This window comes from Patella vulgata, chromosome 8, assembly GCF_932274485.2.
Source record: "Patella vulgata chromosome 8, xgPatVulg1.2, whole genome shotgun sequence".
In the NCBI taxonomy this organism is placed as follows: Eukaryota; Metazoa; Mollusca; class Gastropoda; family Patellidae; genus Patella; species Patella vulgata.
This window is the reverse complement of record NC_065886.2, coordinates 5,739,684-5,811,772: the sequence shown is the minus strand read 5'-3', so window position 1 is coordinate 5,811,772 and position 72,089 is coordinate 5,739,684. Positions and strand designations below refer to the sequence as shown.

Sequence of the window (72,089 nt, the reverse complement as noted above, 5' to 3'; positions counted from 1 at the left end):
GACTGAGAAACATTCATCGTCCGCGCCACAACCGCCTGTGTTGTGCCGATCTGTAGCATGCCAAGGGCACGTAACCTTTCATTTTGGGTAAGGCGACGCATATTAAAATTTGTTTTCTGGTCACTAAAACAATTAAACTGATGTTTCCACCCTGGAATTCAATGCCACAATGACTGTAACATTCAAAGTCAGAGTCGTGCAAATCTTGGGTTGGACCCCCATGATGATCCCAAGCATCACCTGCATTCCATGCGGTAGCTATTGGTGCGTTTGGGCGTCACATGTAACTGGAAATGTTTCTTCTGTTAGGTTCTATAGTGACTTTTTTCGTAGTCATTTGCATATTTTAGTATTATGCCCCCAAAATCAAATATCCCCTACTTTTTTTGAATAGTATATCTGAAACAGAGATTTCATGGTTATCATGACAGTTACCATGTTGACAGTGTTCCGTAACATTTGACTCTAATTCATGTTTAAGTCCATATCTTCTTGCTTAAATGAAACTGAATTAAATAATTTCTTATATTTATCTACAAAAACTTGACTTATATCTTTTGGGCCAGTTTTGCCATCGACATTATTCGGTACACCCTTACTTGAACCTTTTATTTTCTGAATTTCTTTCCAGAAGTTTCTACTCTTGTTTGTCACAAGATTTTCAGCTAATTTGCTTGCGATAATATTCTCTTCATTGCGCTTAGTGGCCCGGAGAGCATAGTGGTACCGAGCCCTGGTGCGACATCTAATGTCAGCTAAATGCCCACAACGAGGGGAGTTGTTATCTTTCCAAATGTTATGCCAAAATATTGCAACTTTTGTGAATGGTTCAACATTATCGTTCCAGCCAGGAATTACTCGTTTATTATTACCGGGTTTGGAATACGGTATGCTCTTCAAGCTAGCGTCAATGCTTATTCTTACAAGTTTATTGTAGTAATTATCTAATTCTATGCGATGAATTGAACATGACAGATTTGTACATTTTATGGCACTATAAGGGACTTCAATATTACTAAGAAAATGTTCCAGTTTTTCTTTGTATGCCAGCAATTGTTGTTTTGAAGCCTCTTGCCATTTTACGACTGGGCTGTCAACCACATGTTTCTCAGAAGAGACAAAGGTATCGATATTTAAGTTTAGAGTTATACTGATGGCGGCATGGTCGGAAAGATTATCGCCCTCATGTATCGAGACACCGTTTAAGATTCTATTAAATAGATTCTCTGACAAAATAAAGTCATCAATTTTGCTTTTGTCACCGTTAGCCTTACTCAAATAAGTATAACCAATCTTGCAGTTTCTATGAGTCGATGCACATTTTAAAGTATTTGATAAACAAAACTCCGAAAGACGATTTGTATGATAGGAGTTTGTCCTCTTAAAGTCAGTGTTCCAGTCACCACCGATAATAATATAGTCTGCATCACACGTCAAAATGAAAAAACTAATGTCCTTAAATGTCCTTAAGCGTATCTTCGAATTCCTGATTGTTACGATTGTCACATGACATGTAAACACAGCACAATAATATTTTGGTATTATTATAGTTAATTATAATAGCACAGCACGTTTAGAGTCTGAATTAATTGGTTTAATATCACAGATAAGGGAACTCTTCCACAGTATAGCACAGCCACCAAACGGTCGACCTAGCATCAAATTATTACTGTCCATTCCTGATATACCATAAACTTTAACGTCTTTTATTTTCTCCTCAAATATATTCAGTTGTTCTTGTCAGTCATTAGCTCAATGGCGCGTGCATTGTTTACATAAGATATAACTGGTTGGCAGAATGGTGTCTTTTACTCATTTTAATACCCATTTACACTAAATAGGAAATAATTTTTACCTACAAATATGTCAAAGGTCTTTAATTATTTTTTTAATACTTAAAAAATAATGTTTTTTAGAATTTAATTTGTCGAAGGAAAAAAGTTAATATTTGTGGCCCATTAAGTCGCATCGATGTCATCCTTATTAGTGATTGTTAGAACCTAGCGAATAGTCACGGCTGATCAGTGTGATGGCGGCTACCACGTGAATAAAGTCTGTCCATATTCCATTGTTATTCCGGTTCCGGCGACTCATCCATGAGCGGAATGCTACACAGAACACCTACAAATATAATTTCCAATTTGTCCCGTTAGGTCTGCAGCCAAAATGCTTAGCGTGAAGTTCCTCTACATGGTCCGTGATGCTAAACACTATGGCAGTATATTAGACTCAAAATTCTAACATGCTATCGTCTAATTTCTAACTTGTGTTCATGTAATTTCTAACTTCTATTCATGTAATTTCTAATTAAGACAATGTATAATCCAATAATAGAAATAAGATGAAACAGAATTAAAATTTACACTGAACAAAAAAAGAAGTTGGATTATACATTGTCTTAATTTAGAAAATACATGAACAGAAGTTAGAAATTACATGAATAGAAGTTAGAAATTAGACGATAGCATGTTAGAATTTTGAGTCTAATATACTGCCATAAAACACACCCTATATTGACGGAAAGCTTATAACCTGGGAATCAAAATACCCAGAGTTCCCAGCAAAATGTTTGCAATAAACCGTTTTAGAGCCTGATGACAATCGTGATAATTATCAAGTAAATTCCATATTTATAATAACAATTGTGAAGTTGACATAAAATTAAATATTGGCGAAATCACTCGACGCCTTTATCCACGGCAAGGCATAGGATATTGGTTAAATTCTTATTTAAACCAAAATGCAGAAAACATAATAGACACGGGAACATTTACAGTACAAGACACAGGGAGTTATCTCCCTTTATGAAAAATATCAATAATTATTGATAACAGTATTTAGTTTATGTATGCGTTAAACTGAATAGGATTTAATAACAGGAAAGGGCCTATATAAGTTCTCCCCAAAATTTTTCTACTATAATAATTGTAAACCTTTTTTTCAGATAGGATTTCAGGCGAAGGTTCAAACAAATATTTAAACTGAAACAAAGCATCTATAAATATTTAGTTTTCTCACTAAAAAGATATGGGCAAAACTAAAATAAAACCAAGTACGACTAACTGTAAAAGGCGAGACAAAATTGTAATGAAGAGAATAGAAATCAAATAGCATTTAATGTCTTACTGTTCTGCTTGATGCAGGACGAAAAACCGAGGTCCTGTGTATACATTGGAATGCACGTAAAAGATCCCTTGGCAGTTGGAATTTGATATAAGAGTGTGCGATAGTGCCGCTGCCCGGGCAAAATTTCCCTCATAGCACACTGTATGGCGTATGCCCGCCTTCATTAGCCCAGCATAGGAGCAGAACAGTAGGGCGTTAAACCCAATTTCATTTCATTTCTTACTGTTCTGCACAACACGTATAATGAAGATGAGCATGCGACATGCGTTATAGATAGTATTCCTGCTTTCAATTCAAGTGTTATCAGTTCTAGGGAGCTGTGGTGATTCAGTAAGGGGCTGACTCACTTCGCGGGAGGTCTAGGATTTGATCCTGGTTCGACATGGTTTCCCCTTGCCGGTGGTGCGGGGTGCTGGCTCACTAAACAGGAGGGCCGTTGTTTGACCTTCATGCTGGCTTAGAAAGTTCCCCGAAATGGGCAGCGTCTAGTTATTCGGGTGGTCCCATGTACACAGCTCGAATTCAAAATAAAGTGTAGACCGTAACGTAGCTGTTTGGGCGTAATTCCCCCTATAGCATAATGAATGGCGTATGTCGGTTGATACTGTACAGTAAGACATTAACCCATTATTTGATTTTTTTCTCTTCATTACAATTGCCACCCCTTTACACTATTATTTAGGTTTTGCCATATATCTATTTTAGTGAGAAAATTACATATATACAGATGTTTTGTTTTAATTATACGCCCAAATTTTCATGTGGACGTATTATGCCGTCGCTCCTGTCCGTCCGGACGTCCATAATTTGTTTGTGGACACTCTACAGGTCACAATTCTTATCCGATTGGCATGTATCGGATCGAAACTTCATGGATTATGGCCCCTGTTTGTACGAAAAATCACGTTTTTAGCTTGTGGACACTATAGAGGTCACAATTTTTATCCGATTTTGTTGAAACTTGAAATCTAAGTTGATAATCCAAAGATCTCGATTCTTTTCGATATCCGCGCATATCGGACCGTAACTTCCTGAATTATGGCCCCTGATTGTGCCAAAAATCGTGTTTTTAGCTTGTCTACTCTATAGAGGTCATAATTTTTATCCGATTTAAAAACCCGTTCAATTATATCACCGTTACACCCTAAGGATGGCTGAGTAACTTCCTGAATTATGGCCCCTGATACCAAAAATCGTGTTTTTAGCGTGTGGACCCTATAGAGTTTATAATTTTTATCCGATTTAAAAAACCGTTCAATTATTTCACCGTTACACCCTAAGGCTGGCTGAATTCGATTTTCGTGAAAATCGGCCCGAAATTGACAGACAAAATGGCCGCCGTTCGTTCTCAAATAGCGTAAAAATATGGTATATCAATGTTGTGGACACTATAGAGGTCAAAATTTTTATCCGATTTTGTTGAAACTTGAAATGTAAGTTTATAACTCAAAGATTTCGGTTCCTTTCGATATTCGCGCATATCGGACCTTAACTTCCTGAATTATGGCCCCTGATTGTACGAAAAATCGTGTTTTTAGCTTGTGGACTCTATAGAGGTCATAATTTTTATCCGATATACAAAACCGTTCAATTATATCACCGTTACACCCTAAGGATGGCTGAGTTCGAATTTCGTGAAAATCGGCCCGAAATTGACAGACAAAATGGCCGCCGTTCGTTCTCAAATAGCGTAAAAATATGGTATATCAATGTTGTGGACACTAGAGGTCACAATTTTTATCAGATTTTGTTGAAACTTGAAATGTAAGTTTCTATCCCAAAGATCTCGGTTCCTGTCGATATTCACGCATATCGAATTGTAATTTCCGGAATTATGGCCCTTGATTGTAGGAAAAATCACTTTCTTGTTAGCTTGTTCTCTATCCATCTCTCGAAAATGTGGGCGTATCCTGCCTGGCAGCCACTGGTTCAAACAGTTGTTAGGTATTTAGCCTCAAATTTTATCTGAAATACTGTTATGAATTGCAGGCATTTGATAGAAAGGGAGATAACGTATATTGTCGTCGTCCCTGTCCTTCCACAATTTGTTTGTGGACACTCCACAGGTCACAAGTCTGACGAGATTTGAAATATAGATTTATCCCTGAACGAGAGAGAGAGAGAAATGGGGTTTAACGTCCACTCGACACAAACTAGGTCATTTCGGGACTAACGTATGGTTTAATTTTATTTCAATAATTCGCTTGCGCATAGGGGTCTTTAGCAGTGGGAGGAAACCGGAGGACCCGGAGAAAACCCACGAGGTTGGAATCCCTGAACAAAACTGGCGGACAAAATGGCCGCTGTATGTATGCCAATAACGTTAAAGTATGTAATATCAAGGTTCTGGGCTCGCTAGAGGTCATAATTTTGATGAAATTTAAAACATGTGTTTATGTCCAAAAGGTTCCGTTCCTTTCGATATTCGCGCATATTGGACCGTAAGTTCCTGGATTATGGCCCCTGATTGTACGAAATATTGCCATTTTTTAGTTTGTTTTCTACTCATCTCTTGCAAGACAACCGCTTGATTTTACCGTAAATAGATTTCCAAAATTTCCTGTTCATCCTCGGTTATTTGGTATTTTTGTTTAAATCAATATTTTTTCAATACACTATTCTTTGCCAAGGTGGGGGTTGGATGGAATGCCAGAAGTGTTGGCTGCAGACCTACATTGGCCGAGAAAGTTCATCGGGATTTTCCGACGTGGTTTCCCCTTGTCAGTGGTGCAGACATGGACAGCTATCTAGTCCTTCGGATGATACAAAAACCTAGGTCCCGTGTATATATGGAATGCACGTAAAAGATAGGCGATAGTGCCGCTGCCCGGGCAAAATTTCCCTCATAGCACACTGTATGGCGTATGCCCGTCTTCATTAGCCCAGTATAGGAGCAGAACAGTAGGACATTAAACCCCATTTAATTTCATTTCCGTCGGCCGAATAAGGGCAGTTGATTGGCGTGTTCTTCAGAGAATTGTAACCATTATGAATTAAACTTTACCCACCTATCCTGTTCAGGATATACCATACATCACCTTTCTATTCTCCACAATCTGGTTTGTCTTTTTAACGTGCACACGGAGGCGGCCTGCTTTCCTTTGGACCCCATCGGGGAAATAAAAAACGGGGGCATGACGCGAAAACGAAACCTACCGGATTCACACTTCCCACACATTTCTCTTTGGATTTAGGTCATTATGTTTTTCAGTGGATTTATGTAAATCTGTTTCAAATAGGGGACAATGAACACCTGACCCCTCTGACTACTTCCGAAGGTACGACGCCCAGTCCGTCCCACTTACAGATTAGACTGGTAGTTGACCTCCATTTTATGCTACGATTTATTAACTCCACCTTGTATTTCTGATCTTGAAACACAGAGGTCTACAGCGCCGAATCCGCTCTTCAGTCGATATCATTCTCGCTGAGTCAGCAAGGCCGTCCCTCCAAAATGACGAATGGCAAGCGTGCAGTCGTAAATGTTAAACTGTCTCCTCCCCCTTTCTAGTCTCTTTTAACAAAACGCCTCAGATAAACTTTTACTTTGCTAACAACACCACATTAAAGTAGCTAAGTCTCTAACTCAATATCATCCAAAGTCTTACACGTTGAAAATACGAATTATTTGTCAATTCAAATCAACATTGATGTTGTGATCTTACCAGGAAAAGGCAGACTTCTGATATCCAATATTTAAGACAAAATAAACATTTTACCATTGGTACACGAATCATGTACCATAGTGTGTTTTAGTGTTATTTGCAACAAGTGACCAGAAAGAACGAGGCTAGACATATTCAACTGGAAAGCCTGCTTAATAGACTGGAATAACCAGACGCTAGAAATTGCTATAGGGTTGAGACACGTATGCCGTATTTCGTTGGACATAACTGATTTGAAATTAAAGCCAAAACGGAAAAAATTGAATGTAAATCAGTTTATATACAGTTTATATGCGTTTCGACCCATTTGGGTCAATTTCTAGGTCCCAAATATTAGCGATTTAGCTCCTTTAAATGATCCGCTCACGTGCGCGTATAGTTTTTTTTTAGGTCCTATTAAAGATCTATCGTGTAAGGTTAGACAAATAGCTGGCAGTTCTTGCCATAAGAAAAGCGAATATGTTGAAAAATTCAGCCAAATTATTTCATTTCAAGTGGAGTGTTTGCCGTTGTAATAACAGTGTAGTCTTTATGTGATTGTTAGAACTCTAGCGAACTGATTATGGGCTTGGCATGTAAATAAATGTCTAAGTAATGATTTAAAACATTTTAGGCCAAACAAAAGATATGCTTTAGATAGGGCGCTGACAGTTCTCGCTATAATTATCATTAGATAATGAAAGGGGGAAAATTTTGAAAATTGACATTGCTATCGTTGTTTTTGATAATAAACAAAGTCTCAGTTATCCATTTTTTAAATTAAGTCAGCTGTCATTCAGTCGTATTAAAATCGGTTGAAAATCGAAAACATCAGAAATTCTAGAGTTGATTATGGGTTCGGCATTTAAATAAATGTATAATTAATCATTTATATAACATTTGGGGATTAAGGCCGATTTAGCTCTTGAATAATGCGTCTTTAAATGTTTTTAAGGGACAATGTTAGTTTTTGTTATGTCTTGTTATATTAAATGGTTTTTTTTACTAACAATTGATGTAAGGTGTAAATTATTATTATGTGAATTCATACTGATATAATTATGAAGCAACGCTGCTTCTGTATCTTCTCATTTAGGTTAATTAAATCAAGGTAATTCTTTAATGCCAATATATGAGAAAAACAACGATTATTGTTTGATAAGAATTAATACATCCAGTCTACTACATTCCACAATAAAGAACTCATATATCAAACCAAGCGTTCATTACATTCATCGATTTATGATGTTAATTACATAATAAACACGCAAACATCAACCCTATATGTTACTTTACGATTCATTAATTAATAACAATGTTCTTTACTAAAGACGCCCTGTGTAATAGGGTTTCTTGAGTTAACAAAACCTCAAAAGAATGTTTTAAACAAACAACGCCACCATGATACACTAAATAACACTTACAGGTCCATTGATAATTAATGGAAATTTGTGTAATATCGATCTGGTTTCTTGAGTTAACAAAAAACACAGTGATCACAAGTCAGAATTCAAATATTTCTGAACTGATGAGATTAATACGCATTAATTAATGTCATAACGACACGGTGATCACTAGGTTAAACTACTCTCTTAACCGATATTAAAAAAACAAACTTATTATACAGAATAGCATCTCTCCAACAGACACAACGAGTTGACGATCAAGATGACACGGTGTTTCATGTTAGGTATTAGCTTTCTTCTAAATGTACACACGATTGTCCACTCACACCGGTACCTGTCCTGTACCGACACACGCCTACTACATGTTACAATAGGTCAGATGTTACCCAATCATAAAATACAAAGTTTCACGGCTCCAGGATTAATGATCTGTGCTAGAGAATGTGTTTATCAGACCAACTGTTTATCTTTTAATTTTGATACCGAGTCTGGACAATGTGAACTAACCCGAGCTATAGCTGGACTATCCCTGCCCCTAGTTTCAAAACGTGGCTATCTCTATGCCGCAAAGTCAGACTGGGTGAATGCTATTGCCGAAACATGCCGGCATGTCAATTGTCCACCCAATCATCGATGTGGTCCTCAACCAAACGGAACACGCTGTTTCTACATGATTGCGGGATACCTCCAGCAACCGAATTTGGTTCGAGTGCGGAATATAGAGGTACGGTAACTGGTTATACAGCTGATTATAACTGCTCGGGGATTGGCGTGAAAGCTGAAGTCGTCACCTGGATCTGTACGGATAAAGGGATATGGGAAGGTCAGCACTGTAGACGAGTTTCCTCTTGTGAAGACATCCAAGACTGATTCAAGCAACGTGGATGGCGAATACTGGTTATATCCTAATGCATTTGGTAATGATGAAAAGGTGAAGGTGTACTGTCATGGATTGGCCACAGATAACCCGGTGGATTACATTACATTGCGTAAAGAGAATATGGTTCTGTGGCCACACAAGAAAGCGGATGGATATAATTGTGACTTGGTACCAACAGATCGTACAGATAGCGGCGAGTCAGTGTTTGATAAAATTCGAATCACAATAAGTACCATGGCTATAAACCAACATGACTACCAATTTGCCCGTCTGTTGTCGGGGATTAATCACGAGTATGGAAATGCCCAAGACTGCAGCAATGCAAATGGTATGTGTGCCGATACCGTCATTGGATATTTTAAAATAGACACACGCGAAGCAGGATTGATAATTAATAGAACTGCTGTGTGGCGGAACCTTGGCTACGCGATTGGAATGAAATATTTTAACAGAAGTAGTGATCACGTTATTGAAGCGGTTTGTGGGGGCTGGTGCGGTGGGTGTTATGCTGAAACACCACTTACGCTTGAACTAGATAACAGTACAGTCCTTCCTGATGGATCTGCTACAGATGTAACTTGTAGATTCAACAATTGAAGTATATACTAGTAGAAACATCCCTGGCGAGTCTGCATGATGATTTGTCCCGTGAACTGAATACCAGTACAAACATATGTGGTGTTACGTCTATCTTGAACTGAATGACAATATAGTCCTTCCTGACGAATAATACCCAGAAACACTGTTCTGTAATACACCACATAACCGTGAATAACGTTCTAGAATACCCTTCATACCCAGAAATAATATTCTAGAATATTCTTCATATCCAAAAATAACGTTCTAGAATAGACTTCATCACCGTTCTAGTATACTCTCCATAGCCATAAATAACGTTCGATAAATCCATTTCATCACCAGATTCAAAGTTGTGTAATACATCTACTTTTCATCATTAAACATAATGTTCTGTAAAACTCGTCATCAACAGTAATAATATTCGAGAATAGTCTTCAACACCAGCAATAATGTTCTAGAATACAATTCGTCACCAGAGATAACATTTTATAATAACCTTCATCATCAGATATATAACGTTTTATGATAGTACCGGTGTAGATTTATCACATGAACTGGATACAAGTACAACCACCCATAACACATAGTCCATCAGTAAACATGATACTGTAAACTTATTATCGTTGACTTTTGAACAGATCACTTTTACAAATGAAAATGTATGACGCAAACGCAAGTCGTCAACTTATATACACACCATGTTTACTAGTTAGTTATATTTGGCAGTAATCACAGTGACGTCACCATGGTGGCCATTATGAGTGACTAGTGTGGGTATATATACGACTGTAACGTGGAAACTATTTCAAAAATAACATTAGGCCTAAGCTATATGACATTAGGCCTAAGTGTAATGTCTAAAGTATGTTACGACCATGTGGTCTGAATCCGATTTCTAATTCAAGGGCAAATAACTCGCCTGAAACCGATTCTCCTTCAGTCGATATAATAATAAAAAGTTGGGAAACGGTTGGAATTAAATAATTGGGGTCAAAGTTCTCTACTCTAAATTCCGTCAACCTGTGGCAATACTCACTAAATTTCGCTAGTTAGACAATCGAGTCTACGATGACGTTTTAAAATTATTCACGTGACCCTCTTGCTTTAAAGGCGTGGACCTATGGTTGGTCTAGCCATTAGCGTGCACGCACCTGTGTAATGATGTGTATGTTTTTGGTTATGTTCATGTTTAATTATCTTGTTCCTGGTGGAAATACACTGAATATTTATAATACTAGTATTGTAACAGACATGTAGATTATTCTAGGTTCCCACTATCACGATTCGTGCTAAGATTGAAATCGTGGAGGAATAATTATGGGGATCCTATCAGATCTTATCATATATTGAGGTCAGTCGTAGCAGTCTTGTTGGTCGTATCGAAACATATCAGACCGTATCTGCCATGTGTCTGGGGTTTTTTTATTTAGAGGAATTGCTGTTTATATTTTATGAAGTAATTGTTTTATCCCAGATACATAGCATGTTCAATACGTGATTCTATGTAATTGTGGTTTTAGCAAATTAATGGCCGATGGAATTGATAAAAATGTAACTTGAAGCCCTAAATGCGTCATTTTGCACTATAGTCCATCGATCTAGGCTAGTTAAGTCCATTCGGGAAACCTCGGCAGTCCACCGTCATCGTTATTTGCCCTGAGCCAAATTGAGATTATTTATGGTCGAAATTTTGATTTGTTTTCTTAATTGTTAACATGTAAAATTAAGCCGTGGGAAATTTGATATTTTAGCAAAAATTAAAATGACACATCGGCACATTAATGGGAATAGCAAACTGCATGTAATGTCTTGCCGATTGGATTGATACGTAACATTGTTTATTTCTACGCCCACATTTTTATGTGGACGTATATTTTGTCCACATTTTTATATGTGGACGCTTTAGGTCACAATTTCTATCCAATTTTGACGAGAATTGTAAAATGGGGACGAGAAATGGGGACTAACACATGGTTCAATTTTATTTCAATAATTTGCATGCGCGTCGGGGTCTTTAGCAGTTGGAGGAAACCGGAGGACCCGGAAAACCCCACGATGTTGGACAGGCGACCCTACTCCTGGTCACGTACAACCGGGAAATTTAAACCACGCCAGTTGACTCAACGACAGATCTTGTGATAGAGCGCACATGCGCTAATTATTCGGCCACCCACCCCTTGTCGGCATTGGCAGGTATGTAACTTCATTTATTTTGGCATCTGAATATACCAAAAAATCACAGGTCACAATTTGTAACCCATTTAGATGAAACTTAAAATGTATGTTTGTAGCCCACCGATCTCGGTTCCTTTCAATATTGTCACATATTGGACACTTACTTCCTGGATTATGGCCCCTTATTGTGAACCCTCTATCACTGTTACACCGTAATGATGATTGACCGAGAAACTGCATGACCAAATGGCCGCTCCCTGTACGCAAATAGTATAAAAGTATGTAATACCAAGGTTCTGGACCCGATAAAGGTCACAATATTAACCCGATTTTGATGAAACTTTAAAGATGTTTATATCCTACAGATCTCTGTTCCTGTCGATTGTTCTCTATCCATCTCTAGCAAAATGTGGGCGTATCTTGCGTGGCAACCACTTGTTTTATTTCAGCATTTACTCTGCAATAATTACAGTCTTGCTCTTTTTTTTTAATCAAATTCAATGACTGTCTACTGGTTTATTGTTATATAATAAATATTTAATAACTTCGATCGTTTTTCCAACAATCACGTTTTTTAGCAAGCAAACAAACGGTAGACAGCTATCGACCAATTTTTAATCAAAATAAAATCTTCAATTGTTTCAATTTTTTTTGTTTATATAATAAAAAAAATAAGAAAAAAAATAGGTTGTTCTGGTTGCGTTATTTTTTATTGTTTATTTAATAAATAAATAAGAAAATAAAATAAAAAAAATGGGTTGTTCTGGTTGCGTTATTTTTGTCTCCCCTTTATTTATTGAAAACCCTTGTGAACGCGATAGAGACTACAGTTTTTAATTGAAGGTTGGAATCATAGTTGTCATAAGAGGACAACCCCTATCATATCCAACGTCTTCGTAGATAGTCCGTTCCAGAGCCCACTCACGCTTTGTCGAAAACCTTGTGAACGCGAAAAGCTGTTGCTTTTAACGGATTCTTTTCATATTATAGTCAAGTGTTGTCATATAAAATTAACCCTATCCATATTCAACTTCTTTGTCGATAATCTATTCCAGACCCCCCCCCCCCAGTTCACTTGGGCATTGTCGAAAAACTTGTGAACGCGAAAGGCCGTAGTATATAGTGTTTAACGGATTCTGTTCACATTACAGTGAAGTGTTGTCATATGAAATGAACCCTATTGATATTTAGCGTTTCGCGACCTTACATGCGATAGATTTTGCCCCTTTGGCGAAAACATTAGGAACTCAAGTGTGGCTATATTATTAAACGGATTCTTTTCAAAATTGGTGATAAGCATTGGAGTCATACGCGAAACCCTATCGATACCCCCCACACGTTTTGCTAAAAAAAAGAAGAACGCAACAGAATATAGATTTGGACGGATTCTTTTCAAGTAAGAGGTGAAGTATTGTGGCCAGGATGAAACCTGTCGATGTTCAGCATTCTTTTCAAATTTGGTAGTAAGCACTGAGGTTTTGGATATTCAGAATTCTTCTGGATGTTCTGTCCGGATTAGAGGGGTTCACTAGTCCGCGGGTGCACTAGTCCGCCGCTATAAGAAATACTATAAATATGGGTATCAAATAAACCTAACCCTAATAATAGATATCGGTGGACTAGTGAACCCACGGACTAGTGAGCATTCCCCGTCTCAGAGTTGCAAAAACCCTATGTCATCAAAAACCTCATTTAGTGCCCAAGAGTTGCCACACCCTATGTCGTATTGTAACCGCCATTTGTAGTGCAAAATGTATGGCAAAGTGCTATGCATAAATTAAATGTTCAGTGGCACATTCATCCAAGAAAATGTTCCTGTTTTAAACTTTTCCAATAATATTTACGAGCCAATTTAAAAATATTCGCGATATTTCTGCCAAGCTATGTGGTTTTAAACAGAGAGGAAAGTACGATGAGAAATCGATATATCATTTTACAAGCGACCCGTATTGTATTTTTTTACAGCCCTAGTTTAGAGGTTACCTGCTTTGATGCGTATAAATTAATAGCACTCCGTAAACTATTTTCCCTTAGGCGCCCAAAAATAACCCAAAATATTAAACCTGGCCGCCTCGCCGACTTCAGCTCTTTTTTTTTATATTTTGGAGCTCGCTACCATTATTGTAATATATCAAAAATATTAAACCTGGCCGCCCTGCATCAGCTTTTTATGTTTTGGAGCACGCTACCATTATTATAATCTAACACCTGCAGCATGACATCACGAATTTTGGAGAAGCCTATCAGATGTCGTTATTTTAACACAGTGTGTTTATGTTCATTTACCGTTTTATGATTTTAAAATATAATATAAAATAGTGTATGAAACAAAGTGTCAAACTTTATTAAAGATGTACTATGTAAGAATTAGATGGAGATCTGGTCATACTTGCAGTAGTAGTTCAAATCATAAATAATGAAAGATGTAGCGTAGACGGTTATGATCGTAGCAACGGTACGGGTCAATCGAGACTAAGTTTTGCTTGATTTCTCACTTTGTGGTTAAATTATTACATCTCGCGGGATTTCCAATCCCTTAAAATCTCTACAATCCGATTGACTAAAGAGTTGATCATAGGCTTGTCACGTGTCTTTGAAGTCAAAATAGAGGGACGATATGCACCTCTTACATAGTGTATCGTTAAGACTATTTAGGTCGATTTTCTTTATATTGACGAATTTAAACTTGAGGTTTAAATGGCAGGTTCCTCCTAACTTACATATTGTTTGATATCGAAGTCGTATGCGGGTTATAATTTCAACTTACAACCAGATTAAATACGCTCTAAGCGATTAGTTGTGTCATACAAATTTCATCTATTTTCTTCCCATTTTTATCTCAGACCAAAAATGTTAAAAATGTATAATGGCTGCTGTAAATCTATATCGTGCATCTGCCATTCCTCCACCGCTAACTTCCAACGTTCTTACTCTCGCATTGATTTGCTGGTAGACTAATCTGTTTAAAAATTGTATTAATTTTACATGCTAATAAAAATAGTTATATATTAAGCTTCAAAATATAATTTCCTTTGTGAAAATATGATTTAGCCCTTCATTTACGGTAGATTTCCTTTGTGAAAATATGATTTAGCCCTTCATTTACGGTAGATTTAGGTATGCAGCATTGTGTGACTTTCGATTCTATTGTTATCCCCCCTTTGTCGAAAACCTTGTGAACGAGATTGAGACAATTTTTCGAAATTTTAGCCCCCTTGTCCTCAAGGGGAGGGGACAGGGTTTGGAAAAAGGTTACATAGAGATAGAATAGAGGGTTGAAAATAGATTATTCTGACTCCAAACGTATTCTTGTGAATTCGGGCTAACATACCCTGTCCTACGGAAAAGGGCAAAGAATTGTGCTAAAGACCCACTAGGGGGATTAGGTCGAGTAGGGTTCGGATCAGACACTTAGCTATCCTCCATTCAAGTTTTGCCGGCGAACTTTATTAAAATAAGAATAGGTTCGTACCTATTGTTGGTGGGCATCTGCTCACGGACCACCTAGGGCCTGAGTTCTGGGCTTTTTTTAAGGGGTGGATTATTGCTACGCTCGGCCCCTGCCAGAGAGGTGATTGGCACTACATTTTCAGGGCAGGTACCTCAGCCAATCGCCTCTCGCTCAGCCCATAGGGACTGAGTACCAACCCTTTTTCAGTGCGAAATTAGGTCAAAAATCGAAACACGTGTGCATGCTCACAGCATCCGTACTTTCGTACTAGGTACCTGCCCTAGGAAACCCCGCAGGATTCCACAACACCGTGGCCATTTTCCCGACGTTACCAAAATATTTTTTTCTCAAAATTCGTAGAATGCTCCGATTTTGATTTTGAGACCAGATTCGGACGCACAATGGTCGAAAATGGGTGGTAGCTGAAAAAGAGTTTAGACTATGTGGTCACTTGTATTAACGCCCAGTTAAGAGTCCTTCCGGATGGACAAATGGCACCAAATTTTTAGGGCAGGTCCCTCACCCCCGCAACCGCCATTCAGCCAAATGTGGAAACCTTTGGGCCCACAGGCTGAGTACGGACCCTTTATCAGTTCGAAATCGGTCAAAAATTGAAATGCGCACGTGTACCACATCCATACTGTCGTGGGTATCACCGTGAAACCATATGATCCCGGTGTGACAGTTTGAATTAACTCCCGGTGTGTGTTTGCTCCTGGGCACTTGCGCATGTCCGAAACTGGCGTTAACAACGAAACTATATATACTTTCGGTGATGTGAGATGGTTCCTGATCAGTGATCAGTTCAGGAAAAAGTTATTTAGTTAGAGTTTTGTCGTTAATAAACAGACATGTTATCGTGATTAGCTGTTGTTTTAGTGATCGGTACTTACACGATCAACGGATCTAAGTTGATTGGCTTGAAATTGATACTTCTATCGTTCGTGATTTGTTGCTGTTGTTATTTTTTAGTGATTAGTCGTTACACTTTGATGTTTTAACTATGTTTTAATAATTAACTATTTTGTAGATTGAATATTGGCCTTTATATGGTTGGGATTTCTCTGTATCATTGTTATTTTAATTTTCTACTTCTTATTGAACTTCACAATAAAACCCATCTGTTTATTACTCATATTAGGGGTTTCAGGTCACGTGCCTAGCGTGAAATCCGAGAGCCAGCGGCTGAAATATAGCCTACCTCAATCTACGATTCTGAATTACTATTTTACTTAAATGTATCACTAGCAACTGTGTTGTAATACATGTAGTTTAATATCAATCTCATAATCTGCAAAGATTCAGACTAAAAAATTATCGAAATGTAAGCGAAATTACCGTTTATGTACGTTAGACGGTCGCGAGTAAAATATCGGTCTGACGTCACGCGTCCGGGGGTTTTCCATCAACGCGAATTGCTACAGCTCACTTTATAAGTCAAATTATATTTCTACTTTTTATCGAAATTAACAAACAATAGAAACTCGACACCGTCTCCTGATATAGTAATACTAGGATGACCCGTGCACTTTACAGAAAGTTGGTCTCGACACGGCTAAATGTGCACGCTTCAGTTGCGTGTCTCGAACTGATTTCTGACTACCCCGCACTCGCTTTGAGTCGATAAATAGCCATGGCACGTGCAATTCTCTACAAATATATCAATTATTACAGCCGTAAAAAATCTATTGTTGACGATTTTGAATAGCAGTAAAATTTAGCTTCTTGGTTATTACAGCAGCTTTAGTAATTACGTTTGTTTTATTTTTTAAATTGCTTTATCATTAACTGTACCGTTAAGAGCGGCATCTTTTGGTTCAGTACAAATACTATCTCTGAATCACTTTCTTTAGCAGGAACATGATACTAGCAGTAGTTTCATTTTACTTTTACAAGTTTCTTAAAACAATTGTTGAGTTGTCTAAAGTGCTTATTTCTAAATTCAATTTCTTGTTCTAGCTTTCTGTTATGTTTCGTAAAAAAGTAGTCTTGATTATCCCGACCTGTCAATCAGACGTAGAATGGTCGATAGACTGGTTAAGCGAGACTAATTTCAAAACAAGGGCACGTAACCTATCTTTTACTCAAAAGTGTCTGGATGTTATGGACGCAACTTGGAACCAGTTTTCAGTCTATTTTTTATAGATGATTAATGGTCAGAGCTTATTAAGTACAACATGATCGTTTATTTAGTGACTATAATTGTGTGAAACTGATTTGAGGCTTGGCATATATATAAATATTGTGGCGTAATTGTCGAGATATTTGGAGATATTTATTTATGGTGGGTCACCCTAGTAATACTGTAAATATTGGTAGATACTAGTGTAGAAACCGATTTAACCATAAGAAAATCTTAGGGGAAATCCTATCACGGGAAGTCAATGCACACTGTGTCCAAACGGTAATCATCACACACCAGGGACCATGTCACACCGGCATAACTCCCCAAAAAGGAATTTAGGGGCCAACCCGGGAGTGTGGTAGGGTGGGGGGGGGAACAGCCATTTTCCAGAGGGTAATTGGCTTGAAAATAACACAAATTGGAAATAGTGGTTCGACGTTAATTTTGGGACAATTTTTGAATGCCCCGGTGTCGGAATTGGAGGGGGGGGGGGGAGGGTCCTTTATAGCACGGTAGTAAGCAATTTTGAACCTTTGCGCTTGCGCTACGCTGGAAAAAATGGTGCCATGTCTAACAAATTCCGGCTTACTTTTCAGCTAGGTACCTAGGTGCCCTGAAAATTTCAAGGCGACCGGTGGTCGTAGAACTAGGAACAGGACATTCTGATAGAATATGAAGAGAACTTAAATCCCATTTTATACGACTCCAAGAAAATGATTTTTAACCCAAAAATGGGATTCTAGGCATAAAAATGTTGGTTTTTGGGTTGTTGTTTTTTACTGCACTTTATCGTCTCTTCTGTACGTGATAGGTATTAGTATTATACGCAATATCACAAAAAGTTAAATTTTCAAAACCACTGGAATGAATGAATGAATGAAATATGGTTTTATGGCACGTCAGCTCCAACCGGCTATATTGCGCCAAGAATATGGTGAATCTAACGAGACAAATTAAATCGATATCACATAAATGAATTTATATATGTAAATAAAAACAAATATCACAGAAAATATATTAATTAAGAATAAATATAACAAATCTTTTACATATATAAATATTTAAAAAGATATACATGATTAAATATATACAATTAAAATTGATAATAAAAGTTTGTCTCTTTTAAAAATGTTAGCACTTTGTCATATAGCTCCGGTTGAGCAAATAGCTGACGTACTTGCAACGGTAGTATTTAGATCTAATGTACTTGAGATGTTTGCACTCAATGAAGATGTGTTTCACTGTCAAAGGAACATGACAGTGAACACATTCCGGTTGAGGCTCTCGCTTCAAAATGAAAATATGAGTTAAAAAGGTATGACCAATGCGAGAGCGACACAAAACAACTTCATCCCTCCTGTTGGTTCTATAGGAGTTGGACCAATCTCCTAGGAGAGGCTTAATGTGATGAAGTTTATTTGTGCCTGCAAGATCCCAAGACCGTTTCCAGCGGTCATAAATAAAATGATTTATACACGAATTAAAATCTTTATAAGGTATTAAAAAGGGTGATTGGGGAAGATCTAAAGCAGCTTTGGCAGCAAAATCTGCTTGATCATTCCCCCTTATATCAACGTGACTGGGGAGCCAGTAAAAGACGACGTCTTTGCTGTTAAACTCATAAGATAGTAGCAGACGATAAACATCTGCTACTAATGGGTGTTCAAGCTGTTTATTATTAATTGCTTGAAGCGAGGACAGAGAATCAGTAAAGATGATATGCTTTAAAGATGAAGAGGATTGTATGAACTCCAAGGCCTGAAGAATGGCCTGGAGCTCAGCTGTAAATATTGAAGCAGCAGGTGGAAGACACCCCGAAATGGTCTCAGATGGTGTCACGGTAGCCGAACCTACCCGGTCGCCATCTTTAGAACCATCTGTGTAAATAGGAGCATAATCACCATACGTAGACCTTAACTCTCTAAAGAGAGAGTGGAACACCGTCGAGCTAGTATCCCTCTTTTTATGCTGAGAAAGATCGAAATCAATCTTTGGGGGAGACATAGCCCACGGTGGAGTATTAAAGAAAGGGGTATCCGCAATACTGTCAAGGCTGATACCAGCCTCAGACAAAAGGGGTTGTATGCGAATACCGAATGATGGAATAAAATTAGTCTTCACAAGATACAAATGCTCATGAAGAGGTCTAAATATGGTGTTAAATGAAATGTGATTCGGTAGTGATGCAATTTTCGTAGCATACTGCAGGGCCATTTTATCACGTCTGTTGTGCAGTGAGGGCTCGTGCGCCTCGACGTCAAAACCACTGGAACCATGTCGGTGACAATAAGAACGGAAATGCCGAAAATCGCCAAAATCCGCCAAAATCGACAGCTGAGGCATCGTTCCGGTATTTCCAAGATCTCAAAATTTTCTTAGAGGGTGCATACTACTCACATCTATCACCTTTTAAAAGCTGCGATCTCGAGAACAATAATAATTCGATAAAATATGGGCGATTTTAATAGAAAACGGCTGTTGTTGGTTGGGGTGGTTTTCGAGCAAACAAAATCACTGTTCCCGAAAACGCACCCACTATTTTTTTAATAGGTTATAGCTAGGATCCCAATGCACATTCTATCAGCATTTCAATGTACTACGACCACAGGAATGATGCCTCTATAGTCTAAAAACACCGTTGTCGGTAAAAAAAACAAACAAACCCGGCCTTCTTTACGGGTTGCGCTATGACGGCGGTCATCTTTGAAAATCGACCTAAATCAAAATAACTACATGGTAATATACCATTATTCTGCGAACGTCTTATGGTCTCGCCACCGTTACCGTTGGTCGTAGAAGCTTGAAAATCGGGGTGAATACGTATACTAGCATCTTAAAGTACATAATGCCTGCAGTCCTTTTTGATTCCGATCATAAGAAAAGGATTTATGGGCAGAGCTGTATGTGGTTAAACCCCATTTGATTTCATTGTTGTTAATGGATCTTTTTCATATTTGGCTTGAACCCTGTCAATATTCCTAATCCACAGCCTTCTGTTGTTCCTGAGTTATCCCCTCTTTGCCGAAAACCGTATGAAAGCGATAAAGGCTATAGGTTTTAACAGATTTTTTTGTCCCCCGCCTTTCGAAGAAAGAGGACTATTAAAATGGGTTCGTCCGTCGGTCTGTCTGTCCGTTATACTTTTTGGGACACATTAACCCTCTTTATAATTAAGCTAGAATGTTCAAACTTGGTTTAGGTGTTTATTAGGTGATTGCCTTGATGTTGTTCGAAGATGAGAATTTTCTGCTTAGGGTAAGCAGAGATAGGCAATTTGATTTGTTAATTCTTTGGGACACGATAAAGTTCTAATTAAGTGAGAGTGATGAAACTTTGGGTATACTTTCATAACATCAATACCTTGACTAAGTTCGATAATGAGTATTTTCTGCTCAGGGTAAGCAGAACGATAAGCAATTTGATTGGTCGAGATTTTGGAACACAACAACTCTCATTCTAATTGAGTTGGAATATTCACACTTGACGTAGCTGTCTATTAGGTGAATGCTTTGATGGAGTTGGAAGATGAGAATTTTCTGCTTACCGTAAGCAGAGATAAGCAATTTGATTGGATGATCCTTTGGGACACGATAACTTTAAATCTAATAAAGTGAGAGTCAGGACACTTAGTGTATAGCTTTATTACATCAATACCTTGAATAAGTTCGATAATGAAAATATTCTGCTGGGGGTAAGCAGAGCGATAAACAATTTGATTGGGCGAGACTTTGGGACACAATAACTCTCCTTATGGAGGTAGAATGTTCAAAATTGTTGTAGGCGTTCATTAGGTGAATGCCTTGGAGTTCGATGATTAACATTGTCTGCTAACGGTAAGCAGAGATAAGCAATCTGATTGTTTGATGCTTTGGGACACGATAACTTTGGTTATAATGAAGTGAGAGCGATGAAACTCAGAATATAGATTCATTATATCATTACCTTGACTAAGTTCAATGGTGAGAATTTTCTGCTTGCGCTAAGGAGCGATAAGCAATTTTATTGGTCAAGACTTTGGAACATAACAGTCTGCTTTCAATTGAGGTAGATTGGTTAAACTTGATGTAGATGTTCATTAGGTGAATGTCTTGACGTGAAGCTAAGTAGAACTAATCAATTTCATAGGTCAATGCTTTGGGACAAGATAATCTTGATTCTATCTGGTAAAGAGGGATGAAACTTAGTGTGCAGTTTGATTGCTTGATACTTTTGAAAAAAATAAATGTGCGATTAATTAATATGTGTCATCTATTTATTTTTGGATTTCGGCGGGGGACATCAGAGAGGCTTGTTTATTTTTTCAATTTTCGATCCTTTTCAAATTTGTTCAACATCCAAGTTTTCCTTTCAGATCAGCTGCAGTTGAGACACAGATACTGTGTGGGCGTATTCAGTACTGAACAGAAGTGATTCCAATAGCGCTAAAATGACGTGATCAGCTGCAGTTGAGACACAGATACTGTGTGGGCGTATTCAGTACTGAACAGAAGTGATTCCAATAGCGCTAAAATGACGCATCGAGACTTTAAGTGAATAAATGAAAATTACAGTAAGAATTGTTTATTTAGGTTATTGGTCAGTTTCTAGAATGGATTTAGTTTTGTTATTTAAATGAATTTAGATTAATTTGGATATAGTTATTACATTGATGGCTATAACACGACTTATTCTTGATGTCTCAAAATGTATACATCTCTTGATGTCTTGGCTTTATACATCTGAAAATAGACAAATAAAGACAAGTAGGTAAATATATAGAAATATTTAGATACAGCAATGTGTTCTTGCAAATGCGTGTTTTAAATGACAAATAGAAACTATTCCAGTAGTTATTATCTACATACAAATATATACAAGTAGTCTATTATTTATTTACTAATCTATATCAGTGGTTACCTGTATAAACATATAATACAACAGTTCATACCTGTGTAGGTAATGCTCAGGTTAAAACCAAGGCATGTAAAGATGGAATCTGTTTCGAATCTCACGGTGGTGTTTTCACCAGTTGGTACTATGATAGGGTCTGGCGGTGCCCCACCACAATAACTATAATATAAAAAATAAACCACTTCAGTTATTTGTATCATTGACGTTGAAAAAAACTTTTTTTGTCGGCAAATAAAGTGCCCGAAATCACACTACGTTTTGGTTTGAATCAATTGTGCATTATGCGATTGTTTTCCGGCATCGAGCATTATTTTCATTTAAGATCAGATTCTGTTCGGGAAGACGGGAATTTTTCATTATTTTTCTTTTTGTCTTCTAGTCATCAAATTTAAGAGTTTGAAATCTCATGACTATTTGATCTGGAAGCAATCTGTATTATGTCACAATTTTAGGGCATCGATCATTATTTGTGTCATAAGGTTTTTGGGAATAAAATGTTTAGAAATTAACTAAACCAGCGAGAATTAGTGTAATAAACAGTGTAGTCGCTCAGCTCAAAGCGCGACATGTTTCGGGCATCATCATTTATTTCATTAGAGAATTTTTTGATGCCATTTCCAGATGGATTATATTGGACCACTTTCAGGATGTCGTACTCACTTGCTAAAATTCATAAATTCCGTGGGGGAGATGCCCCCCCCCCCCAACCAACACACATATCCCCGGGCTAATTACCAGCTTCCAGGAACTTGAGCGGAAAGGTGTCGGCCACTTTATTTCTACCCATCTCCCAACAAACACGGAATTCGGATGGTCGTCGTTGGATTTCGGTTCTAAAGCTAGACAAATAACGCTATCACTAATTTCTTGTTGCTTTACTCACTGGCTGGTATTGCAGTCAGGCGCTTTTGCTTTGCTATTTGTTTTGGGGTTTACTTATTTACCCGGTGGATGTAACTAGAAAATGTGGGGTTCTTATTGATAAGATAGATGGGATTACCTTACTCCCTGAAGCGTTAGATAATCTTTAATACATGTTGTAGATAGTTCGCGCCGGCATGTACTAATCACTATAAACCCATCAGTGAACTCAATGTTAAATTGTCCGCCAAGAGTTAAGGTGATATTCTGTTCAGGTCGGCCAATTACAAGATAGCAAATGGCGAAGTTGTTTGGATATTCAAGTGGATAATTCGGTGATGTTATAACTGAAATTATAAACAAAAAGTGATGGTTATAGTTTTAATTACATTTATAACAACATGGTCACTGTATCATACACGCCACATAGTGTCACTACTTCTAAACAAAATTTACGTGCTTCTAAAACAGCCCAATGGGTTGACATTAAATATACTTACTTTCATCATTTACAATATAAATACATCGACATTCAAATCCACCATCAACACGAAAACATGTATCCCCGATCTCGGTACAAGGACTCGGGTCACATAAATCTTCTACAAAATAATAAATACACAGCTAAGTAAAAAGTAACTAACAATGGATAAGACACAAGTTTGACAACTTAGAACGCCATCTCCAATATATATATTTACATAAACAAATAATCATAATAGAACACATTATATTTGTAATCAAATCTTTTTTACATATCTGAGTACGAAGAAAAGAAAAGAAAGAAAAATAATAATAGCAATGTAAGTGTAGAAACTACATGTATGTGAAATATTTAATTTTATAATAATTTCAAATTACACTATCAAAACTATTTCTCTTTAATTGTGTTGCGAATCAAGACAGACCCTTACATTCCACGTGAACTCATATTCTCAGATAGAAGTTCCAGATATGTGGAGATTAATTATATCATTTAATTTACAGAAGTTTTATATAGTGTTTTGTCTGATTCGTGACTCAGATAACAAAGATGTGTGATCGTCCAACGAGCCTAGTAACTATCTTTAAACAAATAACTATAGGTAAATATATATCGCAAAAAATTCACACAAATGAGCATTATTTGATCTTGAAAAATGTCATTGAGAAAAGCGACCAGTATTTTTTATATACCTCTGAACATTAAAAAAAAATATGCACGTTAGCTTCGCAGTTCAGTAAATCATTACCAAACAACAACATATATATCAACATATAATAGTACATGTATATATCATCAAATTGTATCAGCTATCATGACGTCTCTGTGAATTTTATATTTTGAACAAGATAATAAGAAATGGTTTGCGTTTTCAATATATCCACATGAACAAGCAGAATTATCAACTACATTTGCATGAAATAAATCGCCATTTAAGGCACTGCATTTATTACGCATCCTGCAGCGTAAAATGTTTAAATATAGATCACCACATGAAAAATAAGTTGGAACATTTGCGTTTTGAAAATATACCGCACATAGCTTATTTTTAAAAAGAGAAAATGTTGGTAATTGTCTCAATTGTAAATCCAAAGAGTTCCACAATTTAATAGTGAGCGGATTTTTTTTTTTTTTTTTTTGGGGATATGCAACCATCTGATAAGACTCTGAATCTGATATTGGGAGTTACGAAGATAATAATTGTTATTTTGTGATACCATATCTGGTACAAGGTCTGTAAAATATTGAGGTGTCTGCTCATTTACAATTTTATAGAATAATGACAAATTCCTAACAAGCCTCCGAGTTTCCCACCCCGACTCTTTATAAATGGATTCTAAACGAGCATAACTTGTTAAGCCCGTAACAATTCGACCTGCTTCGATTTGGAGCTTTTCTAAACGCTCGGAGTTGACTTTTCCATAATTGTCCCACACTTCAGATGAATATTCTAATATTGGCCTGATAAATGTTAAGTACATTTTTTCCAAGTATTCCCTCTTTAATTTATATTTTAGTTTTCTTAAAATGCTTAACTGTTTCGGGGCATTGCCAATCAATTTATCAATATGATTAGTTAATTTACAGTCGCTACTGAAGATAATTCCTAAATGTTTATTGACAGGTTTTAGTGTCAGATTGATTTTAACCAGCCACTTTTTTGACCACTCATTTAAATATATTAAATCTAAATTAATTATATTTTTTAAAGTGCTGTAATTAGTATCGTCTGCAAAACGTCTACCTAATCCTACTGTACCGTCGGTAATGTCATTGATAAATATAAGAACCAGCGGCTGCCAGGCAGGATACGCCCACATTTTGCAAGAGATGGATAGAGAACAAGCTAAAAACAAACGGGATTTTTTGTACAATCAGGGGCAATAATCCATAAAGTTATGGTCTGAAATGCGCAAATATCAAAAGGCACTGAGATCTTTGGGATATAAAGATATGTTTTAAGTTTCATCAGAATCGGATCAAAATTGTGACCTCTAGAGGGTCGACAACCATCGTATTGCATACTTTTACACAATTTGCATACAAATAGCGGCCATTTTGTTGGACAGTTTCATTACGATTTTCCCGAAATTCGAATCCAGCCTTCATTATGGTGGAATGGTGAAATATTTAAACGGTTTTTAAAATCGGAAAAAAAATGGTGACCTCTAGAGAATCCGCGAGCTAAAATTGACATTTTTCGAACAATCAGGGGCCATAACCCAGGAAGGTTTCCGCGATAATCAAAAGGATCCAAGATCTTAGTGTGTAATGGTGATATATTCAAACATTGTTTTTCATTAGATGAAAATTGTGACCTCTACAGGGACCACAAGCTAAAAACGTGATTTTTTGTTCAATCAAGGGCCATAATTCAGGAACTGACGGTCCGATATGCACGAATATCGAAAGGAACCGAGATCTTTGGGTTATAAACTTAATTTCCAAGTTTCATCAGAAATCAGAAGAAAATTGTGACCTCTAGAGGGTCCACAACCTTGATATACCATATTTTTTACGCTATTTGAGAACGAGGACGGCCATTTTGTCTGTCAGTTTTGGGCCATTTTTACGAAATTCGAACTCAGCCATTCTTAGTGTGTAACGGTGATATACTAAACCAGTTTTTTAAATTGGATACAAATTTTGACCTCTATACTATAGGGTCCACAAGATAAAAACGCGATTTTTCTTACAATCAGGGGGTATAATTCAGGAAGTTACGGTCCGATATGCGCGAATATCGAATGGAACCAAGATCTGTGGGTTACAAACCTATTCTTTAAGTGGCATTTAGCGATCAGGGAACAAATTAACAGAACACAGTTTTTATGGGATACAATCACTAGTTTATTCTAAAAGCACGACGTTTCGACAAGTATCCTCTTATCGTTATCAAGCACAAATGACAATTTAGTAAACTTGTGGACAATATATATGAAATTAATAAGAAACCATCTGTATGGATTAAGAATAACAGTAATAGAAATAATCAAGGTGTAAAGGATATTTAACAATAACAACAAACATAACAAGGTAATTAGCTACTAATAAGCACTGATACTGCTTGATTAGAGGGTTATTAACAGGTTGGGAGAGTCTATAATATCGAAAATTTATTGATGGGGTGGGGCGGGGATTTTAGTACAACCAAAGATGGCTTAATAGTTAAATTATGTTGTTCATCTTAATTACATCATCATATGCCCTGGGGATGTAGAGCCCTAAGTCCCTATTGAGTTCAGGTGAATGTCTTCTGATATTTATAGCTTCTAGGATCTTCCTGGTTTTCTTGTTCTGTTGGTTGGCGGTTAGTACCTGGTCCGCCATCTTGGTTCATTAGAGCCTTTGTTCAAATTCGATAGAATAAGTTGGATAACTATTTTCCTTGGTGTTCTTCAATTTGTTTACATCAAACAGACAACCACCCAATTACCTATACAGAATCTATTTATAACTGGTATAAATTGACACTGTTATTTATGTCTAAAACTCATTTTCCTCAACATTTGCACGAGCCAGATTTATCAAGCCTTCATACCCAAGGGCGCATAACTCATCTATCCGATTTGTGACAACCTTGATCGTCTAGGAATAGCTGGCGTGGATACTGTCTGTTGGGACTCAGTAGTCTTGGACTTCACGTTATTTCTGTAATTATGGCTACCGAAATCAGGCGAAACATGTAGACAATTAAATAATAGTAATTTCTTTAGGCATTTTAACCTTTATTTATTATATTATGCAAATATTTATATATAGGTTTTTATACCGAAGAAGATTATATAGTGTACAGACATAGTACCAGCTTACCTTGACAAAAGGACCCTTCAAATCCAAGAGGACAGCTGCAACTCACGCCACCTTCTGATGGATAACACGTACCATCATTTAAACAGGGGTTGTTGATATCACATGGGTTAACTAAAATTAAATTTAAAAAATGTAGACCTCACATATATTAGTAATAATGCATATTAGATACTGAGTGACCTAATTCCAATTGTTAATTATAGCATAATGTAATATGGATATGGGTCATTCCATGTCAAGGGGACCAAATTCTGAGAAAGCTGTAAAGTGACCTCCTCTGAAAATTTTTAAAAAAAACATATATGTTATAGTACACACAGTCTTATGTAAAACTATATGACTCTAGTATTAATATGGCCATTTGAATCGGATACCCTTTCGCAAGTTTTGAAACGACTGGTATATGGCTCGATTTTAGTGTTCTGATTTTATATACCCTAGATAGACAATATTCTTGAAATTAAGGGGTTTGTAAGAGAATGTTATATCGATTGTTTTTTGCACAAGTATCACATTTTGGCACTTAAGGTACCCCATACGCAGTTGATGGTACTTTTCCTGTAAACTGTGATTGTAAATTCTTAATCTACATAACATTTTCTTACAAACCCCATAATTTCAAGAACATAAACTGGCTAGAAGGAATAAAATCAGATCACAAAAATCGAGTCATATCAATATTAATACTAGAGTCATCTAACTTTACAGTTTTACATAAGACTCTATGTACTGTAACATATTTGTTTTCATAATTTTCTGAGGGGGTCACTTACAAGCACTGGTCCGGGTGAAATGGTCATATTAATACTAGAGTCATATAACTTTACAGTTTTACATAAGACTCTATGTACTATAACATATTTGTTTTCATAATTTTCTGAGGGGGTCACTTACAAGCACATGTCCAGGTGAAATGGAATGACCCATATTTCTTCGTGACCTAGAAATTATCAGTGGTGACTGTAAAAAGTAGGCTACTGGTGAGGATATGACATTACCAAGTAAGTATAGTGACATCCTACATTCTGATCCATGCCTTAAAATTATTCATATCAATTCTGTATAGCATGTTAGTGAACTTATCAAACAAACAAGAGAGAGAGAGAGAGATGGGGTTTAACGTCCACTCGACACAAACTAGGTCATTTCGGGACTAACATATGGTTTAATTTTATTTCAATCATTCGCTTGCGCGTAGGGGTCTTTAGCAGTGGGAGGAAACCGGAGGGCCCGGAGAAAACCCACGAGGTTGGACAGGCGACTCTATTCCTTGTCACGTACCACCGGGGAATCGGAACCCCGAAGGTTGACTCAATGACAGACCGTATGATACAGCACGCGCGTGCTAACCATTCGGCCATCCAACCCCCCTTAATCAAACAAAGTTATGTGATACATTGTTTGAGCAAGATAACATGGACCTATTATAACAATTATAATGTAACTAGTTAATTCAGGTGTAATGAGTTAACTCAGATGTAATGAGTTTATTCAGATATAACGAGTTAACTCAGATGTAATGAGTGGATTCTCATGTCAATCTAATCTAGTGTCAACCAAGACTGCACCCTGAGTCCTTTTCTTTTCCTAAAATGAACTTGTCTGCTTGTTAATCAAAGCATGCTAAATTATTATGACAATAATGAATGTAAGTACCTTACCATCACAGTTTTCTCCTAAATATCCTGTAGGACAATTACAGCTGTAACCGTTATCAACTGGTGAACAAGTACCACCATTTTTACATGGGTCGGGTAGACACAGATTCACTAGAATTAAAGATAGGTAGCCAGGCAAGAAAACATACGCCCACAGCAACTAAATCGTCCAGGCAGTCAACAAGGGTTGTCGCATATTTTTACTTTTTTCGGTAATGAAACATTAATAATACACTAAAATCTGATTAAGAGCAACAATTCACGACGTACAATCAGAAAACTATTAGAATTTGTTTGGTTTTATAAAGTTCTGCCCCATGCTAACGTTTTGTATGCAAAGCTTTTAATATCATGGATTTAACTGTTCAAGTCATAAAAATTCATTGAAAATCAATATACTTGTTCGTCTCAAGATCTTAAACTCTGTATATCAATCTGAAGTCAATCGGATGATAACTTTAGCCTTTAGAGCGTCACAAGATTTTGCAAAGTGATCAAGGGCCATAACTTTGGCAGTAATTATCGGAAATCGTTAAAAATCAATAGGAATCTTCGTCTCATGACCTCAAACACTGTGTATAAATTTATACTCAATCGGATATTAACTTTAGCCTCTAGAGCATCCACAAATGAACTTGTCTGCTTGTTAATCAAAGCATGCTAAATTATTATGACAATAATGAATGTAAGTACCTTACCATCACAGTTTTCTCCTAAATATCCTGTAGGACAATTACAGCTGTAACCGTTATCAACTGGTGAACAAGTACCACCATTTTTACATGGGTCGGGTAGACACAGATTCACTAGAATTAAAGATAGGTAGCCAGGCAAGAAAACATACGCCCACAGCAACTAAATCGTCCTGGCAGTCAACAAGGGTTGTCGCATATTTTTACTTTTTTCGGTAATGAAACATTTATAATACACTAAAATCTGATTTAAGAGCAACAATTCACGACGTACAATCAGAAAACTATTATAATTTGTTTGGTTTTTATAAAGTTCTGCCCCATGCTAACGTTTTGTATGCAAAGCTTTTAATATCATGGATTTAACTGTTCAAGTCATAAAAATTCATTGAAAATCAATATACTTGTTCGTCTCAAGATCTTAAACTCTGTATATCAATCTGAAGTCAATCGGATGATAACTTTAGCCTTTAGAGCGTCACAAGATTTTGCAAAGTGATCAAGGGCCATAACTTTGGCAGTAATTATCGGAAATCGTTAAAAATCAATAGGAATCTTCGTCTCATGACCTCAAACACTGTGTATAAATTTATACTCAATCGGATATTAACTTTAGCCTCTAGAGCATCCACAAATGAACTTGTCTGCTTGTTAATCAAAGCATGCTAAATTATTGTGACAATAATGAATGTAAGTACCTTACCATCACAGTTTTCTCCTAAATATCCTGTAGGACAATTACAGCTGTAACCGTTATCAACTGGTGAACAAGTACCACCATTTTTACATGGGTCGGGTAGACACAGATTCACTAGAATTAAAGATAGGTTGCCAGGCAAGGAAACATACGCCCACAGCAACTAAATCGTCCAGGCAGTCAACAAGGGTTGTCGCATATTTTTACTTTTTTCGGTAATGAAACATTTATAATACACTAAAATCTGATTAAGAGCAACAATTCACGACGTACTTATCAGAAAACTATTAGAATTTGTTTGGTTTTTATAAAGTTCTGCCCCATGCTAACGTTTTGTATGCAAAGCTTTTAATATCATGGATTTAACTGTTCAAGTCATAAAAATTCATTGAAAATCAATATACTTGTTCGTCTCAAGATCTTAAACTCTGTATATCAATCTGAAGTCAATCGGATGATAACTTTAGCCTTTAGAGCGTCACAAGATTTTGCAAAGTGATCAAGGGCCATAACTTTGGCAGTAATTATCGGAAATCGTTAAAAATCAATAGGAATCTTCGTCTCATGACCTCAAACACTGTGTATAAATTTATACTCAATCGGATATTAACTTTAGCCTCTAGAGCATCCACAAATGAACTTGTCTGCTTGTTAATCAAAGCATGCTAAATTATTATGACAATAATGAATGTAAGTACCTTACCATCACAGTTTTCTCCTAAATATCCTGTAGGACAATTACAGCTGTAACCGTTATCAACTGGTGAACAAGTACCACCATTTTTACATGGGTCGGGTAGACACAGATTCACTAGAATTAAAGATAGGTTGCCAGGCAAGGAAACATACGCCCACAGCAACTAAATCGTCCAGGCAGTCAACAAGGGTTGTCGCATATTTTTACTTTTTTCGGTAATGAAACATTTATAATACACTAAAATCTGATTAAGAGCAACAATTCACGACGTACTTATCAGAAAACTATTAGAATTTGTTTGGTTTTTATAAAGTTCTGCCCCATGCTAACGTTTTGTATGCAAAGCTTTTAATATCATGGATTTAACTGTTCAAGTCATAAAAATTCATTGAAAATCAATATACTTGTTCGTCTCAAGATCTTAAACTCTGTATATCAATCTGAAGTCAATCGGATGATAACTTTAGCCTTTAGAGCGTCACAAGATTTTGCAAAGTGATCAAGGGCCATAACTTTGGCAGTAATTATCGGAAATCGTTAAAAATCAATAGGAATCTTCGTCTCATGACCTCAAACACTGTGTATAAATTTATACTCAATCGGATATTAACTTTAGCCTCTAGAGCATCCACAAATGAACTTGTCTGCTTGTTAATCAAAGCATGCTAAATTATTGTGACAATAATGAATGTAAGTACCTTACCATCACAGTTTTCTCCTAAATATCCTGTAGGACAATTACAGCTGTAACCGTTATCAACTGGTGAACAAGTACCACCATTTTTACATGGGTCGGGTAGACACAGATTCACTAGAATTAAAGATAGGTTGCCAGGCAAGGAAACATACGCCCACAGCAACTAAATCGTCCAGGCAGTCAACAAGGGTTGTCGCATATTTTTACTTTTTTCGGTAATGAAACATTTATAATACACTAAAATCTGATTAAGAGCAACAATTCACGACGTACTTATCAGAAAACTATTAGAATTTGTTTGGTTTTTATAAAGTTCTGGGGATCACGTGGCTAATTGGGTAAGACGCTAGCTCGCTAGCCTGGAGGTCGGGTGTTCGATCCCTGCATTGGCCGAGAAAGTTCATCCAGATTTTCCGGCGTGGTTCTCCCTTGTCAGTGATGCAGGACGGAGGGGCTGACAAGAAAAGCTGTCTAGTCGTTCGGATGGGACGAAAAACCGAGGTCCCGTGTACACATTGGCGTGCACGTAAAAGATCCCTTGGCAGTTGGAATTCGATATAAGAGTAGGCCGTAGTGCCGCTGTCCGGGCAAAATTTCCCTCATAGCACACTGTATGGCGTATGCCCGTCTTCATTAGCCCAGGTTAGGAGCAGAACAGTAGGACGTTAAACTCCATTTCATTTCATTTCATTTCATTTATAAAGTTCTGCCCCATGCTAACGTTTTGTATGCAAAGCTTTTAATATCATGGATTTAACTGTTCAAGTCATAAAAATTCATTGAAAATCAATATACTTGTTCGTCTCAAGATCTTAAACTCTGTATATCAATCTGAAGTCAATCGGATGATAACTTTAGCCTTTAGAGCGTCACAAGATTTTGCAAAGTGATCAAGGGCCATAACTTTGGCAGTAATTATCGGAAATCGTTAAAAATCAATAGGAATCTTCGTCTCATGACCTCAAACACTGTGTATAAATTTATACTCAATCGGATATTAACTTTAGCCTCTAGAGCATCCACAAATTTTTTTGAAGTGATCAAGAGCCATATACAGTAATTATCGGAAATCGCTGAAAATCAATAGGATTCTTCCTCTCATGACCGTAAACACTGTGTATAAATTGAAAGTCAATCGGATGTTAACTCTGGCCTCTAGAGCGGCAAAAAGATTTTTCATAGTGATCAAGGGCCATAACTCTGGCAGCAAATATTGGAAATCGCGGAAAATCCATAGGCTTCTTCGTCTCAAGACCTTAAACACTGTGTATAAATTTAAAGTCAATCAGATATTAACTTTAGCCTCTAGAGCGTCCACAGGCAATCGTGGACGCGGGACCGACGGACGGGGGCGACGACAATATACGACCACATTTCAATGTGGGCGTATAAAAAGGCACAAGTAATATAAACATGTTGGCCGGTTTCTCTATAAAGATTAATTCTCTAAATTTCTCAAGTTAATTTTTTGAGTAATAATATTCTTATTGCTTATCAATACTTTTCAACCAAATTCTTAAACCTGGTCATCAACAAGCACATGCCCTGATCGTCAACAACTGAACCTATTTAACACTCGGCGGCCTTGGTCAAATCGGCAGGTGGTCTTAATAATTGGATTTAGATAACATGCGCAGTTCACAATCTAGTCCCGTGCGTTTACCTGTAGTGTTTATTGGGTTAGTTTCCGATTTTCTGTTCGACTTCCATTCATGGATAATCGAGACTATGTTTATTTTATCGTGCCGTCTTTAGTAATGATGATCGAGGCTAGGCCGACAATTCAATAGCTAAAGTTTCGGTTCAGAGTGGATCAATTTCACTGAAATTTTCAGTAAATTTCCTTTACATTATCTAGCTTTAAACTATTATAGTAAGAACTGCCAGCTATTTACCTAATACCCAAAATGTATCTTTAATCCAAATAGTGCATGTGTTATAATTACAATATTCCCCTTAATCACAACAGTGTCTTACAATTCTTACAATTACAATTAATTACACCATCATATTGCTTACAATTTCTAGTAATTACAACAGCATATGGCTTACAATTACAATATTTCTATTAATTACAACAGCATATGGCTTACAATTACAATATTTCTATCAATTACAACAGCATATGGCTTATAATTACAATATTTCTATTAATTACTAAAGCGTATGTCTTACAATTAAAATACTACAGCGTATGGCTTACGATTAAAAAATTAACATTAAATAAAACTTTTACATTAAACCTAATAATGTATGGATTACAATTACAATATGAACAGTAATCATAATAATGTATTAATTAAAAATACAATATTTGCCTTAATTACAACAGTGCACCAGTAACCCCAATTTCATTTCAATTCATTTCAGTACAACTCAATTCCACATCATCCTGGGCAGTTGCTACAATAGAAATGTCGACCAAGGTTTATGTTTATGTTACCACCCCCACCCCTTCACGTGGCAAAGTGGGTAAGACCCTAGCTCGCTAGCCTGGCGGTCGGGTGTTCGATCCCTGCATTGGCCGAGAAAGTTCATCCAGATTTTCCGGCGTGGTTCTCCCTTGTCAGTGATGCAGGAAAGCTGTCTAGTCGTTCGGATGGGACGAAAAACCGAGGTCCCGTGTACACATTGGCGTGCACGTAAAAGATCCCTTGGCAGTTGGAATTCGATATAAGAGTAGGCCGTAGTGCCGCTGTCCGGGCAAAATTTCCCTCATAGCACACTGTATGGCGTATGCCCGTCTTCATTAGCCCAGGTTAGGAGCAGAACAGTAGGACGTTAAACTCCATTTCATTTCATTTCATTTCCAAAAGCGCATTCTTAAATCTGTGTCTAAATGGGTCGAATTGGCCAATATCCAAAATCGCCGCCAGTTTTTGCCAGAAAATGCAAATTTTTTTATCTAATTATTATAATGTGACCAAGTTTTGTATTAAAATATATCCTTTCGAGACAGCTAAATCCATTTCCATGCACATTTTGGTGATTAGTTATACAGCGGAGTAAATATTTGGGAATGATTCCAGATGGCGGGAAATTCGAATTTTACAAAATGATCACATTTTGGTGTCAAAATATACGTTTTTGAGGTAGCCGATACCAGTTTTGATAAAGGGTCAATCCCAATAGAAATTAGGGGACTAAGGATTCTCGAGTCTGCCTCAGATCTTATACGATTGCATTCATCAAGCATCAACTAAATTTCATTTAGATTCTCTGGCCTCACTCTCACCTCACAGTGGAAGCAGCGTAGCAGGCATGACGAAAGGGGCCACTCTCAGCTCTATATGGGTATAATACTACAGGGTTTATTTTAGTATTAAAAACGGTGTTCTGTTTAATATAGAAATTCTTCACCTAAATGATGTGTGACGAAAGCTAGGGTAGTGAAGTAGCTTGCATTATTTTACTACTATCTTAGACCAACTTACCGACAGTTATGTCAGTATCCATTGCTGGAAGTAGGGTACTATAGTCCAGTCATCTCGTGCACGGATTAGTACAAATAATTATTAGCGGTATTTTCTATCAACAAATTGAGCCATACAAATAATGTTCGGACCATCACGTGACAAATTGCAGATCTACAAATTAGATTATTTATTTGGAACATGATATTGTTCATAGTTATGGTTTACTATACTGGAGTTCTATAGTGAATAATAAAAGCTTCCCAAGCGAAAAAAAACCATAACAATGTCACGTGACAATATTACATATTACGAATAAAAGCGTTCTTTGATTACATGCTGTTTGGTTTGAATATTAAATAACACGGCAATCTGTATTTATGGGGAAAAGAGAATGAATGTCCCCAATTCCAAAAATAGATGACTGGAATATTTATTGAATGGAAAGTGAATATTTTATAAACAAAATTCTTCGGATTTGTAGTTTTCTAGCTTTGGTGTATTTGTGATTTGAATCCATGTAACGAGGACAGTAAACAATTCGATGACGGTAAACTTTTATAGGGTATAGGCCCTATTTATATTAGCTTCTCGTCACATATCTGTATTATGATACTGCTTGTGAACTATACATATATCAGCCATCGCGTTTTCCATAACTTCATTTGGGATTTGCTAGGCAAAACTCGGTGTTTTATACATTTTACTATAAAATTGTAATAAATGTTTTACATCAATGAATAAAATAAAAAATAAAATCTACAAATTAAAACAGTACAATAACATTAGGATTTGACGCCCTACAAATCACTAAAAGTATAACAATTGTTTGTTGAATAAGCGTTACTAATACGTTTTTTTTTCCAATGGGGAAAACCTCCTGGACTATGTTCTTCTGTTGTATTTAAGTTATTATTTTTTAAAAATAAATTCAAAAGAACGCGTCTTTACAAATTTCAATATAACCACAAATAAGTGATTATACTGATGCACACTGTCATACACGATGCTAAGATGGGTATTAATGGTTTATATTTGAAAATCATATTATACAATAGAAAAATATTAAAATATATCTTTAAACAACGCCCTTCTCAATTACTGCTTCGGGGAATATCATTTGATAATTTAGATGATCAGCATTAAACACCTCTGTGCCGTTATGCTATCAATTGACCTTTCCGTCAGAAACCTGTAGCTCCTCCCACTTTTTATAATGACGTCACCTTAGAAAACATTGACGCGCCTTTGACATTTACAAGTATGGCGATGGCTGAACGACGTTCAATCTTGTCACGTCTTATGCCAATCTTTTGGACTTTCCCGCTAATTTCTTGGAATATTTTTGAAAGAAAAGTGTATTGTTAGTTTGAAGTAAAGAAGCAGGGCCCCAGGTACTACAATGAATGATATTTTTCTGACGCCATCCTGTTTTAGGCGATTGACGGATCTTGAAGCATCAATCATTATATGACACAAGCCACGATAAGATGTAGAACTTTAGATGAAAAGGCAGTTAAATTTAAATTATTTTTTTCCAATTCTTTGGGGGTCAAAAACTTGTATTAATAATTCATCTTTCAAATTTTGTAATGAAAAAGAGAACTTATCGTTCTGTTTTTAGGCAAATACATATTTTGCGGACCATGCGACCTTGTAATCGACGTCACATGTCCAATTAATATTTGCCCCAAATTTGCTAATAAATACCAGCCCAGTTGATTTGCAGTGTGATAATATCAAAATCTACATTTTTGAATGTAAAGATATGTCTTTGTGCCCTGTTACCCCAAGATATTGGCAAGGATCTTTCCTGGACATCTCGTCGCCTGAAAACCAAAGTGTTCTATGTCCACTTTTGGTAAAATTGCAGTTATTGCCCTTTACCGCCAAATTAGGCTCTATTCTATCTATTTATGAAATTTTTAGCCTTAAATATGAAAATAGAGGTGATTTCTCAACAATTATCACCGTACTATCTCCACTTTCTTAGCCCTTTATGAATTCTAGAGTGTTCTATGTGATTAACCAATGACGAATGTCAGATTTGTCACGTTACTTTGAGATAGTATAAATTGGTTTTGAAGTTCTGTTGGAGGGAAAGTACAAACGTCAGGTAACAATATTTGATTTTTCTTAACACCTATCTGATGTTTCTAACACTTTTCATGCCCATCAAATCCTTTTGATCCAAGGATTTGTACTGATGCTTTATATTTTAATTTACTTTAGACATCTGTGTTAAAATGATGCATTTGTTTACTTATGGAGATAGAACACTATGGATGTGAAGTATAGAAGAGATAATAATAAGAGTTGCAATACACATAGAACAATTATCAATCATTTCATCTTATATATCAATTAATCTACATTCCAAACTGAAGGTTAAACCCAATTTCATTTCGTTTATATTTCAGGAACATTAAACTCAAAATGTCAGTTTTCTTCGACTTCAATGATGTTTTATCCATGATAACAAAAGATGACGAAGAACAAGAAGCTGATTTTGAAGCAGTTGAACCAGTCATAGAACTAGGCCTACACCCTTCAAAAGGGGATACACAAAGTGATATACAGATATTCCAATCTGTTGAATCTCCAGTTTCAAGTTCACCAGCTGAGATATCTACTGATGAAATTTTAGATTCCCCGGCCGATGTTAGTACTGATGAATGGGTGCCAAATGATGATGAAGTGAATTCTGATAGCGATAAATCCCAAAGTAATGATAATAATAGTACAGATCGAAATAATGATGACGAAAATATAAGATCAAGAAAAAGAAAAAGGGATATAAACAAGTGGAAAAAATGTGAACGGAAACGTCAAAGGCAAGCTGGAGAAGCCTATACAGGTTCTAGAGGTCAAGCTATTCCCAAACGAAATGTTAAAACAAAAAAGGATTGTGTAGGGAGCTGTAAATTTAAATGTTGTACCAAGGTATCACACTCAGATAGGCAAAACATTTTTGCTGCGTTTTGGTCTTTAAATGACAACGAAAAGAACCATTTCTACTCAAAAACAATAGACAGGGCAGTTAAATCCAGAAATAGATCTAAAGATAAAAGTAGGAGAACATTTTCTTATATTTACAATTTCTATATTGAGGACTCTAAAATAAGAGTTTGCAAGGTCTTTTATTTGTCAACTCTTGATATATCCCAACGGAGAATTTCCTACTACTTTGAAAAAAAACATGATACCGCTTCTTCAACACCGATGTGTGGTGATCAAAGAGGAAGTAAAACAAAGGATAGAATAAATCAAGAAAATAAAGATTTTGTACGCGAGCATATTCGATCATTCCCAAAAATAGAATCTCACTACTGTAGACAATCAACTACAAAAGAATACCTTGAAAATGATCTCAGTATCACGAAGATGTACAGGTTGTATCTTGAAAGGTGTGAACAAGATAGAAAAGATTCTGTTAAGGAGCATATTTACAGACAAATATTCAATACAGAATTTAATCTCAGCTTTTTCTCACCCAAAAAAGATAGATGTGATAAATGTGAAGAATTTAGAATGAAAGAAAGGTGTAATCTTTTAGATGAAGAAATTATTGAATTGAATAGAAAACATGTAGAGTCAAAACTTGCTACGAAAGTTGAAAGAGACAATGATAGACAAGGAACATATATGGTTGTTTGCTTCGACTTAGAGAATGTAATATCATGTCCTAGAGCAAATATTTCAAGTTTCTTCTACCGCAGAAAATTAAGTGTGTATAATCTGACAGCTCATTGCTCTTCCAACTCCAGTGCTTACTGTGCTATATGGCATGAAAAATTGGCCGGTAGAGGCTCAAATGAGATAGCCAGTGCATTAATTGTCATACTCGAAAAAATCGTGGAAGAATACAATCCCAAAACAATCACGCTTTGGTCAGACTCTTGCGTTCCCCAAAATAGAAATTCAGCTATAGCATTTTCCCTTAAAGACTTTCTGCAAAAGCACCAGGTAGATGTCATTCATCAGAAATATTGTGAACCCGGACATTCAGCTATCCAAGAAGTAGATAGTATTCACAGCTGTATTGAACGACGACTTTCGCAACAAGAAACATTCAGTCCTCTTGGGGTGATGAATTGTCTGAAAACCTGTATGAGAAAACCAGTTACAATTATTCAAATGAGGGAGGGTCATTTCAAGAACTATCTGGAATCATCCAAGCTTCTAAACTTTAGAAGTGTACCATTTTCGAAAGTTAAGCAGATTTCATACCGTAAAGATGCGACATACCAAATAGAATATAAATTATCCTTCGAAGAAGGACACACTGCAAACAGTTGCTCCATACGTTCACAAAATATGAAGAGACGTCTTTCTTCACCAGAAAGGTGGCCAGCTGTTAAATGTATCCACAAGAAGATGCAACTTTCCCAAGAAAAAATTAAAGATTTAAGAGCTATGTTAAAGTTTATGACACCAAAAGATAAAGTCTTTATGTCTAAATTGACTGAATAAGATGTTATTAATGATCGTCAAGACACTGATGTTTATATTGAAGTCTATTTCTTTTATATTGTTCATGTATCATCTATAGACTACATCATATGGAATGTATTTTAATGTTCTTAGTTGAGACTGATGTTGAAACTGATCTACCAGGAGTTCCAAGTTCCAAGAACCAGACATGCATGCTAATAATTTTTTCAATCTCTGTGTATTAAATGTCAGATATTACAATATTAGTAAACATTTAGTTCAATTAATCTGTTATTATTATTATAAAGCTGAACTGGTCAAGGAGGTTTTCATGGCCTCTAACTATGATCGAGTGAGTGAGTGAGAGAGTGAGAGAGAGAGAGAGAGAGAGCAAACATGATACCATTTTATTCTGATAATACCCATGTGCTTAGAGGGGTATAGTGGGGGAGGGGGGGGCTTAGAAAACACACGAGGTTGGGTAAGCGAGCCAACTTTTTGTCACGTACAAGTCAAGTTTGGGTTCGAAATCATGCCACTAAATGACAGACCTTATAGTCTATAGCGAACACGTGAGCTTCCCCCTTCTTAAACACCCATAATTGGATAAAATTACCAGTTACATTTCCTGTGCATGTTCATATGCATATATAATGGACATAGAACATTTTGGATTTCAGTTTGAACGATTTCAGATTTAGGAAAATGTTCTATTTCCAAACAAAAAAATCGTTTTTTAGCTTTATTTCTCATTATTTCATCTAAAATTGATGCTCCAAATTCAGGTATAATTCATATGCATGTGATGTAAAATAATAAACAACTGATGGCCAATAATATAAACAAATGTACAGTGTCAAACATTTGATCTCATTTTTCTCAAAACAGAGGTAATTGGAAATATAACAATATGGTTTTCAGGCGACGATCTGGTTTCAAAACAGTGTGAAATTTCCCAACTGATAACTCTTCTACACTCTTTCTTGGGCATGATTTCATTGTTATTCTTAGCCGATATGTTACAATATTTGATCAATGATTATTTTTTTATTAAATTTTACTGCTCTGTACTGTTTTGTCAATATTATACAAAATATTTGTAACGGAAGTGACTCCCTACTATGTAACGGACGTGACCTTTTGTAACGGACGTTACTGTTGACCCAATTAAAAGTGCTAGGTGTATCTGAGTACAATGTAGGTGTTTAACGCTCTTTTCCATTCTTAGTTTAAGGACATTTAAAAAGAAGGCAATTTATGTAATTTAATAAAGACTCGTAATTTTCTTTAGGTTATCTTAGCTTCTTTGTGTAACGTTAGTGATGTTTGACATTATGAATTTCGTCCACCATCACATCCGTTACACGTCAAACCGAAGGTCAAACTGTTATCAATCAAATTTGCGTGATTCTTTTATTTATTTCGATTACCAGAATGTGAGGAACGGCTCTTGATTTTGAGCGCAAAACAGACGGCTTTGGCATCTCCTCAGTTTTTGTCAAATTCTTGTAATAATATAACGGACGTGATTTGGGCATAACGGACGTGATTTTGACATAACGGACATGACGACAACAAAAGTTTGAGGACGGAATTTCCGTATCGTGTCCCCCATTCTTAATTACCCGCAAAATCGTGAGGTATACGAACAGTGTGTAGAACAAGGGAGCTAATAACTGCGGAGGAGCCATGGATTTAAAACGGGACGGGAAATATCGATCATCATAAACGCAAATAACGGGCGTGATTCTTTGACGGAATAGTTTCTTCTCAAACGTCTCTAGATCAACATAAATACTTACATCATATCACTCAAGTATGCCTCTTCATTTGTAACATAAACATACATATATAGATACAGGTGGTGAGCCACTCTTTCAATGCAATAAAAAACGTCTGTTACACGTGCCATTATTTAAACAATGGTTGCATATATCACAAGGATTTACTAAAATTAAATTAAAGAAATGTAGACCTCACGGTTCATTCCCACGAAGGCACAGTTATTGACCGTAACGGATTAAAAGAGGTCATATTCGACGTGTTCGTGGGAATCCAGCTTTCATGGATTAAAATGAATTAAAAATGTAATAATGGAGTTATAGATTGTTATGATAAGAATTTACAATTTCATAATCCCCAATGTGACTAATTAACTAACATTTTAACATGTTTGGCATATGACGTTAATAAATATAAACAAATTTAATTTCCCCAAATAAGACACCCTGTCTTAATTCCTCTTCTTCGTGTCTACTTTTTAATTCCTGGAGTTGGCTTTAGATTTGGGCATATTTATATCTCTTCCTTGGTGGTTTCTGTTCCCCGACATACTGTACGATTCTAATTTAATTAATATTTTGCTCTTGTAAAATGAGATCATATCAAAAACATTTCGGATGAACTTTAACAACTAGCTTCTTGATCCTTGAATGCCATTCTTCCAGGGTGTTGTTGATTTTGTGTTCCCCTGTGTGGTAGTGGTTCCACTGATGAGGAGCATGTTCATCCTCCCCCTTTGGTTGTTTACGTAGTCGGCCAATTCAGTTATTTTTGGATCTGATTGAGAGTGGGCGAATATGTGAACAATACTTGAATGATCTGATGATTTTCATCATTAGTTGCCAATTGGTGAGTAAAATTCAGAGTGAACACTACTTGGATGATGTTATGATATTCATCATTAGTTGCCAAATGGTGAATAAAATTCAGAGTGAACATAAATTCATTAAATCTCTAACACCGTTAATTGGGTCCTAATAACAACATGCCTTTCTTCAAACGAAAGCCGGTAAGTCCATATCCGTGCCTTCGTGGGACGTCCATATCTGCGCCTTCGTGGGAAGGATTAATTTTGGTCACGCTCTGTAACGGCGCCGTAGTGGTAATACACTGACCTCACACACGTTAGTAATCATGTATGTGAGACAGTGAGTTATCATAATTCCAAATGTTAAGTATGGCATAATGTAATATGGATATTTCTTAACGGGTTAGAAATTATCAGAGATTTAAGTAAAATAATGAATGCAACAAGTACTGGTGATGATATGATACCCATTGAGATTTATAAATTCGCGGCATGATATCTAATTCAATTTCCTGAATCCTGATCTTTTTGCGTTAAAGAAGGGGCAGCTCAAGCTGAGTCCAGTAAAGTAACAGTGAATGTGAACCGGACCGCCTCGTCTTGTGTAAATATGTACTAGTAACTGTAATTATATATGAGTTTTATCGATTTCATGTGCGCCTCTGTGGGAATTAATCGATACATTGTTAGAGCATTATCACATGGCCACATGAAAACAATGTTTTATTCAGATGTAATAGATAAATTCTTATGTTAATCTGGTGTCGAACAAGGCTGCATCTTAATTTAAAGATTTAATTCAGATGTAATGGGCGAATTCTTACGTTAATCTGGCGTCAAATAAGGCTACACCCCGAGTCCTTTGGGGCTTGATTTGTTCATAATGAGCTTGTTGGCTGGTCAATTAAGGCTGACTAAATTATTATGACAATAAAGAATGTACGTAACTTACCGTCACAGTTTTTTCCTAAATATCCTATAGCACAATTACAGCTGTAACTGTTATCAACTGGTGAACACGTTCCATTATTCTTACATGGGTTAGGTAGACACACATTCACTGCAATTAAATATGCTCACTATTTCCCTATACTTAATTTTTGGAGTAATAATATTTTGATTTTGCTTGTAAATACCGAATCGGTGTAAGCAACCATAATGATAAACAAAATCACGTGGTTTAGCTACTCGTGCATATTCGAAAGCAAATTACAACGATGACAGGCGAGTTTGCAATCCAGGATCCTTTACTGAAATGGTTCCATGTATATCTGTAAATGCAATCAATTTAAACCCATTTTCTCCCCCTCTCTCGGGGAAATTATTGATACGATATACAATATATCTTTCCATCACAGTTTTCTCCTAAATACCCAGGAGTACAACTACAGCTGTAACCGTTATCAACCGTTGAGCACGTACCATTATTTTTACATGGATTTGGGGTACACCGTTACACATTAATTACTTGGTAAATGTTATAAAGGATTGGAACAAACTTTTCAACTGGCACCGTAGTAAACATATTTGTCTACCACAATGCAGTTCATTTTGAAATAGGTTAATAAATAGAAAAGTGTTCTTTAATCTTTGCACCCACTAAAGAATATCATTGCCGGAGTGCGAGAATGGTTAATCAAACATGTTACGTTTTTCTCGTCGTGTCCCAAGGGCACCAGTTTGTCCGAGGGCTCAGAGCTACCCAGTCCGCCCCTACAAACAATGGACGTCTCTTAGGATTTGTTGTCTTTAATTTGATAAAGCCTGGTAGACGTTATATTATATAGGTCGACAGTCCACCTAACAGGTACTTGAAGAGATTAACATTTCTTACATTATCTTGTCTAGCATACTACAATATCGAGGGTTTAGAACATAATTGTGATAAGTCACAATGCCTGATATATTGACTTATCACAATTATGTTCTATACCCTCGATATATACAAAGTATATCACGCGCTAGAGTGCCGCGCTTCGACCTCTAGCTGGCCGGTTACCTCTAGCTTGCGGTTGTGGTTTCGATCCCTGGTGTGAGCGTATGTGCCTTGGAAATAGGGACGCCTTCTCAACCTCGTGTGTTTACTCCTAGACTAGTCAAATTTTCGTTAAATCAGAATGTTAGAAGCATTTCTTAGTAAAAGTGGGGAACATCACTTTTCTTAATGATTTTGATGTGCTGAATACGTCTATCCATGTTCCCAAGCCGACATTTTAGTTTTTGACCTTCTAATTAACATAAATACAAAATGGCCGCCAAATGCTGTTAGATTGTCAGCTATCTCGTTAACTATCGACTTTTGGGCCTATAAATGTATTACAGACATATAGGAAGTCGACCCCAATAAATCCAAAAATGATGTCATTATGCCCCTGTGACGTCATACCCAAGATGGCAGCCATATTGATCAAAATTGTGTCTTGATGTCCTTTTCCTTTTGGTTATTTGTGGATGTCTACCAATGTAGTATTCGTTTCTATCTGACAACGGGTGTTGATAAAGGGCATTTATATAGATGACGTCACAGTCGTATGGCGTCATTGTCTCGTAGTAGTTGTCTTTCTTATCGCGTGTTCACCGGATATAGTACTTGACTGCATAAAATTTGCCAAATGTTTTTATTGTATAATTGTGACCACATCTCCAGCTTTACCTGAGCAATAAGGCTCCTTCCCAAACACAGAATTAAACCCGGGAAATGTTCTCAAAAAGACAACCTGACTTCTGAGATGGCAATGTGTTCTCCATGATTTTGATGTAACTCATGCTGCACGTGCTTTTCACCGGGACCAGCCCTATAAAATTCAGCCCCCATACCTGGTTGAAACATTCACACTACAACGTCATCAGCATGCCACAACTCACGACAGCCCAGAGAAACCAGGCGCATTGAAGAGTCGACGCTGGCCACACTGCCCAAGCCGTTGCCAATCACTTCCAGGTCAGTGTTCGAACCATCTACAGGCTTCAGCAACGCTTTCGGGCCCCCCCCCAACACCACGGATGATCGCCCCCCGACCAGGTAGACCAAGAGTTACCAAATGGCGATAAGACCGCCATGTTGTGCGACAGCACGTGCAGCATCCCTTCACACAGGCATCTGAGACAGCACGTCGGACAGTAGGAACACACGGAAGACCCATCAGTACCGATACAGTGCGCCGACGTCTCACCAGAGAGAACATCCACTGCCGTAGACCTCACCGTGGACACATCTTCACCCCTCGCCATCGACGTGAACGTCTAGAGTTTGCCCAACAACACCAGAACTGGTGAGCCACGCAATGGAGAACTGTCAGATGACAGGACCAGAATATGGTGTCGAAGTGGCCAGCGTTGCTCTGACCAATGTGTCATGGAACGTGACTCATGGGGTGGTCCAAGCATAATGGATTGGGGTGGAATCGGCCTGTACTAGAAAGTGTATCCTAGGATGTTCCAAAATCTTGGTCCAGGGAGAGGAGGCGGCATCACAGCAGTGTGCTACATCGATCAAGCTCTCAGACCCCACGTCATACCACATTTGGCACGTCATCGCGAGACAACGTTTTCCAGCATGACAACGCCTGTGCCCACACGTTTTACAGCAGAACGACGTCAACGTTATGCACTGGTCAGCCCTTAGTCCGGACTTAAACTGTTTTAGGCGATTGACGGATCTTGAAGCATCAATCATTATATGACACAAGCCACAATAAGATGTAGAACTTTAGATGAAAAGGCAGTTAAATTTAAATTATTTTTTTCCAATTCTTTGGGGGTCAAAAACTTGTATTAATAATTCATCTTTCAAATTTTGTAATGAAAAAGAGAACTTATCGTTCTGTTTTTATGCAAATACATATTTTGCGGACCATGCGACCTTGTAATCGACGTCACATGTCCAATTAATATTTGCCCCAAATTTGCTAATAAATACCGGCCCAGTTGATTTGCAGTGTGATAATATCAAAATCTACATTTTTGAATGTAAAGATATGTCTTTGTGCCCTGTTACCCCAAGATATTGGCAAAGATCTTTCCTGGACATCTGGTTTCAAAACAGTGTGAAATTTCCCAACTGATAACTCTTCTACACTCTTTCTTGGGCATGATTTCATTGTTATTCTTAGCCGATATGTTACAATATTTGATCAATGATTATTTTTTTATTAAAATTTACTGCTCTGTACTGTTTTGTCAATATTATACAAAATATTTGTAACGGAAGTGACTCCCTACTATGTAACGGACGTGACCTTTTGTAACGGACGTTACTATTGACCCAATTAAAAGTGCTAGGTGTATCTGAGTACAATGCAGCAAAACCTACTTTGAAATATATTCAAAAAGAATGCGTCCTTTACAGATTTCAATATAACCACAAATGGTTGATTGTTTTAATGCTTAGATAAGTATTAATGGTTTGTATTTGAACATCAAATTATATAAGCGAAAAATAGTAAGATACTACTTCGGCGAATATCATTTGATAATTTAGATGATCAGAATTAAACACCGTTTTGCTATGTTATTATTTTTTTATGATTTGGTGGGGGTATACTAAATTAGGGGATTGGATTGAAAGATTATAGCTACCATCTTATGGAGACATAATGTGTGGTAAGTGTTAATTTAACTAGATATCAGAAAAGTACCATGTTTTCATGAATTTTCTGACGACTAACGTACTGTTTAGATAAATTGTACAATATTTATCAGTTCACTAGTTACAATAAAATCATGCATTATAGCTATTTTTATTTATTTATCCCTGGTGCTTCAAATTCAATTCAGGGTGCCTCAACATATTTAAAAATATGTTTTAAAGCTTTAGGTCATTTTATTATATCTTTCTACCATAAATAATAGCCGGATTTAAGTATACCAAAAGTTAAAGAAGAAATATAACCAGTTTTTGAGTCATTCAGATATGACTGCCAAAATTGTCATAAGCACGCATGTTTTTAGGCTAAAGTCTAACCAGAAAACTTAGTGTCAATACATTATTAAATTTTATATTCCATTAATCAATTCCATTCCGCCATTGGTTTGTCTTAAACTCGTCATTTGTGTTCATGGGCATCAGGGTCGAGATGGCAACGTTATATGTTTTATTCCTCTAATTTACTATAAAACACCATTCGGTTCGCGTCACGGGTTAACGGCATATTAATAGCTTTATTCACTGAGATGGTTCCTTTACTTGTGGTTTATTTTTCGAATTGCTTTTTGTATTTATTTACAAAGGTTAAAAATTTAAATGGAAATATTTAAGCACCTTCTTGTTAAACCGTTGAAAGATTTAATGTTTGGATTAAGGTTAAGTGAATGTAGGTCAAACATGCCGTTTGACAGATGTGTATTAGGGTGTTAAAGATTAAAAGTTATTCCCTACAAAGTGGTTCTACGGTTCTTATCATACAATTCAGCTGTGAAATAACACAATTTCTTTCATTATGTGTACAACAATAAAACTATTTCAATTTCAAGTTGTCTAAACCAGGGTGTTGTGAGGTGTGCATCTAAGTGTTTTGACGACCTGAAAAATATACTTAATTTTATTTAAACTTATTAGAATCTTAGGATGATTTAAACAAAGGCACAAGACCGGTTCCAGATTCAATAATACATATAGCAAGTATAACAAACCTTTAAACCTTGATACGTTCACTATTTCGGGCATTAAACTAATGGCTGATATTGTTTGTAGATAATACTAAGCCTAAGTTAACATCTTCAAAACATATTATCAATTTAATTCAAGCCTACTGTCCTAAACGCAGATATAGCACAATTATTAGATAATACGAATTAATTAAGTTAAGCATTCCCCAATCATGGGTGAGAGAAAATCAAACCAACTTGAATATAACAACAATGTCTTCGACCAACACGAGCCACGTGTTAGATGATGAATGAATTTGTGACACCGAATCAATTAAAATCTAAGTGTTGTTATGAAAAATGTCTCGGCTCTAAATTTGTAAAACTTATTTGTTTAAATTATTGGGAAAAGAATGGTTTCTTGTGTAATTTTCCTATCATATGGAAAACCATTTTTTGTATTTTTAAAAACCCTAAATGTATTGACTTAGATTATAAAATTTTACATAATATATTATGGTCAACGGAAAAGCTATTTAAGATAGGTAAAGTAAGTGACGAATATTGCCCGGTTTGTAAACCAATGCACGAAGATATTCAATATTTACTAGATGTCATTATTAAACAGTTTTTTTAAACTTCTAATTAAGAATATAATGAAAATAAATATAAGTAGTAATGAATTAGGCACTGTAATTTTATTTGGTCTCCAGCGGTCAAGTAAAACTCCACTAAGAGAGTTATGTAATATTATTATGTGTACAATACGATTAGCTATATGTAATAGATAATATATCCTGCGTACACATCTACGAAAAGAATGAGAGTGCTAAAGATTTTATTTTAAAATTTATTTAGCCTCCCGGGTTAAATGATGAGATAAGCATCGATTTTTAACTTTAAATGAAAGAAACAAAAAGTCTAATTTACTATAAAACACCATTCGGTTCGCGTCACGGGTTAACGGCATATTAATAACTTTATTCACTGCGATGGTTTCTTTACTTGTGGTATATTTTTCGAATTGCTTTTTGTATTAATTTACAACGTTTATTGGGAATAAACGCGACGGTGGATTGAGCTCTCCTGATCTTAACCTCAAGAGTAAAGCCTTAAGTCTAAAATGGTTAATTAAATTTAGTGACGAACAGTATGCTCATATATGGAAAAACACAATGATGTATTTTATTAACACGTACGGTGATTTTAATCTTGGTAAAGATATCTTAAAAGTTTTATATACCAAAAGGTTATTGAAGAATTTACCAGATTTTTATAAAAACTTACTAGAATCCTGGGATGATTTAAACCAAGGCACAAGACCCTTCCCAGATACAATTGTGGATATAGCTATACAACCATTGTTTAACAATAAATATATTAAGAATAATAATAAACCCCTAAATAATGATACTTTCATTATTTCGGGCATTAGACAAATAGCTGATATTTTAGATAATACTAAACCTGGGTTTATATCTACAAAACGTATTATTAGTTTAATTCACGCTTATAACCCTAAACGTAGATATAACACAATTGTTAGAAATTACGAATTAATTAAGACAAGTATCCCCCAATCATGGTTGAGAGTAATTCACACTAACACGTATGTAACAACAATGTCGTCTTTCAACACGAGTCATATGATAGACGATGAATTGATAACACCAAATAAATTAACTTCTAAATTCTGCTATCAGAAGCTACTCAGTTATAAATTTGTTCAACCAACTTGTTTAAATTATTGGGAGAAAAAGGGTTTCGTGTGTAATTTTCCTATCATATGGAAAAACGTGTTTTGTACTTACAAAAATCCTAAATGTGTTGACTTAGATTTTAAAGTTGTACATAATATATTATGGTCAAAAGAAAAGCTATTTAAGATAGGTAAAGTAAGCGACGAATATTGTCCTGTTTGTAAATTAATGCTCGAAGATATTGAACATTTATTCATTAGATGCCAACATTTGACAGATTTTAAACTTTTGATTAAAGATATACTAGTGGATATATTGAAAATAAATATAAGTATTAATGAACTAGGCACTGTTATTTTATTTGGTCTTCAACAGTCATGTAAAACCCTTCCAATAGAGTTATGTAATATTATTTTATGTACAGTAAGAATAGCTATATACAAAAGAAGAATGTTAGCCTTAAAAGATGGACATATTATAGATGTTAAGCCATTGTTTAAAAGATTGTTAAAAGATCATATATACTGTGTAAATATCTACTACAAAAAACATAAAACTGTTAAAGATTTTATTTCCAAGTTCATTAAGCCATCCTTTCTTATTAAACAAGGAATAAATGGTGAGATAAGCATTGACTTTAAAAAAAAAAAAAGTTTTTATTTCAAATGTACATACGCACTTTTCAATCTTTTTTAACAATTTCATAATGTTGTATATTAATGTATATATGAATACATTCTAAAGCATATATGTATTGTATATGATATTGTATTTAAAATTTGTGAATAAACATTTTTCAAGAAAAAAAAACAAAAAAAAAACCAGTTAAAAGTTTAATTGAAAATATTCTAAATATTTTTCTTTATAACTGATTTGCTCAGTCATAACATGTCTTAGAGGCCTACACAACAATGCAATTTGTGGTTGTAATCATTTATTTAGCACCTTCTTGTTAAACCGTTGAAAGATTTAAAGTGTGGATTAAGGCTAATTGAGTGTAGGTCAAATATGCCCCTGGCGAAGTGTGTATTAGGGTGTTAAAGGAGCTAAGTCTCTCACTCGATATTTTCCATAATAACCGAAATTAAAAACACAAATTAAAATTCAATATTGGTTCATTTCAATCCAACATGATGTTGTTATATACATGTAGTCGTGAAAATGTGGGATCCTAATATCCAATATTTAAGACACAATGAACGTGTACCATATCGTTCCGGGCGAAAAATCAAGGAAAATTTACAATCCAACATGATGTTGTTATATAGTCGTGAAAATGTGGTATATTTACTGTCGCATTGTAATTTTTCCTTGATTTTTCACCCGTGCGGGTATAGATAATCTTATAAATGAATACTTCTTAGAATACAAGACGATATTCATCCCAACTTTACATGTAATGTTTAATTATCTTTTTGATTGTGGTATATATCCAAATAGTTGGTCAACAGGAGTTATTATACCGTTATATAAAAAGGGTGGCCCCCATGATGCTAACAATTATCTTGGTATAACCCCGAATAGTCATTTAGGTAAAATGTTCACGTCTATTTTTAATAATTGACTGCAGAACTTTAACTCTGAACATACTATATTGTCAGATGCGATGTTCGGATTTAGAGAGGGTTTGGGTACTAGGGATGCAACTTTCACTTTACATAATTTAATACTTAAGACTTTGTCACAGAAAAAAGCGGCTATATTCCAAAGCATTGTAAATTAATACAAAAAGCAATTCGAAAAATATACCATAAGTAAAGAAACCATCGCAGTGAATAAAGTTATTAATATGCCGTTAACCCGTGACGCAAACCGAATGGTGTTTTATAGTAAATTAGACTTTTTGTTTCTTTTATTTAAAGTTAAAAATCGATGCTTATCTCATCACTTAACCCGGGAGGCTTAATAAATTTTAAAATAAATGAAATGAAATGAAATGGAGTTTTATGGCACGTCAGCTCCAACCGGGCTATATGGTGCCAAACACATGGTGACTTTGACGAGACAAATTAAATCAATATCACATAAATATATTTATATACATAAATAAAAACAAGTATCACAGACAATGTTGTTAAAAATAAATATAAGTCCTTTATGTATATAAATAATTAAAAACAAAAATACGGATATATATATACAATTAAAATTTGTAATAAAAGGTTGTCTCTTTTAAAAAGTTTAACCATTTTCCATACAGCTCCGGTTGAGCAAATAATTGATGTAGTGACTGGCAACGGTAATAGTTTGATCTTACATTCTTGAGATGATTGCACTCAATCAAAATGTGCTTAACTGTCAAAGGAACATGACAGTGAACACATGCTGGTTGCGGCTCTCGCTTCAAAATGAAAATGTGAGTTAAAAAAGTATGACCAATACGAGAGCGACACAAAACAACTTCATCCCTCCTGTTGGTTCTATAGGAGTTTGGCCAGTCTCCTATGAGAGGTTTAATGTGATGAAGTTTATTTGTGTCTGCAAGATCCCAAGACCGTTGCCAGCGGTCATATATAAAAGAATTTATAGAAAATTTAAAATCATTGAAAGGTATTAAAAATTGAGATATGGGAAGATCTAAAGCAGACTTGGCAGCCAAATCTGCTTGTTAAAATAAAATCTTTAGCACTCTCATTCTTTTCGTAGATGTGTACGCAGTATATATTATCTATTATGTATAGCTAATCGTATTGTACACATAATAATATTACATAATTCTATTAGTGGAGTTTTACTTGACCGCTGGAGACCAAATAAAATTACAGTGCCTAATTCATTACTACTTATATTTCTTTTCATTATATTCTTAATTAGAAGTTTAAAAACTGTTTAATAATGACATCTGGTAAATGTTGAATATCTTCGTGCATTGATTTACAAACCGGGCAATATTCGTCACTTACTTTACCTATCTTAAATAGCTTTTCCGTTGACCATAATATATTATGTAAAATTTTATAATCTAAGTCAATACATTTAGGGTTTTTAAAAATACAAAAAATGGTTTTCCATATGATAGGAAAATTACACAAGAAACCATTCTTTTCCCAATAATTTAAACAAATAAGTTTTACAAATTTAGAGCCGAGACATTTTTCATAACAACACTTAGATTTTAATTGATTCGGTGTCACAAATTCATTCATCCTCTATCACGTGGCTCGTGTTGGTGGAAGACATTGTTGTTATATTCAAGTTGGTTTGATTTTCTCTCACCCATGATTGGGGATTGCTTAACTTAATTAATTCGTATTATCTAATAATTGTGCTATATCTGCGTTTAGGCCAGTAGTCTTGAATTAAATTGATAATATGTTTTGAAGATGTTAACCTATGCTTAGTGTTATTTACAATATCAGCCATTAGTTTAATGCCCGAAATAGTGAACGTATCAATGTTTAAAGGTTTGTTATACTTGCTATATGTATTATTGAATCTGGAACCGGTCTTGTGCCTTTGTTTAAATCATCCTAAGATTCTAATAAGTTTTTATAAAATTAAGTATATTTTTCAAGTCGTCAAAACACTTAGATGCATACCTCACAACACCCTGAATTAGACAACTTGAAATTGAAATAGTTTTATTGTTGTACACACAATGAAAGAAATCGTGTTATTTCACAGCTGAATTGCATGGTAAGAACCGTAGAACCACCTTGTAGGGAATAACTTTTAATCTTTAACACCCTAAACACACTCTGTCAAACGGCATGTTTGACCTACATTCACTTAACCTTAATCCAAACTTTAAATCTTTCAACGGTTTACAAGAAGGTGCTAAATATGTCCATTTAAACTTTTAACCTCTGTAAATAAATACAAAATGCAATTCGAAAAATAAACCACAAGTAAAGGAACCATCACAGTGAATAAAGCTATTAATATGCCGTTAACCCGTGTCGCTAACCGAATATTGTGTTTTATAGTAAATTAGAGGAATAAAACATATAACGTTGCCATCTCGACCCTGATGCCCATGAACACAAATGACGAGTTTAAGACAAACCAATGGCGGAATGGAATTGATTAATGGAATATAAATTTTATTATGTATTGACAATACTTTTCTGGTTAGATTTCAGCCTAAACACGACATGTGTGTTGGTGACAATTTTGGCAGTCATATCTGAATGACTCAAAAAATGTTTATATTTCTTTAACTTTTGGTATACCTAAATTCGGGCTATTATTTATGGTAGAAAGATATAATAAAATGACCTAAAGCTTTAAAACACATTTTTAAATATGTTGAGGCACCCTAAATTGAATTTGAAGCACCAGGGATAAATAAATAAAAATAGCTATAATGTATGATTTTATTGTAACTAGTGAACTGATAAATATTGTACAATTTACCTAAAGAGTACATTTATGAACACGTGGTACTTTTCTGATATCTACTTAAATTAACACTTACCCAGATCTTGGCATAAGCATGACTTAAAATGATCACGGCTAAAACAATTCCGTGCGAATCAAGCATTCTTTATGTAAGAATAGAGCTTTATAAGACCGTAAATGCACCACACATTATGTCTCCATAAGATGGTAGTTATAATCTTTCAATCCAATCCCCTAATTTAGTATACCCCCACCAAATCATAAAAAAATAATAACATAGCAACACGGTGTTTAATTCTGATCATCTAAAATATCAAATGATATTCGCCGACGTAGTAACTGAGAAGGGCGTGTTTAAAGATATACATAATGTATCTTACTATTTTTCGCTTATATAATTTGATTTTCAAATACAAACCATTAATACTTATCTTAGCATTAAAACAATCAACCATTTGTGATTATATTGAAATCTGTAAAAGACGCATTCTTTTTGAATATATTTTTAAAAAATAATAAGTTAAGTACAACAGTCCAGTAGGTTTTGCTGCATTGGAAAAAAACATATTAGTAACGCTTTTTCAACAAGCAATTGTTATACTCTTAGTGATTTGTAGAGCGTCAAATCACAATGTTATTGTACTGTTTTAAATTGTAGCTTTTATTCATTCATGTAAAACATTTATTACAATTTTATAATAAAATGTATAAAACACTGAGTTCGAGATTCAAATCACAAATCCATCCAAGCTAGAAAACTGCAAATCCGAATATTTTTGTTTATAAAATATTTACTTTCCATTCAATAAATATTCCAGTCATCTAGTTTTGGATTTGGGGAAATTCATTCTCCTTTTCCCATAAATACAGATTGCCGTATTATTTAATAATCAAACAAAACAGCATGTAATCAAAGAACGCTTGTATCCGCCATATGTAATATTGTCACGTGACATTGTTATGTTTTGTTTCGCTGGGGAAGCGTTTATTATACATAATAGAACTCCATTGTAGTAAGCCATAACTATGAACAATATCATGTCCCAAATAAATAATCTAATATGTAGATCTGCAATTGGTCACATGATGGTCCGAACATTATTTGTATGGCTCTATTTGTTGACAGCAAATACCGCTAATAATTATCTTGGATAAAATACCTCGTTTAGTAAACGAGGCAATTTTACCCAGCCTCGTTCTGAACAAAATACCTCGTTCCAAAATCAGGGCAATTTAAAAAAAACACGTTTTGGAACTCCAGAGAAACGAGGTATTTTTTTTACCTCGTTACAACGAGGCAAAATCGGGGCAAAAATTTTGACACGTTTTTGCCTCGTTTGGACAGAAATGCCGAACGAGGCATTCTGAGGTTTATAGTGATAATAACATCATTTTTGGATTTATTGGGGTCGACTTCCTATATGTCTGTAATACATTTATAGGCCAAAAAGTCGATAGTTAACGAGATATCTAACAATCTAGCCGCATTTGGCGGCCATTTTGTATTTATGCTAATTAGAAGGTCAAAAACTCAAATTTCGGCTTGGGAACATGGATATTCGTATTCAGCACACCAAAATCATTAAGAAAAGTCATGTTCTAAGTAAATCCTTTTTCCGGAAATTTAACCAGTCTATCCAGTTTCCTCTCACAGGAAAGGCCCTTCGCGTCCGCTGAGATAAATAAAAATGAAAAATAAGACTTGTGCGCGATATCACCTTCGGTGGAAGCGGACGTTAAACACTAAGAACAACAACCCACCCTCTCTTCTCACGACAGCGATATTAAAGTGATTTTTAGATATACAAGAACCTTTTATTATTTTAAAACTGTGTTTTAAAGTGACTTTTAGATATACAAGAACTTTTTATTATTTGTTTTTTTTTACCTATCTTCTATATATTACTAATTCAGATGTAAATAAGAAAAGTCATGTTCTAAGGAAATCCTTTTTCCGGAAATTTAACCAGTCTATCCAGTTTCCTCTCACAGGAAAGGCCCTTCGCGTCCGCTGAGATAAATAAAAATGAAAGATAAGACTTGTGCGCGATATCACCTTCGGTGGAAGCGGACGTTAAACACTAAGAACAACAACCCACCCTCTCTTCTCACGACAGCGATATTAAAGTGATTTTTAGATATACAAGAACCTTTTATTTTTTTAAAACTGTGTTTTAAAGTGACTTTTAGATATACAGGAACTTTTTATTATTTGTTTTTTTTTACCTATCTTCTATATATTACTAATTCAGATGTAAATAAGAAAGGTCATGTTCTAAGGAAATCCTTTTTCCGGAAATTTAACCAGTCTATTTATGTATTGGACGTTAAATTTGTAATAAACAACAAAACAACAGCAAAAGAACACATATGTATAATAATATCATGGCCTTGACTAATAATTCCCTATTGTCAAAATATAAGGTATGGTATGAGTTTATTTAAAACGCAAATTAAATTGATTATGAATATTGCGAGAATAACAGAACATGGGGTTTAAGGCGAAGGATAAATTCTATTGTCTAGAACACTCATGAGAGGAATATTCCTACTGTTCATTTAAGGATAATATTCACGCCATCAAGCTTAGTAACCAATGATAATAATTAATTACGTAATATTTGTGCAATTAAATAATAGATAGCCGAAATCATAATTGCAGTGTCAAATGTGTAGGGCAATTATATATAGACAAGTAATAACAACAAACCAGAAACCATGTATGGCAACCACAAGGTCAAAGGCATGACAACAACAAGATCAATCAAAGGCAAGGTGTAACTAACGGATTAGTGAAGCAACTGATGATTGGCATTAATTAAAGATACATTAGTTAAGAGTTTAATAAAGAGTTGGCCATTCTTGGTATAATAATTCAAAAATAGATGATAAAAAAAAGAAAATATTGAAAATTTCAGTCAAATTACTTTATTATAAAAGGAGTTGTCACTGTTGGAAGTTTGCACTAGAAATAGGCATCAACTGTATCTGCACCGTCTAGGAGAATTGCCGATCGTTTGATTGACAGACGATAACTCCACTTACATATTCTCGATTATCAAGTAACATTCTCAATGGCTATAAAACCCTCGCTTGGTAGGCCTTTCATCACCAGTTTCCGATATTCAGTAACTAACATTACACGTTAGTTTGGTCGGCCATTTCTTGATTTAATTTTACATGGACGGCTGTTTAAATCCAAGCTATACCCAAGCCATCCGAGGGTCTGCAGAGTTGATTTTGAGCTTGTCATGTAAAGGTCTAATTAATAATTTCTATAATATCTGAAGCCTAGATAAAGACTTGCAATAGGCTGATTTAGCTCTTGCATAATGTATGTTTAACATTAATAATTAATCATAGGGGTCAATAATTTAGACAGACAACCAATAATGACAAATCAGAAGCCATACATGAGGCGAGGGTATATCAAATGAAAGTAAAAGACTGATAATAGGTAGTAACAAATGAACTGAGATTTTAGCGATTGAATTTTCGGCCTAGCCTCGATCATCATTACTAAAATCTGTACGATAAAAAACACAGTCTCGATTATCCATTTAATGATTAAATTATGAATGGAAGTCGAACAGGAAATCGAAACTTAATCCAATACACATCTCAGGCTAGAGATGCAACCGAGAGTTGATTATGGTCTGGATAAGTTATTTCTAAATAACAATGTCTAATTAATAATTTAGATAACATTTCAGGCCTAAAGAAAGACCTGCAATTGGCAGATTAGCTCTTGCATAATGTATGTTTAACGAAAATAAAATATAATATTAAAATGCACACAAAACAGCCCAATCCACGGGATACACCCTTTCAACCGATTGAGACACACATTTTACACAGGTTAAATAAAAGAAACGGCTAACTGGTTTACTAAATGATACTTAAACAATTAGACTATAATTAAGTGGAATATTATTGATGGATTATGAATATCGGAAAGCATACACCACAGTCTTAACCACTGGCTCCTAAATGATTACAGTCCCACACACGTCCTCCCAATAGATACACACGTTCCACAAGTTTAGTGTGGGGAAACCGTATTAGTAACAGAAAACTAGTTTTATACACATGCCATGTATATTGAAATTAGTTTTGCAAGTCGATTACAATATTTGCACAAATTAATACACTTGATTCACGAATTAAATAAATTTAAGCATGTTGGAAAGTCAAGGCATGTACACATTAGTAACTGTTCTTCCATAAGCATGTGTTCCAGTTTTTTGCTCTACCCAGTAACTAAATGCATCTTAAAGGATTAGAAATGAACTGTTGGATTGTTAATTCTGTGTGTAACCATAAACTAAACAAAAAAACAATAAATTCACAACGTGGGATATTAGAGTGCCATTAAAAATATGTCTTAATCATAAGTAAAGAATTACAAATACAACCAGTGACAATACTAGACGATCACAAGGCTCTTAAAATATGTGGCAGAGAGAGTATGCGTCACACGTTGGGTTTGGCTTTCCACATCAAACCAGAGACACATATCATTGCATAGTGCTGCATCAGTAATGGAAACTAAATTTGAATTAACCAATCAGAAATAAGCGCTTCCCCAACCGCCACGTCTTCCGAAGAGAGACAAATGGGGTTTAACGTCCACTCGACACAAACCGTGTCATTTCGGGAATAACATATGGTTCAATTTTATTTCAATAATGCGCTTCCGCGTATGTGTCTTTAGCAGTAGGAGGAAACCGTTGGACCCGCAGAAAACCCACGAGGTTGGACAGGCGACCCTACTCCTTGTCACGTAGAAGGGGGGTTGGATGGCTGAATGGTTAGCGTGCGCGCGCTGTATCATAAAGTCTGTCATTGAGTCGACTGGCGTGGTTTCGAATCCCCGGTTGTACGTGGCAAGGAGTAGGGTCGCCTGTCCAACCTCGTGGGTTTTCTCCGGTTTCCTCCCACTGCTAAAGAACCCTACGCGCAAGCGAATTATGTAAATAAAATTAAACCATGTTAGTCCCGAAATGACCTAGTTTGTGTCGAGTGGACGTTAAACCCCATTTCTCTCTCTCTCTCTCTCTCTCTCACGTAGAACAGGGGAATCGAAACCACGTAAGTTGATTCAATGTCAAACCTTATGATACAACTCACACGCGCTAACCATTCGTCCAACTTCTTTCGGTCCAACGAAGTCAGTATTCAGAAATTGATATTGCTTAAATAATACCGCTAGGAAACGATCCATTTAGTGACATTGGGGGTTCTATATAAATTAAATACAGTCTAGTCTCCAACAAAAACGGATGGAGCGTGTTACATGTAGTGAGAATTGTGAAATAATCGGAGAAGAAAGGTCTTCACTGAGTCGAAACAAAATGGTGTGTGATATACGTGGTATACTAGACAAGATAATGGATGAAATTTTAATCTCTTCAAATACCTTTGGCCCAGCCACCTGTACAGTGTAGTAGAACATAACAAATCTTTAAAAATAGAAAATAAATATTTAAAATAAACAAAGCTCACTTTTGCAGCAGGATTCACACAGATGAGCCTCTTTTACCTCTGAACAACTGATGCATCTTGGATTTCGCATCCCTCCATATCGTGACCAAGGCCACCCACTCCTTTGTCCCGAGATAGTCACAACAGTGGTCAAGACCATTGCAATGCACAAAATAACACGCATGATGATAATATTGTATAATACTATACTATACTATAGCACAAGAGTACGTGAAACAATTAGATTGCTGAACACAAGAGTTTATCGTTTGTTTTATACACAAATACCTGTTCACAGGTGTTCTTTTGTACATTATGTTTTAGGGAGTTCTCCAAACAAATAATATGCATCAGCTGTGTTTGGAAATAAAATCAGTAAATTTTATTTGGTCGTTAATTTTAGATCTAAAGGTTTTAGCAATCAACTTCTTGTCGACATGTTATTTTCATTTTATTCCCGGAAGTAATATTTTATATTTGTGCTGTTAGTGTTTTCCTCCTTCATCGTGATTGGTTATTGAAGATAAACGTGGCTGAACGATCGTTATTGTCAATGCATGAGGCACGGTATACCCAGGCCACACTACAATAATAGGAAACAAATTCAGTTGAATGCTATAATTTGGGTTGTTAGTGTTTTCCTCTTCATATCCGTGATTGGTTATTCAAGATTAACGTAGCTTAAGGATCGTTATTGTCCATGATGCATGGTATACCCCATATTCCTGAAGCAGTGGCCCAAGAAATCCCTCTCTGCCACTTGCTGGATTGACTTCTGATACTTGAGCTTTTGAGGGAGTGTCTATTCTTCCCGTTCAATCAAATATATCCCACGTACAGCAACATGATAGCCCTTCGTTTAATCTGGGTCTTCAATAAACTTTTGGACAGTGGTTTAAGGAATTTGAAAAAAAACGGTGAAAGTCTTGTTCGTCTCCAAACAGTATTGTATACATTGTATCCGTGTTGATAGCCCCGTTTGTCACGCAATCATTTCTCCTGCAATATTCTTCTATGCACTGGTTAATTGGGCATAATAAAATCGCGAGTCATGACGTAACGTTATGTAAACATATTTGGTCCAATTTGGAGCTTTGTTTAAAGCGTAATGACATTGTTACGCAGTTAGCTATTGGTTGTTAATTGGACTATTGATCAGTCATAATTTGGAACAGACATTTGCTTCCATTAAAGCAGTGTTTAGTGGGATTAGCTCTAATCAAACGAAACACTGCGGGGAGTATGGGTATATCCAGGCTAATGACTGTACTATACACTAACATGAAGAGAATTCAGTTTAATGCTATAAATTATGCAATTCAAACAACAAAAAAGCACGACTAGTCATGAATGTACATCCACCGTCATGTGAGATTTAAATATTCTCTTCAACCTGCCATCACCAAGAATTACGTGATTGGTAATACAGTAACATTATGACCGTATAGTCCGTTATACAAGAACTGAGGACGCAGACTTATGAGGAATTCAATAATAAAACAACACTCCCTCCCCCATCCCGCTTGACAGTAGCACCGGAAATCGCTGAAATTGACATAATTATGTTCAGTGGTACATGCTAGAATAGATTTGACGTATTTGAGCGATGGCATACCATACTGAACAACCCAGAACTAAACGAAATGAGGACACCCTTTGGGAAGGCACGGAACATGGCCACACTGGTAGGAAATCTCATCGAATTAGAGCGTTATCAACCATCTCCAATATTTTCTGCTTTTGCATTGTTGAGGGCAATGTTGGCTACCCTGCCTACCCACATTTATACATTTAGATATCGGCTAAAATCGATAGTAAACACGTGTTTAAATATTTATATCCTCAACAGTCTATAGACTAGTTAATGATTGGTTAGCATATTCAATTACCAGGAAATATAGATTTATTACGTATCTTTACCGATTATTACAGGGAAACATTATTATCACTCTACAAACAGCTATAGTCCCTTGTAAAAATGGTTCACCAATCTCTGCTAGGGTTACTGCCATCTCTATGTTTTACACACCAACTTTTGGACTTTGAAGGAATTATTAGTGAGCAGAAATTCGCCCATGTATCTGTTACCACCCGTCACTTCAGTCAGTTATATAAAGGGATAACCCGTGTTTTCCTTTTGCGTTCGTGACTTCCGATTGTTGAAACATTGATTACGCATCTATCGTAGCAATGATCTCTGTGATAAAATAACATTTGGCACGCGTTTAACCAGTTCTATCACATATGTGATAATGACTGGCACCAATATTGTGCTTTAAGCTCGAAATGTTAATCATTGAACTTAATCAAGACATTCACCTAATAAGCATCTACATCATGTTAAAACATTCTACCTCAATTAAAAGCAGAGTTGTTCTGTTTCAAAGTCTTGACCAATCAAATTGCTTGTCTCACCTTAGCCTAAGCAGAACATTCTCATCATCGAACTTAGACAAGGTAATGATATAATGAATCTATACTCAGAGTTTCATCACTCTCACTTATATCATCAACCAATCAGATTGCTTATCTTTGTTTACAGTAAGGAGACAATGTTTATCATCGAACTAGATCAAGGCATTCACCTAATGAACGCCTACCTCAATTAGAAGGCGAGTTACTGTGTTCCAAAGTCTCGGCCAATCAAATTGCTTATTGCTCTGCTTACCCTGAGTAGAAAGTGCTCATTATCGAACTTAGTCAAGGTATTTATGTGATAAAACTATACACCAAGTGTCCTCACTCTCACTAAATTAGAACTAAAGTAATCGTGTCCCAAACACCAATCAATCAAATTGCTTATCTCTGCTTACCCTAAGCAGAAAATTCTCATCTTCATACTCCATCAACGCATTCACCTAATAAACACCTACGCTAAGTGTGAACATTCTAGCTCAATTAGAATGAGAGTTATGGCTCTGCTTACCCCAGCAGAAAATGCTCATTATCGAACTTAGTCAAGGTATGTATGTAATAAAACTATACACAAAATTTCATCACTCTCACTTAATTAGAACTAAAGTTATCGTGTCCTAAAACATCAACCAATCAAACTGCTTACCCTTTGCAGAAAAAGCTCATCTTCGAACACCATCAAGGCATTGATCCAATAAACACCTACACCTAGTTTGAACATTCTACCTCAATTAGAAGATAGTTATTGTGTGCCAAAGTCTCGGCCAATCAAATTGCTTATCGCTCTGCTTAACCTAAGCAAAAAATGCTCATTATCGAACTTAGTCACGGTATTGATGTAATTGAACTATACACCAAGTTTCATCACTCTCACTTAATTAGAACTAAGTTATCGTGTCCCAAGCAGAAAATGCTCATCTTCGAACTCCATCGAGGCCATGGCCTAGTAAACCCCTACACCAAGTTTGAACATTCTAGCTCAATTAGAAGGAGAATTATTGTGTCCCAAAAAAAGTGACGGACAGACAGACGGGCGAGCCCATTTTAATAGTCCCCTGCTTTCTTCGAAAGTCGGGGGACAATAAATAATATCTAACCCTTCGGTTGAGACAAAAATATAAGATCGGACGAATCATACAATTTTCCGTTACCTGCCTAGTTTTCATACACGCGAATTTCCAGTACGATGAAAATAATACGCAAAAAATGCTGTTTTTATTTCCCACATGCGGATAAATAGCATGACATAAATACGTGTGGACTTGCGCCTGTAACCGGGTATGAAAATATATTTTAATCTTATTTACTTCTACTTCTAGGAATTTATTAAAGCAATAGATATGTTTTATTTATTGATTATTTGTTGCATATCATAATCAAATTTTATCCATATGGTGGATTAACACATCGGGAAACAGAATAAGAAAATAAAATTTATTCAAGTTCTGAACATGTTTAATTTATTGATTTATTCGCATGGCTGCCATGTTGCATATCATAATCAAATTTTATACATATGGTTGATTAAGCTACCAGGAAACAGAATGAAACAATAAAATTTCACGGCAAAAAGTATATAGAGTTAGTCCAGCCCTTATTTACCTTCTCAATTCACAATTATAATACCAACTTGACAATGGGGTCCGCCGTCGACATTCCACGCTAGGTGGCGCGCGTGTATTAGGGGGGATACCTATCAACATGGCAGACGACTACCGACTCGGCTTTTGAAATGTTCTGAACACAAACGTGGTCATATTTTCAACCTGGCTGGACTGCTGGAGGTTTAGCTGGGTATAGCCTAGGCCTCGCTATGCCAAATCAAAACAAACCGGCATGGGAATTCCCGGATATGACCTGCTAAACCTTTGACCTGCCAAACGAGCTTGCGAACAATACCTGCTTTATGTTATTAGAATAAGTAATTCTAGGAAGTTTAAATGAATTATTTATGAATATTAATCATGCGTGGAATCAATGGAGGAAACAATAATAGGGTACCGGTAGGCGTATTTAATCTACTATAGTCTAGGCCTTGCTGGTTGTAATAATTTTATAAGCTTATTCATATGTCTATTATTATTATTATGTTAACCACTTTCGTTATCGTGGCCTATGTAAGATTTTGCCGATAACTTTGAATTTTATAGTTTGGTATGTGATATAATGTGTGGAAATAACAATAGGCTATGTTGTTAATGTAAGCCTTGTTGCTATTTTAAAACTAACACATTTCGATATGAAGACCCTAAAATAGCCGTAATTTTAAATTCACTAAAAGCTGTGTGAAAAAAATATTGACATTTGGCATGTAGGCCTGGTCAACTTTTTAAGTCCATTAAAGGAGCCAAGTCTTCTACATTGCAAACATGACTTTTTGTTCAATTTAAATTAACATTGAGGTTGTTATCTTACCGTGAAAAGTTGGACTTCTTATCCAATATTTTAGACAAAATGAAAATTTTAAAATTAGCACACGAATCGCGTACCCTAGGCTGCTTTTGAGCGCCATTTGGATGAAGCAACTCGATGAACGAGGCTAATCATATCTCATGTAGGAGAATACTACCGGTGTAGACTGGAATAACCAGATTCCAAAGACTGCCATTCAATTCAGACTCTTTGCATATTTCGCCAAAAATAACTGATTAGAAATTACAATAAAAACAGAAATGATTGAATGTAAATCAGTTTACATACATTCATATTACATTATCATATGTGTTGCGACCCATTTGTTTCCATTTATAGATGCCATAGAATAGCGTTTTAGCTCCTTTAAATGTTGTTTTTTTTCTTTCAGATTAGAATCGTATGACCGCAATGACAACTTCAGGGGGCCTGTCATTATTCTTCCTGATATGGTAAACACCGAATGGCCTATCACTGGTTATCAACAGTTAACTAATGAACACAAAGAGCATTTGCCTGTAATTAATTTCCATCAAATTGAAGGCTATCTCTTATACAGAATGGCAGGTAGATAAAGACCTCTATATCTTTCATTTTTAGTAATGTGTGTGTGTATTCTGAATTTGAATAGTTCAAAAATAGTAATGGAAACTGAATATATTGAAAATTCATTACAATTACTTTATTCTGACTCTGAAGTCTGAGCAATGTAACACGACTGTTTGAAGATATTGTGTAGGTTGTTCATTGTTGTAGCAATTATACTATAGGCTTGTTACGTCCACTCAACACAAACTAGATCACTTTGGGACTAAAATATGGTTCAATTTTATTTCAATAAATCCCTTGCGCATAGGGGGTCTATAGCTGTTAACCACCCCCACCCCATCTTAATTAATGCATACGGTACTTAAATCACTAATTATGAATATGGTCATATCATAAACAAATATTGTTTTTCATTTAATAGAGGATAAACAAATATCTGGAGATTTGAAGGCCCTTCAAATGGGAAAAGATATGGCGGATGGTGGGAGAGTGCTTGCTTGCTCAGTTATACTAACTGCAAGCGATACATATTTCAGTGGCATAGTTGGTGCTGCCATGAAAAATAAGGTAAATCATGTTATTTTACAGCACAGTTTAAGGCTAGGTGGTACATTACTCATCACACTTAGTTATGCTTTTAACTAGAGACTGATGTGACAACAACCTTGACCTCTTAATTTAGAGGCAATCCAAATTGTGGGATAAGAAAAAAAAATTATGTTGACCACTTCTAAAGACCCCTACGCGCAAGCGAATTATTGAAATAAAATTAAACCATATGTTAGTCCCGAAATGACCTAGTTTGTTTCACGTGGATGTTAAACCCCATTTCTCTCTCTCTCTATCTGGTACAAATGTAACATACACCATCTCCAACAATGATCCATATTATTCATTTGAAAATTCTTGTCATATTAAAGGTGACGTACAACTACAAGCTTAAAATCCACTCAACTGGTGACCCCATTACTTCCCATTGTGAATGTCCAGCAGGCAAGGGGCCACATGGTACATGTAAGCATATTGCAGCAGTTCTATTACTTCTGCAATGGTTCACAGAGACGGGCGAAATTAAAGTAAAGAAGTCATGCACTGAAAACATTCAAAAATTTCATAAACCTAAAACCATGTACGAAGGTAAATATTGTTATTTACACACTAATTCAAATTAAAATCTAGCAGAGATTTGTTATTTTGAATTTAAATTGAAATACCCAAGATTTGAATTTAATATGCATCGGAATAGCTCAAATGAAAATGCTTGTGAATTTTGTTTAAAATATTAAAATTAAATGTAATAAACTAATAAAATATGTGTGCTACTTAAAAGTGACCCAAATATGGTTTCTTAAATTTTAGGATTAGTATTTATTACAAAAATTTTATTACAGGTAAGCCGGTCTTCTCAGAGGAAATTCCGACAAAAAGAAAGTGTATGGATGAAATGTTGGACGATCCACGACCTATAAAACGTCGAAATAATGCTGGTTATACCGATTATGTCAGAAACCGTATGATCAATTATGTTCACCATTCCTCTCAAGATCTGGCAATGCGATATTTGTTTCCTGTAACTAACATTCAGGTAATGACTATATACAGAGGCGTAGCCGTGAAATATATATTGGGGGGGGCCGCAACCCTAACCCCTAACCCTATTTTAAAACCCCTAAAAAATATAAACAAACACCATGTGGCCATGCTGTCCACACAACTCGTTTGCTGATTGGCCCACCGCGTGCAAAGTATTATGGTTATGTGGCTGGCTGAGCGGGCGATAAATATTTGGTTTAGGCGATAATGTTTTTGGGTACCTACATGCGATTCACTCTGATAAGTGGCAGAAAAAAATTAACTAGACATAATTTTATGGAACACAGTTACTTTTCACTTCACACATGTTTCAAGGATGATTCTCTCTGTGTTTTATTTTAGCAATGTAAACCATATTGGGATATGTACAGATAGAATCTTAACTAATCCTAGTAATTGTTGTAAATAAATAGGAGTTAGGATCTACTATGTAAATTTTTGGGGGGGTCCAAGTATATTCAGACCCCCCCAGAAAAACAATTGTGACGCCCATGACTATATAGGGTGGTGCAGAAGAGCCCATAGATATTGTCCATGAGACACCAAAATAATTCCAAATCACTTTTAATTTTACAGATTGCAAGTGAAGACCATAAGTACCTGCCTTTGCCATTAACAGAATATTTGGTTGACAGAGCTATACAGGTAAATGCTATGATAGTTAATGTTTCAGGTTGAAATTACAACTATAATGTTTTTTTAGTGTGGGACAAACAACAAATATGCAGGGGTGGCCAGCCTTTTACATAACATGCACCAATTTATACATTTTTCCCAGTTTCATTTATTTAACATATTTTAAACTGAGAACAGAGTAATGTGAAAGGAGATAGCATACCTAAAAAGATGTGCACATAATAATAAAATCTCTAAAAATGAAGGGTAGTCTTACTGTATTATACTATTCAAAAAAAGTAGGGGATATTTGATTTTGGGGGCATAATACTAAAATATGCAAATGACTACGAACAAAGTCACTATAGAACCTAACAGAAGAAACATTTCCAGTTACATGTGACGCCCAAACGCACCAATAGCTACCGCATGGAATGCATGTGATGCTTGGGATCATCATGGGGGTCCAACCCAAGATTTGCACGACTCTGACTTTGAATGTTACAGTCATTGTGGCATTGAATTCCAGGGTGGAAACATCAGTTTAATTGTTTTAGTGACCAGAAAACAAATTTTGATATGGGTCGGCTTACCCAAAATGAAAGGTTACGTGCCCTTGGCATGCTACAGATCGGCACAACACAGGCGGTTGTGGCGCGGACGATGAATGTTTCTCAGTCTGTCATAAGCAGGCTATGGTCCAGATACCGTGATACACAATCTGTACAGGACAGACCACGCTCAGGTCGACCAAGGGCGACAACGCAAGCCCAGGATCGATTTATCTGTACCTTGGCCTTGAGAAATCGTGTCATCACAGCAAATCAGATCAGCGCTCGTCTTCAAACAGACACTGGTGTGAGAGTGAGTGGCCAGACGATTCGGAATCGACTGCATAGGGGTCACCTTCGCGCCCGACGTCCTCGCGTGATCCCTTGTTTGAGAGATCATCACATTCAGGCAAGACGTCGTTGGTGTAGGGATCGTCAACACTGGGATAATCGACGCTGGAGCAATGTGACGTTTTCAGATGAGTCAAGGTTCACTGTTGATTTTTTGGACAGACGTAGGAGGGTGTGGCGTCGTCGAAACGAGCGCTTCCAAGACGTTAACGTCATCAGACATGATCGATTTGGGGGTGGTTCTGTTATGGTGTGGGGAGGCATCACTGTTGCTGGAAGAACGGCTTTACATGTTGTTGCAGGGCGTGTTACAGGCCAGTACTACCGGGACAACATCTTGGCAGTCCATGTTGTGCCGTTCGCACGACGTCATGGCCGCCGTTTCATCTTCCAGGATGACAACGCAAGATGTCACAGGGCCAGGATCGTTACAGGTTACCTCCAACAACAGAACATCACCACATTACCTTGGCCAGCACTGAGTCCTGACCTCTCCCCCATCGAGCATGTCTGGGACATGCTTGGACAGAGGTTACGTCAACGTCAACAACGTCCTGCCAATGTCCAAGAACTTGCTGCTGCGTTGCAACAGGAATGGGACAATCTGGACCAAAATGACCTTAGACGTCTCATTAGGAGTATGCCACGTCGGATCAATGCTTGTTTGGCAAACAGAGGAGGATTTACCCGTTACTGACTTGGTTGTGATGCTGTGGTAACTTTGCTGTTTGACCCCGGGTATCATTTTACCCTTATAATGGTCAGTCTGTCCCTTACTTAGTCTAACGATCATTTGGAATAAATCGATGAATGTGAACTTCATTTCATTTTGTCATTTGTTTCTTCGTCAGTTTCATTAGGTGACTTTAATAACACTTAAAAATCAAATATCCCCTACTTTTTTTGAATAGTATATTATTACAAGGATGCGATGAGCCATGTTTGATGACCCTTGATTTAGTACATCGTTAAACCCCATTTCATTTTGTGTACAAAAATGGAAAACATTTCACAACCTACCTTACATGTGGTATTTTAAATCTTTTCCAGGTTACGGACCAAACAATAGAAGAAATAGAACAATATACAAGAAAACAGGCAAAGTGTAAACTGTGGTATAATGAAAGAAGGTGGAGAGTAACAGCCCTCGCGTTTCGGGGATGTAACTAAAATGACTTGTTGCAGGAATATTAAAAAACTATGTTCAAGCGTATTCTCTTTCAATAAAATTAATACCATGCCAATAATTCATGGCAGACAACATGAAAAAGATGCTGTCAAACATTTTAAGTCTTTGACTGGGCTAAAAGTCACGCCAGCAGGATTATTTCTTTCTTTTGATTACCCATTTTTAGGTGCATCCCCGGATGGAATCATAGATGAAAATACAATTCTTGAGGTTAAATGCCCCTTCAAAGGTAGAAATGATCAGATCAAACCTGGAACATCTTTCCCATTTTTATGTTATAATTCTATGAATGAAATTGTGTTAAATTGCAACAGCAAATATTATGATCAGGTTCAGGGCCAGTTATTAATAACAAAAAGAAAACTGTGTTATTTTATGGTTTATACACATTGTGATACTTTTATCCAAAAAATTCACATTGATAATAATTATTGTGATTTTTCAATGTTACCCAAGTTGCAACTATTTTTTACAAAAAACTATAGGCCATTTGTTGCATCTCAAATTTAGATATGCTGATGGTTCACTGCTCTGGAAAAAATTGAAACTAAATACAAGCTTAAAGTCATGTATTAAAACTTAAAATTGAATAATGTACTTGTATACTGTGAAATTAAACTCAACTCTTTACTTGGGTCAGATAATAGAAAACAAATTCTAATGACAATTACGATAAACAAAAGCCTTCTATTTTACTCCTCGCTTATTAATGGTAAAACATGTGAGTTATAAGGTTTTCCAGGATATTGACAATATTCAGATTTTGTTAGTTTATGGTAGCATTTGAAATTTGACTTTCAACTGCAAAGAGACATAATTGGTTGTTTTATGGTAAATGTTAATCCATTTGCCTCTGAAATTTAATCTATACATTAAAAGATACATAATACAAAAACTAAATTATATAGGATGTTATAATAGCTGTACACCATCGCAGTGTATGCCAGTGTTTTTGTTCAAATCACGTAATGAAGATAAAACTGCTTGAATGTGATTTTTCAATGAGGACTCTTTTAAGACCTATCACGACAGCAAGTTTAAACACCTCACATATTTAAGTAATTTAAAATAATGATAGGTTATGTACATGTACATTTTTCAATGCAGCTTATTAACTGATTTAGTACACTTAAGATAAATTCCCAAGAAACTATGTATCGTGTTGTTATTTCCAATCAAAGGATGGAATTTCGGTTGACCAGTGTATGGAAAATATTGGATTCCTAAAAAAAAGCCTTGATGGACGCACACAAGACAAAAATGTGAACATATCGTTTAATGTTACGAGCGCTTATATGTTAATCTAATGGCTAATGGTTATGGGTAGACTGATAGAATTAAACATCCAGTAGACTTTGCGATTAAACAGCAGAAAAAAATGTTGGCAGAGGGTAATCCATGAATTTGAATTTACTATGGTTTCAATATTAACGACAAATACAAGCTAAAAATGGATGCTCACTCAATCAAGTCACATGATAACAAGGATGATAAAAATAGATTCTCACAAGATTGTGAAGTTTTCTTCAAATTAAAATGTTCAGAGGGAGATCTGAAGCAAACATTTAATAGATAAATTAGTTTGAATATGTTTTTACTCCAAATACATCATCGAATCACACAGTTTTTACGGGGAAGGCATCGTTAACTTCTAATATTCATTCGGCATTGGATTGAAACATGCATTATGTAAGAACTAAATCTACCTATTACAAGTCTTTTTTTTTTGGCTTAAAATGTTATAAATAATTATTTAGACATTTATCGACCTGACAAGCCTATAATGAACTATGTAAATCGCCGGATGGCAGAGATTTAAACCGCTTGAAATGCATTTGCAATTTAATGATTTAATTTAAAAATGGACTCTCTATTAACAAGTAATGTTGCTACTGTAATAAACAATATTTGCCACATGTTGTCAAAACAGTGATAACTTGGCTCAGAATAAAGTAATCTGAATGAAATTTTCAATAATTAATTTTGAATTATCTATTTTTGAACTATTATAGCAATAATGGTCAGCATTTGATCTGATTCTTACATAATGTGTTTTTAACCTATATAGGCCTATTGAAATCAACAAATTTGATGTATGAAATGTCTGTTAATGTTATATAATAATATATACAACACAAGATTGTTTTAGTTTTTGTTTCATGCAAATTTATCCACAATTGATGGTCTGAAATTAGAAATAGAAAAACATATAAATACAACCCTTGATCCAAGTTTAAGTTTACTTGGAGGTAGTGGGGTGTTCAAAATCTTATATGTTTTGCTCAATCCAATAATGCGTTCTACGTGGATTCTTTTAGAAGCAATTCGGCGGTCTTTGATAACATCCTGTGGTTCAAGTTGGGATTTCCCTTTTAACATTGTTGGGGTATTCACAAAGACATTTTGTGATGCGAACAAATCTTGAACCATTATACCTCTGTCGGCCATGATGCTATCATGCGAGTCAAAAATATTCATATTGGGTTTAAGAAGGGAAGAAGACTCGATGATCTGACGATCACTGGCAGAACCCCCAAAAGAATTGCTTATAAAGGAAACTGCGCCTCTTGGTGTACAACCAATCATAGTTTTTAATGTGTTTTTGTGTTTATAACTGGACCAAGTCATACTTTGAGCATTAACATCAGATGGTTTTTGTACAGGTATTTCAGTAGCATCTAATATAACTCTAGTTTTCCCAAACTTTGACTTAAAATCATGTGGCATATGCATGTCAATAGTTTCCCTAGAAGGCCAAATTTGAAGTTCTTTTAACTGAAAATATAAAAAGTTAATCCACATTATAATTATTTTGGAAACACTTGTCTCACTAATTTCAAACATGAGACTAAGTTCATAATCTTCTTTACACTGCCGTAATTTCATTAATGTCAAAAAAAGTTGATCAGGTGGTGAAAGAAGAATACATTGATTGTTAAGTTCATAAGCAGCAGGGCCTAAACAATTAAAAAAGAACATAAAATGTATATA

General features: G+C 35.8%; 1 long non-coding RNA gene and 1 other non-coding gene across 3 annotated transcripts; one reads left to right on the top strand and one right to left on the bottom strand.

The window, feature by feature from the left end:
• Positions 1 to 21,930: 21,930 nt before the first annotated feature.
• On the bottom strand, positions 21,931 to 59,707 carry LOC126829410 (uncharacterized). The gene is made up of 11 exons (XR_008789040.1): positions 59,445 to 59,707; positions 43,265 to 43,372; positions 31,882 to 31,989; positions 31,185 to 31,292; positions 29,791 to 30,595; positions 29,096 to 29,203; positions 27,435 to 27,545; positions 23,638 to 23,739; positions 23,277 to 23,484; positions 22,314 to 22,435; positions 21,931 to 22,104 (listed from the first exon to the last, which is right to left on the bottom strand). It is a non-coding gene; the product is annotated as an uncharacterized LOC126829410 (transcript).
• A 5,565-nt stretch (positions 59,708 to 65,272) lies between these two features.
• Positions 65,273 to 69,087, top strand: LOC130014078 (uncharacterized). 2 transcript variants are annotated; one of them, XR_008789046.1, is made up of 4 exons: positions 65,273 to 65,366; positions 66,191 to 66,384; positions 66,969 to 67,037; positions 68,960 to 69,087. It is a non-coding gene; the product is annotated as an uncharacterized LOC130014078 (long non-coding RNA). The 2 variants fall into 2 exon arrangements; XR_008789045.1 differs by lacking the exon at positions 65,273 to 65,366 and adding an exon at positions 65,731 to 65,936.
• The last annotated feature ends 3,002 nt before the right edge of the window (positions 69,088 to 72,089 follow it).